Below are 72,089 nucleotides of genomic sequence, written 5' to 3'. Positions count from 1 at the left end.
TTGCAAAATATAGATTGCCATGATGGTCGCCAAACTCCGAAACGCATAGGCACTACAAGAAGAAGAGCCAGAGTATTGAAAGTGATGCACTATTGTATGCCTTTGTCAGATCTATAAAGAGTACATGTCGACTTCTTGTAATGTTACTTCATCGTCTTAATGGTATTCCACTTATACATATAAACGTGAATTGCACCTTGTGTCAGTCAGAAGTTGTAAGTAATGTTCGATACAAGATCATTCTTTTAATAAATCTATTTTGTTCACTTTTTTTCTGTTTGTTTATAGGTTTTATCGTTTTTCATGCTTCTATTGATCTTGTTAACCTCATATATTCGTTGAGCTCTTTACTATTTTTTGAGGACATATTGTTTACTGTAGTTACTAGAGTTGTTATTTATTGTTAGTATAAGAATTGGTGGAGAAATCATAAACACCATGAGATTTGCAGATGACACGGTAATTATGGCTAAGAGTATAGAAGAACTACAAACCAAATATATGATAGTATCAAGGAGTCCAATAAATAATGAACAACTAACTCTTGGTGGGCAGCAAATAGAGAGAGTGACAAAACATAAATATCTGGAAGCTTACATCAACACAGAATTAGATCCAGACCAAGAGATCAGGGTACGAATAGAAATGGCAAGGGCAGTGTTCTTAAAATTCAAGCAATTGTTCTGTGACAAAAATCTGAATACTACGCTGAGACTTAGGTTTCACCGCAACTATTGTAGGTAGAAACATGGACATTAAAAGCGCAAATAGTTAAGAAGCTTGAAGCCTTTGAACTTTGGATATACCGGAGAATGTTGAGAATTCCATGGACCGCCAGGGTCACCAATGAGGAAGTGCTGAGAAGGATGGGTCGAGACAAAAAATAGTTGAGAACAATAAAAGTACGCAAGACTGCATACCTTGGACACATACTAAGAAATAATAAATATAGTCTTCTGCAGGTCATCATGCAGGGTAGAGTCGATGGCAAAAAGGGAATAGGTAGAAAGAGGAAGTCATGGCTGCGAAATATTCGAGACTGGACAAACATGACTGTAGACGAATTATTTCACGTTGCAAAAGACAGAGAAGCTTTTAAAAATGTGGTCGCCAACAACCGTTAATGGGGACGGCATAAGAAGAAGAAGAAGTAGTTACTAGATTTTTTAATTCTCTGTTTGATCTTGCATATGTTCATCTATTATCTCGGTCATTTGTATACAGCCAGTTTTAGTACACTTGTTTCTTATTGAACACTGCATTAGCGATGACATTTGTCCCCCATAATCATCCAATCCTTTTTGTTCTTTGAGATCGTGCCGAGCACTTCCTAAGCGCTTCATTGATTTTATTTCTTATCTCTTGATAGGTATTCTGGTCTAAGGATTAGATTCGGTTTGCTAATTTTGGGCTAAGCTCTAATTTATATAAAAATGATGTTAAGTCATTTTGCAGTGCATCAATATTGTATCTAGATGGATTTGTTTTTAGTGATTTCGATTATACTGGTTGGTTGTCATTTACGTGTAGTGATCGTGGCCTATACTGTAGGCTTGCATTTTACCATATGGTGGTCAGTTTTGTATTCTGGTCCTCTTAACACTTTTACATCTTCTACTAGTATGTTTGTGTCTTGTATTGTTATAACATAATCTGTAATTGACTTGATTGGTTGGATTTAGCTATATTTATGTATGTTTTATATACGTATAATCCGTTTAGAGCAAAATAAGAACATGAAAGTTTTGAAGAGGAGCGTACAAAAGGGGAAAATAGAAATTAACAAACTGAGAAACAGAACTGGAGAAGAAACAACGAACAGAGATGAAATATTAAGAATAGTCGAAGAGTTCTACACAGAGTTATATAGATCAATCAACAATACGGAACCTCCAATTACACTAAAAACTGGGGTATTAAACCAAGGATCAGATTTAATGTCCGATATAACAAAATCAGAAATCAAAGAACCCTGAAGAAAATGAAAAATAATCGAACCCTGGGTGAAGATGGAACAGTATCAGAAGCAGTAAAAATTGGAGGGGATGTATTACTTGAAAAAATTAAACAACTTTCCAATATCTGCCTTCACAACGCCAATAGAATAAAAGAGACTCGTTGTCGCTACAGAAAATGTAGGTTTAAATATAAATATCTCGAAAACAAAAATCATGACCAATTTGGTACCCAACCAGAACATCAGTATTTGGTGGGAAAGAAATAGAACTCGTAGATAGATATAAATACCTGGAACATGAAATTATAATTGGCAGAGATAACCAGACTCATGAACTGAAGAGAAGAATCGGCCTTGGGTGGGCAGCATTTGGAAAACTGAGACAAACTTTTAAACGTGAGCTGCGCACATGCCTAAAGAGAAAGGTATTTGATCAGTGCGTCTTTCTAGTCTTGACGTACGGAGCAGAAACACTTACCTTAACAAAAGCAGCAGCTACCAAACTGAGAGTCACGCAGAGAAGAATGGAGGGGTCCATGTTAGGAATAACTCTGCGAGACAGAATATTCAACGAAGACATCAGGAGAAGAACCGGAGTGACTGACATCATCGAGAAGATAGCTAGACTAAAATGGAGATGGGCAGAACACATAGCCAGAATGACAGATGGGCGATGGACAAAGAGGTTATTGGAATGGAGGCCAAGGGAAGATAAGAGAAGCGTCGGGTCGACCACCTACAAGATAGACTGACGATTTAAGAAGACTCAATAAAAACTGGATAAGAGCGGCGCAAGATAGACGGGGTTGGAAACATGAGGAAGAGGCCTTTGTTCAGCAGTGGACTCTTAAGGGTGGATGATGATGATGATGATCCGTTTAGGATTTTTAAACGAATGCTGTTTGCAGAATTCGAAAACTTTTGCCCATTGTAATTTGTTTTAGGAGTAATATATTTTTATACGATTTTGTCATTCTACGACTTTGTCAGTTATCTTTTTCCCTGTTTAAGTATTAAAATCTTCCAACAGTACAATTTCTTTGCAGCAGTTTATATTTTTAATAAGTTTTGATAGGGTTTCATAAAATATTTGTTTATATGTTTTTAATGTACTTTCTCACAGCGCATAATATATTACATTGATCTCGAGATCGTACCCTTTCCACGTAATAGATACTTTCTATAATCGATAGTAATTCTTTCACTGAATTTGCTCCCAGATACTCAGCTTTTCTTTTAAGTTTTTTTGGTTTATCAATATTGATACCGCACTCTTATCTTTCTATACTCCACTATAAATATGTATAAAACCTCCTGTATCTTCGCTATTCTGTCCCTCTTTCTTTGTTTAGGTAAGAACTGCTGATTTTTTTACTTTTGCTATGACTTCGTCTGACAGTCCTTGTTCGTTTGCTACGTCGTCTTCGTTTTATCCCGTCCATGTTCCGAGGCTGGATTTAACAATTTTTGCAGTAAATCTCTTTACACGTTTAGAGCAGCAGGCCCTCCGCTTTAACCCCCTACCAGGAGAACCACTGCTCTCCCTTAAAAAATGAGCTAAAGATATATATGCTGGAAACTCACCTTCACCCATTCTTTCGTGGTAAGATTTACTAGCGTCATCTACAACTGTTGACTTAAGTTCTTGGCATTTATTGACACTATCCACTTGGCTTGTACACTATCACCAAGACCCATACGCTAACCTTTCACTCTCCTCCTTTCTCATTGTAGCTTTAGACCGGCAATGGTGGATTTAACGACCAACAATGACCACAAAATATTATTATCATTATAATTAATTAAATATATCTATCACCAATTCATTAACCCTGCAGCTTGAAGAGAAACAATTTATATAAAAATAAAAAATATAAAGAAGGCAAGAAAACCACGCAAATCACTCCTGCTTATATATAATTTTGACAAAATATAAAACAAAAGACTATAGCTACGTAGTAATATTATATTCTTACTTAATATTTCATAAAGGTTGATGTCCTGTTTAAAATATCATCAACACGTTTTAATACCTATACCCTTGGATCCAGCTTTGAATCGATATCTTTTATACTTTAATGAGATGTAGATTAAGGCAGAGTTTGAAATATTTATCAAGTTTTTAAAAATAGATTACATTCATTAGTTAAATTAAATTATAATTCCATATAACCCGTCAGTCGATTTTATTTAGCTTCAACTTGTTATGTCAGTTTATAGATATGTTTGTTATTTAATATTTTGATTGAAATGAAACGTCAGTCACTCCCAGACATTTAAAAAATAAAACCAAAACATAAGTTGATGATTGCATTTAATAATCAAAATTTAATACTAAATATTATAATACAAAGAGACCCAAAGCCCAAAATTTATCTGTATTAAAATTAGTTTGTACGATTATAATTTACCGTTTTATGTTGTATAATGCATATTTCTGCATTATTCTCTTTGCCTTTATCCATATATCGAATCGACCAAATTAAACTTCTATATCTTAGGTCATAACTTTTAACCGATATGTCCTGCCTAGGCGTCTCCGCTCAGTTCTTTTTTGGTATTGTATTATTTCAAGAAACAACAGATCAGCAATTTTTCGTGTCGAGTGGTTTATATCACGACGTTGAACATGACCAAACCATCTTAACCTATACTGTTTACTATCAATTTTAATTTTATCCTTACATCTTTTAATATATCCTTATACCGGGAATATAAATAGTTTTAGACAAGTCCTTGGTCATAAAAAAAAGATATAGTACGACAATATGTAAAAACGTTGCCAATTCTATAATCTCTAGGCTTCGCCATGTCATTTCGCTCGGGGTCCCAGGAAACATTTTTCTCTCGGTACCAAACATTCCTTGGACACGACGCGACGGCTGAGGATGTAACACAGCAAACCATGAAGATGCACTATATAGATGAAGATATAGACGCACTATACGTGAAACCAAATCTTAACTGTCCTTTGAAGAGAATCATAAAAAATAGCGAAAAACGTGCCACGTTTATTTATTTAATACCTGTATAAAACCTAAGTTTATTTGCGGCAAAATACAAAAATTTCACGTGAAAGCTGCACTCTTTTAAAATACAACTTGATATTTATCGATAGGACATTTGTATCAAAAGATATCGATGTTTTACACAAATAGAAAACTTCACCTAAAAAAACTTAAACTTCATAGTCTAAGTTTCACATTCAGAAAAAAATTATATGATATAAATATAATGTTTTTTAAACAGATTTGAAACAATTCTTTTAAAAAAATTTGAGTGTAAAATGCTTAATTAGAAAGGTTTAAATTATAATTATAACTAATTCTGTAAAATAACAGGCAAATACAAGTAGCAAAACACTGTCGAGACTATTCGACAGAATTGGGCAAGTTTTGCGTGTCACCGTATTAAATCATATAAAAATCCGTTAAAAATTCCTAACATAATTTCCCAATTCTGCGACCTTTTACGTTCAAATTATGTTGGCTAAGGTTAATGCTAAAAATATGGCAAGGAACTATCCATCAAGCCTCTGTCCGCGAATAAAAAAGAAAAATGTAAAAATCCATCACCCCTTAAACGGAAAACAACATTCAATAAAACCGTAAGTAATTCATCATGTAGCAGTCTATCTTTCCTTGCGTTTTTCCTTAGATTTCATTTTGACAAAACGTTGAAAAGGGATTCAGACTGGAACAAGTCAAATGCCTTGTTCCAAAAATATATTGCTTCGATCGATGGGTATTTGGGAGAACGGAGTCGTTACTTACATTATTGTGTACATATTACCATACTATTCCAATAATCATGTTGAATTTTGACAAAAAATGCAATACTACGAATGTAAAAAGAATAAGACAGTTAATTTTTTTAATTATGTGTTGTTTCAATTTTTCTACAAATGTGTTTAATAATATACAGTGTAGTCCACAATAAAAGTACACCAATATTAATAAGAGAGAGAGGGAGACCCGCTGTCCCCATTACTATTTAACCTAGCATTGGAATATGCAATGCGAAAAATCTATACCAGAGTCAAACCAGACATAACTGCCAGAGGAGCAAAGATTATTCTCGCATTTGCAGATGATGTAGATGCAGTAGCACAGACAACACTGAAAGTTAAGGATATAGTATCGAACTTTGAAGAAGCAACACTAAGCGTAGGCCTTAAAATAAACGAAGAAAAAACTAAATACATGGTCGTATTAAAAAAGGAACGACAGCGAATAAGACAAAACATTACCATAAACGATCATAATTTTGAGGTGGTCAAAGAATTCAAATACCTAGGAGCAACAATTACCAGTGAAAACACAGGAGAACGGGAGGTTGAAATACGAATACTGGCGGGGAATGAATCATTCTTTGCCATTCAACATCTAATGAGGTCAAAGCTTCTCTCAAGGCGTGCCAAAATCCAAATGTACAAAACCATAATACGACCAGCAGTGACATATGGAAGTGAAACATGGACATTGAGAAAGAAAGAAATCAATAAGCTATTAGTATGGGAACGCAAAATCCTGCGAATTATATATGGTCCTTGCAGGGATAGCGTGACAAATGAATGGAGAAGCAGATACAACAATGAAATAGAGACTCTCTTCGGGAAAGGAAACATCTTAAGATACATAAAAGCCAATAGATTAAGATGGGCAAGCCACGTGGTACGGAGTGATGACGACAGACTGATTAGCAATGTGTTTTGGGAAAGACCAGATGGTAGAAGATCGACAGGAAGGCCTAGAAAAAGGTGGAAAGACGCAGTCAGGGAAGACCTGGAGAAGATGGAAGTAAGGCCATGGGAAATAATAGCACAGGATCGGAATCAATGGAAGGCAAAAGTAAACGCGGCAGACACTCACGAAGAGTTGTAAAAGCCAATGATGATGATGATGATGATGAATATTAATGAGTTAACAAGTCAGGGACACATAATAAGAGATCCCACTGCAAGATCACTACGTTCATAATGTAGTTAAATAAACTCATATTTTTACATACATTTAGGAATAGGAGATTACGTTGATAACAAGTTGCCAGTCAAAAAGTTGCCGCACATAGTTTTAATTCAATTAATAGTAATTAACTTTTGAACAAAAATTTCGTTCATTTATTTTTTAAATAAAATAAGCTGCTCATAACATATGCATGTTTTTTATATAAAATTAAAGCTAATTAATTTTAACCTTCATCGAGCGGGCCTTAAAATATTACACAAAAGACGGATCGGGGTATATTCTTTAGCTAACTTATCGGTTATATCGACGGCTCCTTTCGTTTTGTTGTAATGTAGCATAATTTCAAGTTTATAGGAGTATTCTTTACCAGCCACTTTGTCGTCAACATGCTCATTTGAAAGTAAGAAAGTAAGATGACTGCAGTTCTTGGTTTTGGAACATAAGAGACTATCGAGACTTTGTTATCTAAAAGCAGACATGCTTGAATAATTTGTTTTATATGATACTGGTAAAAGCTCCCTTAGAATAAACGTTTTATATTATCGAAGAGTGCCGCATAGAGTTATATTCTTTTCCCATAACTTATCCACAAGTTGTAAACTCATAAAAAAATTGTCAGTTGTTATACCAAACCCTCCTTCCAAATGGTTTATCAAGTCTAAGACAACTCTTTGGCCTTGAACTTTTTCCGCCTTAGGACCTTGTTTTCCTAAAAATTATTATTTAAAAATTTGCTTGTTTTTTTTTTATTGGCAATTCAAAAATTTACCCAAATAAAATTACATGCTTACAATAAAAGAAGTTGTGCAGTCCACAAGGGCCCATATCTTTAATCCGTACTTGTCAGGTTTGCTCTTCATAGAAACTCGGAATGGTAGTTTACCGCTAAGAGGCATGAGCTGCTCATCTACACACAGATGGTTGCCTGGATTAAGTGATTTGTTCCTATTAGAAATAAAAATATCACATACATATCTTATTGGCGCCATTTTATCTACTGATTTTCTTTCTTGTCTGGTTTCAAAATTGTCAAAACGTATAAATGAAGTTATTTGTTTGAACCTACCTCTAGACATAGAGAGGTTCTACATGCAATTGAACGAAATCATAAGATCCACAAAAAAAGATGATATATTGTTGGTGATGGGAGATTTCAACGCCAAGGTTGGAAAAGGAAAAGTGGACGGATGCGTGGGGGAATTTGGCTTGGGAGAAAGAAATGAAAGAGGCGACAGACTTGTCGAATTCTGCCAAAGCGAGGAGATGGTAATAATGAATACAAATTTTAAATTACCTAAAAGAAGACTTTATACTTGGAAATCACCTGCGGATTCAGAAGACAACATTGTTCGAAACCAGATAGATTACATTTTAATAAAATCTAGATATAAAAACGCTATAAAGTCTCTGAGAACAAACCCCGGAGCTGACATAAATTCAGACCATAATCCATTAGTAGGCGTAATGCAGATAAAATTGAAGAAGATCCAAAAACAAACAAATATACCACGGTTTGATGTCTTAAAGATAAAAGAAGAACCTATACGTCAGAGCTTAAAACAAGAAATAAATGATAACTTAAAGAAAATCAAACAAGACGTGATAAAAACAACAGATGTTAATGACAAATGGAACATGGTACAGGAAACTTTTATAAAGGCAGGAGAAAAGCTACTGCAGACAAAAATAAGAAAAAAACAGAGATGGATGACTTCAGAAATCTTAGATCTAATGGAGGAAAGAAGGAAACATAAAGGCAGGAGTAAAGCAAAATACAAGGAACTACAGAGATTGATAGGAAAGAAAATAAAAGAGGCCAAATCCACCTGGCTTGCAAATCAATGCAGTGAAATAGAGGCATATGCTAAACAGTACGATAGCTTTAACATGCATAAGAAAATAAAGGAAATGACAAATACACTGAGAAAAAAGAAAGATGCCCTTCTGAAGGACGCAAATGGAAAAATCATTATAGAAATTAAAGAGAAATTAAAAAAATGGAAGACATACATAACAGATCTGTTTGAGGATAATCGGCAAGAACCGGAAGAAATCGACAGCGAAACGGGGCCAAAGATCATAATAGAGGAAATCGAACAAGCAATACGAAACGCACAAAACGGAAAAACTGTAGGTCCAGACGAAATACCTGCGGAACTACTGAAATGTCTAGACGATGAAACTCTACCTGTACTTCTGGACCTATTTAATGAAGTATATAAAACTGAAAAAATTCCACAGGAATGGTTGGTGTCCACCTTTGTAGCAATACCAAAAACAGTATATGCCAAAAATTGTTCAGACTATAGGACAATATCACTAATAAGCCATACCCTCAAAATATTTCTAAAGGTGATTCATGGAAGATTATATAGAAAACTAGATGATATGGATGATACTCAGTTTGGGTTCCGTAATGGACTGGGAACGAGAGAGGCATTGTTTGCTTTTAATGTCCTCTCTCAAAGATGCTTAGATATGAACCTAGATATTTATTCCTGTTTCATCGACTTCGAGAAGGCATTCGACAGGGTCCGACATGAAAAACTAATAGAAATACTGAGAAACAAAGATATAGACAGACGAGACTTACGAATCATTATCAATCTGTATTGGAATCAAAAGGCCAATATAAAGATAGAAGAACAAAAGTCCGAAAATATAGATATAAAGAGAGGAGTAAGACAGGGCTGTGTTCTGTCACCATTACTGTTTAACGTGTACAGTGAAGCCATATTCCAGGAAGCGATAGCGGATCTGGGTGATGGAATCTCTGTAAACGGAAGAATAGTAAATAACATAAGATTCGCTGATGACACCGTTATAATGGCAGACACCCTGGAATCGCTACAAGAATTGGTAAATAGAATTAACGATTATTGCATTAGATACGGACTAAAAATAAATAATAGAAAAACTAAATTCATGATTGTCTCAAAAACGCAACATGGAAATGAAATATTAATGATAGAGCAAACCCAAATAGAAAAAGTAGAGACATATAAATATCTGGGAACCTGGGTTGATGACAAAAATGACCAAAGCAGAGAAATCAAAGTCCGAATTGAAACTGCAAGGCAAGCATTTGTGAAAATGAAGACAAAGCTTACCAACAGAGACCTTCAGTTGCATCTCAGATTGAGGGCTCTAAGATGTTACATATTTTCTATCTTACTATACGGAATGGAAGCTTGGACATTGACGAAACAACACATAAGGAAAATAGAAGCGTTCGAAATGTGGTGTTACAGAAGAATATTAAAAATTCAGTGGGTTCAAAGGATTACCAATGCTGAGGTACTACGACGTCTAAATAAGGAGTTAGAAATTATGAACAGCATAAAAAGAAGAAAACTAGAATATTTGGGTCACATAACCAGAGGAGAAAAATATGAGCTGCTGAGAATTATTATGCAAGGAAGGATCCAAGAAAGAAGAAGCATAGGAAGAAGACGCATCTCCTGGCTGAAAAACCTTAGAGAATGGTTTAACTGTAGTTCACTACAACTTTTCAGAGCAGCAGCTAACAAAGTGACCATAGCCGTTATGATATCCAACCTCCGATAGGAGATGGAACTTTAAGAAGAAGACCTCTAGACATAGCAGATAGTATTATAGGACGACAGTAAGCAATATCGTCACATCAAAGCATATCGATCTATCGATCGAGCCTCTTTTGATCCATGGAAAGCTCCAAGTGTAAGTATTACTCCAATATAGGCTTGAATCTTTACAGAATCAACGCAAATATACACTTCAGTTTTATTTGTAATACGCTTGAGCTACTATTCCATTTTTTGTAATACGCTTGAGCCTTCCGATTAGTTTCCATGACAATTATGTTTAGAATTTCGTCTAAAAAAACAACAGAAGGAAATACTTGATATATCATCACTGTAATTTGTAAGTCCTAGAGCATGTCTACGAATATTGGCCTATGCGCGCTTCACTTTTGTGTTTTTTGGCAAACTTGACCGCTCAGTTACATCTTTAGATACGTATACCGGTAAGCCATCGGAGTCAGTAACTGTTGGTTTATTTTGCTCAAGACTTTGACCAATAATAAGGTCATTTTCTTCTTCTACCTCTGTTACATTGCCTTCATCTTCTTAATCACTTGCTGTGTCCTCATTGATATCAAGCTCTAGATCATCACTTTCAAGTAAACGTAAAAGTTCATCTTCACTCAGTTTCTTTCGGCTAGATACAAATAAAACATAGTTCATATTCAGAACCTTATAAACTATTCACAAATGCGACAAGAAACCAACTGACACTGGAACTCAATATATTTATATTATTTCGTTAAATTTTATCGCAGCTCAGCGAATTCCCCATTTAAACATGTAAAACCCTTAGATAAAACGATAGTACACTCATAGTAGGTACTAATCCTTGAAATCTGTAGGATTTCCACATTATTACAACGTTATTAGAAATCATTTTATATAGCATAAACGGCTGGCCGGGGTATTAGGAGACCCCAGCCCATAAAATTGACATTTAAATTTAATCTAACCGTTAGATGTGCTTGTAGGCATAATTTTTTATCATTAAAATATATAAACTACAGATAGATGGAAGACTGTCAAATAATAATTAAGATTTATAAAGAAACAGCCAAAAATTGATGCCGGTCAGTCCGATGAAGGTAGACTGTCAAATAATAATTAAGATTTATAAAGAAACAGCCAAAAATTGATGCCGGTCAGTCCGATGAAGGTTAATATGATAATATAAGATTGCCTGAGAGAAATATGCGCAAATTAGGGTTGCCAGCTGTTAAAAATGCGGGGTATCAAAGATAAAGTAAAAGAGAGCTAGCGCGCAACGCCTCTAGATTGAATATGGCTAGTGTATGAATTTTTAAAGCATGCGTCGATAGATAGTGTTAATAGTATACATATTATTGCTTATACAACCAGTGTCGTTAAGCGCTTTATTTTACTTTATCTTTGATACATACACTCATCATTTAAAGCAGGTTTAAATTAAAATCTGCACAAAAAAATAACTAACAAAATATAGGCATTACATGAGAAGTTAAAAATTTAAAAAATTATCTGTTACTGAAAGTAACGATTGTCAAAATTTAATAAAAGTCGTAGATGTCATCCTATTAATAACATTGAATCATCTGTTTAAATTTTTATTATAATTCTCGTTTTAAAATAATTTCATATAAATACAATTATTATTTTTAACATAATATTTAGTTTAATATATCAATTAAATTTACTATCAAATGATATTTATTTATATTTTCATAATTTTATATAAATTAAACAAAATGTTGGAATTTTGCAATTATCAGTACGACTATTGTATTAAATTACGATAAAGAGAATTATTAGTAAAACATTTTCATATTTTATACTCAATAATGGAAAACAACCTACAATGTATATTTATAGGAAAACCAACTTATTGGCCTACAGATCCAAATAAAACACCCGATCTCTTAGATTTCTGTGTGACTAAAGGTATATCTCTCAACTACTGCGCAATAGAATCATGTTGGGACTTTTCACTAGACCATTCTTCCATTCTAATTGACCTAGACTCCAAAGGCATACTTAGAAGTACGCCTCCAGTTCTAATCAATAACCAAACAAACTGGAACATATTTCGAAGTGCACTTACAGAACAAATATTAATGAACTTGCCACTCAAAACAGAAATACAAATTGAAAATGTTGTACAATGTACTACTTCCATACAAAAGGCGGGATACAATACTACTCCTGAACAGACAATATGAAAGGAAATCATAAATTGTTCTCTGATTTTAAAAAGTTTGATTAAAGAGAAAATAAATCTAAGGAGAAAGTAGCAAAACACGCACGTACCTATTGACAAAGCAAACTTAAACAAAATTACCAGAAGACTTATAAATCTGTTAAAAGAAAAAAACATTAAAGAAATCCTAACTTATCTAGGAAATGTGACGCCGTTCAAAGATACAAACTATTCTTTATGGAAAGCGACCAGAAAATTTGCAAGAACAGATACAGAGAAATCCGATACATTCGCAGAACATCTTTCGAAATTATTTAGTTCATTTACCAGAGAAGTGCATGTAGAACAAAAAGAACCTCTTCATTCTTTTCTTGACGCTCCATATCAAGTGGAACTACAAATCTCCCAATTTACCATTAAAGAAGTAAAATGATCTTCAATGCTATCTTAAGTCTCCACTACTTTCCTTTGCAATGGAAAGTGGCACAGATTATACTCATTTAAAAATCTGGTAAAGATCCAAAAGATGTCAACTCATACCAACAGATTAGTTTACTCCCATTTATTTCAAAGGTTTTTGAAAAACTTTTGTTGAGAAAACAAATCAATATTGGACAAAAAGGGTCTTATACCTGACCATCAATTCGGATTTCGTAACCAACACGCTACAATGGAACAAGTTCACAAATTATACACAACAATAAAAACTAGTCTCTAAAACAAGAAATATTGTACTGCAGCCTTTTTAGATGCCTCTTAAGCTTGTGACAAGGTGTGGCACACATGACTTATTTACAAGTTAAATAAAAACCTGCCTTACACTTACTTCAAACTGTTTAAATTATACCTTACAAAAAGAAAATATCTAGTAAGGTATAGTGAAGCTCACACAAAACTGTACCCCATCAAGTCTGGTGTACCTCAGGGTACTTGCATCATTTGAAGATGATACTGCTTTCTTAACATCTTATAGTAATCCAGTAATAGGATCGGAGATATTGTAACTACATCTAAACAAAAACTAATTAATGGTTTAAACTCTAGAGAATTAAAGTAAATCCCTCAAAGTCCACACACATTATATTTACTCTAAGAAGAGGTATATGTCCACAAGTTAACCTCTTTTGATATCCTTTACTCCAAAAGGATGACGTAAAAAATCTAGGCATTGATTTGGACAAAAGATTGACATGGGCCAAACATAAATGGACAAAAAGATTACAACTTGGAATTTTATACAGAAAACTTTACTAGGTGCTGGGAAAAAACTCACATGTATCGATCAACAACAAGCTGCTGATGTACAAAGTTTTAATAAATCCCATTTGATCAAATAATTTGCAGCTCTGGGGATCAGCTAGCAAATCTAATGTTATGAAAATACAAAGATTTCAATCTAAGACTTTAAGAATAATCGCTAATGCACCTTGGTATATCCAGAATGACGCCTTACATAGAGATCTCCAGGTTTTAACAGTCTCTGAAGAGTGCAATGCAAGAATTTCTGAACAATATCAGGACAGGTTGCGCGTGCATCCTAACACCCTGGCATACAATCTTCTACACAAACAACAAGCAAGGAGATTAAAACGATATAATTACTTGGACCTATAAAACCGTTCCTGACAGTGCCTACAGTAGTGGAAGCTACACCTTCAACAGCGCCCAGCTATTGTGATCTGTGCCGTTTTTAGTATTCGTGATCGCTTATCTGTGCGTGTGCTCATCCCACCGGTAAACAAGCTCATACTTCTGTTAAGATGCTTTGGTCACTGGACATCTCTCTGACATTGTAAAGAAAAAAAAATTTACTTATTGTTTTTATTCTGAAACATATTGTAAAAAATCTTAGATAAAAAAAAATATTTTATACAGTCACAGCGGAAGAGTTCATTTGAGTACCTAACCAAGGAGTTGCCTTTATGTATACAAAATGTCAAAACTGACCATTAAAAATTTTTCATAATTTTTTGTACAGGAAAAGTAAAAAAGGTTTTTCTAACGAATGCGATAACGCATAAAGAAGTTTAAAAAAGACACACCTACATAAACTGCTGCTGAATACAAATTTTATTGAAAATAATATGAAATTGTAAAGACAATAGTAAAAACGGCAATTTTGTTGATTAATATAAAGCTTTGCGCTACTTTACAGTCTTCTTCTTCTTCTTCTTCGTCTAGTCATTCACGTCCACATCTGAACATAAGCCTCTTCAAGTCTTCCTTTCCATTGTTTTTTATTGTACACTACTTGTAGCCAATTTTTCCCGGCAGTCCTTTTTAGATCATCTGTCCATCTCATAGGAGGTGTGCCTCTGGGTCTTTTGTGTTGGTATGGTCTCCAGGTTAAGATTGATCTGTGCCATTTGTTTTAATCGCTCCTAGCTACATGTCCAGCGTATTCCCATTTCAACTTTAATGATTTTTGCACCACATCGGTGACTTTGGTTTTCTGTCTTATCCATGTGTTTGTTTTCTTGTCCTTAAGTGATATACCTAGCATTGCTCTTTCCATCGCGTGTTGAGTGACTCTAAGTATATTCATATTCTTTTTTGTGATTGTCCATGTTTGTGCCGCATAAGTTAATATCGGAATAATGTATGCATTATTCCGATACTAACTTACGTACTCTACAGTACCGCCTACTAAAACCGTTTTTTTTTATAAAAAAAATTCAAGGGTTAATTAGGCTCCACTACTCTATAGCCAGTTTTTGATTTGTTATTTACACATTCCTAAAAATCGTAATTATAATTAATGATTCTCTATATTTATTCGAAAAAACTGATTTTATTGTAATCAAAACTTTATTAAACGATTTGTTTTAGTCATATAAAAAGCAAATGGACATGTTATCCCTTATAACAAAAGTTGGATCATTTTGTAAATCATTTTCATTCTTCGTTTTATCCTTTCAACAAACAAATATTTATTTCCGCCGAAATTGCGAAATAAAAGCACTGGTTACGATCCCAAACTTCTAGAGCCACCTACGTTTATGTATCACAGATGTCCTTTAAATCGTTATAAGAAACCATCCAACTGGATAAAAAATACCTATATATCGTATTGTTACCTAAACTACCGACCATTCGAGAGCAATCATAAGGAAAGACGGGGACGAAGGACAGCCGAGAACTAGCTATTGTCAAAGAAAGCGAAATATTTGAAACGATAACGGTCCTCAATAAAAGTAAGACCAGTAAAGAAACTTTTTTTTCTTTAAATATTAAAGTAAGTCAGAAATTTAACTTAAAAAAAAGGTTAAAAAATTATATTAACAAATTTAATTTAGAATACAGGCAAAAAATTAGCCCCCCGCTACAGTGCATCTCTTGCAGACCTGTGATCGCCGGTCCTAAATAATCGAAACGAACAGACACAAAAAGAGGGGGTTTCTTTATTAAGAGAAAATTAATTTCAGAATTTTATTAAACAACCTAAAAACTGTTAATGAATAACAGTAACTACGTAACAGTATACTTTATGCCCACGTGGGCATTTTCACAGTTTTAGTTTGACACGTTTGACAGCATTTCCGTAGCGCAGCAACATAACACGGACGATAGAATGTCTACTAAAGAGCGTTTCACGTTAAGAAAATAAATTAGGCTTATGGAGATCAGTGTTGCCAAAGTCTCAGAGAACGACATAAAATCGCTGACATACGCACACCGTATTATTTTAAGTTGCAATTTAGTCCGTTTATTTGCTTTTAAATCTTTAATAGCCGGCAAAGTGCATGATTTAACTAAGCAATATTTTCTACTGATTTCTGTGATTCATGGTATATGATATTCTTACCGAAAAACAAATAAACTCTCGTTACTATAATTAAAATAAGATAAAATAAAATTATCTCTTGTAAATACTATTTATTTAACTAAAATCATTTTCCCTACTTTTCATCTCTTGTTTCGAATGGGCACTTTTGGTCAATTACGTTAAAAAATTTTAATTTAATTCATGTCTGTGAAAACGAAAATACAAATTATACAACCCTGAATCGTGCTTACGTTCATCATGGCATCGCTGCGCTACTATCGTCCATAAGAAATACAGGGCACTATCTCCGCAATGTTATTTTCTTAAAGTGGAACGCTGTATAGTAAATATATTGTCAAAATCAAATCGAATTTTCGGATTTTTTAGAATACTTATATTTATTTGTAGATACAATAACGAACTAGTATAACATAAAATTTTGTATGGACCGCAGGTATTAATAGATGTATATGCCCTTGGGCGACAAACAAACCCTCGGGCCAGAGGCCCTCGGGTTTGTAACATCGTCGCAATCTGGGCATAAACATCTATTTAATACCCTTGGTCCATAAATAGCTATTATTACTTATTCAATTATTATACTGTGTAACATTTATATACCATAAAAGACAGATTTTAGCAGATACAAAGCTTCTCTGTTAAATTTTTATCCTTGAATTGACTATAGGAAATACAATTTTATAAGTAATTCATGGTTGAACTCTACCGCATCGATAGCTAACCTTTAGTGTATTAAAAATACATAGTCAGAGTCGTTGACACACATTGAAAGTAAACTGAAGTGTGAGGTACATATCCAAACAATGAAAAGTGTTTTTATGACACTTTTGTGTAAAGTTAAAACTTTTTACAGTTTTAAGTTGTATAAACTATTATGTTTTTCTATACGTATATATATATATATATATATATATATATATATATATATATATATATATATATATACAGTGGTGTTAAAAAGTCCTGCATCACCTTACCAAATACATGAAAATAGAAGTTTAAGGCATTTACCGTACATATTTTTTAACCATTTACTATCTACATCAAACAAGCACTTAAACAAAATAATTATAATAAAATGCAAATACAGCAAAAACTGATTAATAAAAAAAATGTAGTTCGGAAATTTTTTTTATTCAATATTACAAAAATTAGGCTATTTACTTTAAGACGATATTGTACATCACACTGAAGTAATTTATACTAATTTTAATATTTTTTAATTGGCCAGCCCTTGTTTTTAATAACTAGTTCACATCTTTTGGGTATGGAATTTATTAGTTCCTCCTTGGAACTACAGCGATGCCAAGCGTGGATTAGAGATTCGATTAATTTCGTTTTATTTGTGGGTTTGCATTTGGAAATGATGTTTGATATCCTTTGCCACAAATGAAACTTTTCATGTTTTCGCTTTTCAAATGGTGCAATCTTTGCTTTTCTGAAAGCAGTAGTTTCTTTAGTGCCTTACATCCTCTAAGTATAAAAATAAGCAGTCTTTTTCCTACAGTGGAAGTGCACACACTTAAAATAATGAACAGGATGAAGGATGATGAGGACTTACCAGCTTTTTCAAAAACCACATTTCGTAAGGTACTAAATGACATGGGTTTTGAATATGGTAAAAGAGGTCAGGATTCAATAATGATAGAAAGAAAAGATATCATATCCTGGAGACACAAGTAGCTCAGACAAATAAAAACATTGAGGAAGGAGGATAATATAAACCTTTTTTATACCGATGAGTCTTGGACTAACGTCGGTGCTTCAGGTAAAAAGGAATGAAAGAAAACAATGATCAAGGATCCACAAGATGCCTTCATAAAAGTGCTCTCTATTGGACTGAAAGCTCCAGCCCAAGGAGGTCATCTGTTTGTTCTTTTTTATACTGGAACCGAAACTGGTTTTGTGGCATGGGCCGAATTAACTTTCTTGACCAAGAAGGAAACTGCTGATTACCACGACAAAGTGGACGGGGATCTATTATGAAAAATGGTTTAAAAAGACGTTAATTCTAAACTTGCCGAAAGACAAAGAAAATGTTGTCGTTTTGGACAATGTGTCATACCACTCCCGCAAATTTGATTTTTCGAAAAAATTTCTGGAACAAAAGAAAATCAAGGATTGACTAATCGAAAAGAAGTTAATAACTGGATACTGTGGCCTCATTTGAAGATGAGTACGACAAGTACAAAATTGAAATAATTGCGGAAAAATGTGACGTTAAGATTTTGAGACTCTTGCCTTACCATTGCGAGTTGAACTCGACTAAGATGGTGTGGAGTCACGTGGAAGAGTATGTGGCTTCAAATAATGTCGACTTTAAAGAAAAAACGGTGTAACGTTGATAAAAGAAACTTACGAACGCGTATCTAAAGAGCAGTGGCATAATTATGCGAACCACGTCAAGAAAGTGGAAGAAAAAATATTTGAGGTGGACAATTTGCAGCAAGATGAAAAGGTGATAAATAATATAGGAGATGATTCATAGGATGAGGGCGATTTAGATATGGATTGAGATTAGTATAAATCAACGAGAAATATCTCAGATATAATACTCATTTGTTTTTCTACTGTACGTACAGTACATTTCAGTTATTATCTTCTTCTGTTTTTCTGATCTTCTATTTATTGTGTCGTATAGGGTAAACTACTTGCATTTTTTTGTATATATGTATATACATTTTTTAGGACGTATTAGATGTTTTATGTGTACAGGCATTTTTTATAGAATTAATTTGTTTTTTGTTTATTCTCTTATTTATCTCAGTTAAATTAATGAGTAAAGATTTTTGAAACAAAGCACGTACGGTCCTGATTTCTCAGTCTATCGCCAAACTACCACACACCTACCATTGTGCCGACATGAGCGACATCGCTGCGCGCCGTAAAATCGACACTGTATTCCTGTATTCTAATTGTGACCTCTACTATAGTAACCCTAATTTATTGAAGCAAAATAAATAAAAAAAAATTAATTAAAATTTGGATTTAATTTGTGTGATATACCCTCTATATATTTTAAACAATTAATGATGATATTGCTCTTCATTAATTTTAATATAGTAATTTTGGTTTAATATAATAATACAGACATTAATTTTAATCATAAGAACATCAAAAAAGCGTATTTTTTGATTTAAAATATTCTTATGTATCTTTCCTGGATCTATATATGTTTTATATTACTTTATTCGTCGTAACACTTATCTTTTAATATAATTTTTTACTTTTGACCCATTTATTTTGATTGTTCTGTAATACTGTGTAATTTCTAGAACGGTGAATTACTTTTGTAAATAGTGTTCTTGTGTCTATTGCCAACAGCGTTTGCCTAGCTATGCAATAAAATTTCGAACAGTGATGAATGAGAATAGATGGAGGTAGGTTATCGATAATACATAGAGGCAGGAGTTCCTTAGAGTACATAACAAAGAGTATATGATTAACTACAAAGTACATTGAGTTAGTAGCTATTCAATTACAGGTCTTATTGAATATAGCCTTTAAACTAAACATGCTATCAATTTCGCATTGAGAGGCTGATAAAGCACATTCACGTTTCAATAAGGCATACTATAATAGTGAGTACATAATATTTAGTCGTTTTTTTGATTATTTTTCATACGCATTTCATAATATTAGAATAAGGACTTGTACTTTAGATCCACTGTAATTAGCTTATTCGATGTTTTTTCTATAATAAAAGATAGGAGAACGATATGATAAGTCTCAGGTAACATAAGATTAATTATTTAACAATTTTTTTTTATTTACTATTGTTCTGAAGCTATTTTCTTGTGGTATGTTAGAGTAGTTACTATTTAAATGGGAAACAATTAAAGGTTAAATTAAGTTTATTGACGTTTCAATTTCCACTTCGGAAATCATTCTCAAAATCATTTTGTGAAGCCACCGTTCTTTCAATGTCGAGTTAATCCAGTGATGTAAATCTTTCTTATATATTGCTGTGTTTCATTTTATCAATCAAAGATATAATAAATATTTAATTTTGTTATAGAACGCGGGCACATAACGGCCTGCAACGGGTTGCAACGGCCTGTACATCGATTTGTAAATATTTGTTATAAGTTAGTTATAAGTAGTGGGTTTATCCATAATGAGTTTTATCCTGAAGGACTAAAGAACATTAGTAAATACTTAAATGTACATAGACAATTGTTTCCCGGTATTTGTAGATGTTATATTTTAAAAGCCTTTGGTTTTGTTTCGCTGGAAATCCAAAGCCACCAGGTAGTTATTGTATTTAGAAAGTATAAGATAAAACCGTTACCATTTTCAAGGAAAGTTGTTTAGAAGCGATGCTTGGGTTTTCTGATGTAAAATAAGAGGAGGGATGTAAGAATTTTCTGATTGGTTAGCGAGATTGGAATAGGGATGAAAGAGAGTGAATGTTTGAAAGGGTCTGCGATCCGTAATCCCTCGAATTGACTTAGATAGTCGAAAAGAGAAACAACCAGACAGGAACAGCACAGGTAGTAGTCAGTAGTATAGAGAAATGAAGAGACAAATGAACGTAAAGTTGAATGAAGACGTCTAACAGCAGAGACGAATTAAGGTAGAGATTAACGATGGTAGAGATAAACGATTGTAGAGATGAACGATAGGCAAACAGAGGCGACTTCGTTCCTTAGAATTGGAATACGTCTGTTTGACAAAAGGGAAAATAGTTAATATAGGACTCACTGTGTAAATATATTTTATATAGATAATGGTGAATTAAAAATACACTTACCGCCGTGTGATGGAGAACCAACCGCTTGTCACAGAAAACAACTTTGAATTCGAATTTTGATCTTAAGCAAGCTAAAGATAAAAAAGAAGTGGGAGTATTGGCTGAAGAGTGTCACGCAAAACTGATATTTAAAAGACAAGACTAGTGGAGTCATTTTTGTAACTTAAACACTATCTTCTGACAGGAATTATACGTTCACCGAAAACCAACTCTTCTGTTTTTCTGAGAAGGTAGACCGGGGATTTCACAATAGGCACTGACTCCTTTGGTACTAGGAAAGATTTCTATTAAGCAAAGGATAGATAAAAAGATCAGGGAACATTTGGCGAAATATTTTATTTTTAAAAAAAGCGTAGCGAATCGCTCGTTGCTGTTGGGTTTTTTTTTTTAACTTTTAACAAAATATATGGACATAGGCGGCCTGAAATTAATTTTTTAAGGGGAATAATTTAAAGGAATTTTAAACATGCTTTAATACTTAAAATGGAGAAGGCTTTGATTGGTAGCCTAACATAATCAACAAGAGGGAGCTGTTTTGGTCAAAAGGAGACATCGTCGTGTGTGAATTAAAAGGTCAGTCAATAATTTTTTGTGACAGAACTTTTTTGTATGTTTCAAATAAAAGACTCTATACCAGTGGTCGCCAACCTCTTCAATGTGTTGAGCTACTTTGTTAATTTTGGAATAAACAGCGAGCTACCCACACGGAAGCCACGTAACGCAACGTAAATGAAATAATCCACAGTTAATCTATCATTATATGTATTTATTTTACTATTTAACTGGTAATACATAATACATAGGTACTAATAATAAACTAATAACAAAATACGAGTAACTAATATTACTAGTACGTTATTGTTCATAGCTACATTCAAACGAAGGTATCTGAAAAATAAACACAAACTTTTATCCAGCCACAACGGCATGTCACGTATGATTTAAAAATAGTCAATAATAACAACAAAAAAGTAACGCACTATCATAAACATAAACATTGAAAAATAAAAAAGCACGTTCAATGAGAAGGCTGACACTCAGACTCATCGATAATTTTTTTAATGTTTGAAGTATAATTTGATGCAGCCATTCGAATACAATTGTTCATCTGTAAGTCGATTGCGATATTTGTTCTTAATAAACTTCATATTGGAAAAAGAAGATTCACACAAATAGGTTGAACTGAATAATGCTTTCACTTTCAAGGCAACACTGCATAGAACTGAATATTTGTCTTTACTTACAATAGGCCAGATACATTCAGTACTTGAGACTAACGATTTTAAGGCTAAATCATTTTGAAACTCAATGACTTCCATTTCTGTTGCAGCGATGTCTTCGCCAAAGTTCTGCATAATACAAGCTGCAAACTGCTGGATATCAATTTCCATAAAGGGTGAAACAACAAACTGCGCTACTAAAGCCATTTCATTGAAATCCTTAAAACGATTTTTGAAGTTACTCTTCAGGGTAGAAATTATTTCTACATGATATTTATTGTCATAGGGTTCTAATGGATTTTGAGATATTTTTTCTGAAAGAATAGCAAAACTCCAGCTTATTGATAAATGCTTTTGTATCAGAAATCATTTCCGCTAGTTTTTTGTCTCTCCCCTGAAGCTGCAAATTAAGTTCGTTTAATTTCTCTGTAATGTCCACGAGAAAACCAAAATCTCTAAGCCAGATTGAATTTTCTAGTTCCGGAGTCGGTTCATCGCGTTGTTTGAAAAATTGAACTATGCCAGATAGGACACCATTAAAACGTTTCGGCACCCGTCCTCTACTTAACCGTCGGACTTCAGAGTAAAGGAGTAGGTCCCCGTATTGACAGTCAACTTCATCGGCCAAGGTTCTGAATAATCTTCTTTGTAACGCTTGAGCTCTAATCTTGTTCACAATTTTTACCACCAGTTTCATAACATTGTTTAGTTTCAGGAAATTTCCACATAATGCTTGCTGATGGATAATGCAGCGGTAACAGAGAAATTGCAGAAAAGTTTCATCTTTACGACATAACGCCACCAGACCCTTATCAGAACCCACCATAGCTGGAGCGCCATCGGTTGTCAAGCCTACCATTTTCGATATTGGAATTTTCTCGGAAGAAATAATATTTTTTAAATGAGAAAACAACTCCTGTCCAGTAGTGTGTCCTTTCAGTGGAATGAATTTCAAAAAATCTTCTTTAATCGTAAAATCACTAAAAACCATCCTGACGAACACGGCCATCTGGGCAGTGTCAACGACATCTGTTGATTCATCCAGTTGAAGTGAAAAATAAACACAGTTATCTAAGTCAGTTCTTAACTGTAAAAAAATATCATTGCTCATTACTTCTACACGTCTCATCACTGTATTAGCAGAAAGTTGCATAGATTTTATAGCTGAAACTATCTCGTCTTTATTTCTAAAGTTGGCAAATAACGAATCAGCAGTTTCTAAAAGCGCCTGTTTTATCATTTCCCCGTCTTCATAAGGTTTCTTTTTTTGTGCAATTATCTGGGACACACGGTAGGATGCTTCAGTTGCAGCCTTATTTTTGTCGACTGTTCTTAAAAATATTGATTGTTGTCCAATTAACTGTTTTTTTAACTGTTTCAGTTTCTCCTTTCTGGCGGCAGAATGTAGTGGGAATGATTTTTCAAAATTAGAATGTACAGTTTTATGATGTCTCTGAATGTACAGTTTATGTTTAATATTATGACAATTAGATTTTTCTGTGGAATTTTCGGAAGCTTCTCTGATTTTTGCAGTTTGTATTTTTTAAATTAAAATCTTTGTGAGAGCTACCAGAACTGCCTCCGCGAGCTACTGGTAGCTCGCGATCGACAGGTTGGCGACCACTGCTCTATACCATCAGAAGATCAAAAATTATCGCTATTTTAAATTACCATAAATTTTATAAAAGTTAAATTAAAAATTAAAATTAAAGTTTTCTGATTTACATTACAAATATCATAAATTTTCTTTAACGTCAAAGGATAATTATTAATATTGCTTAATAAATTTAAAAAGTTTCTGTTATTTCTATTTATTTCTTTTTCCTATTTTATCCCGATAAGGAACAACTAACAGATACTGGAAGCCACGAGAAAAGATAAGTATAACCTAAGCTGATTTTTTTTTGTAATATAAAAGGGTACCCTGAGATTTTTTATGTATGATTTGCGACACTTAGATAGTTAATTAAATAATTAATTAGAGTAATTAAATATATAAAAAGTCAATATAAAAGTATAAAAAAGCAGATTACAGTAATATAGTTTTTGGTAATTTTTTGGTGTTAACTAAAAATTTGGCGTCAGCATCTATTCTTTCATTACAATGTACATGTACATGTGACGAAATCCACATAAATTTTACAATGGCATTCTTTTGCTAAGGTTGGTATAAATAGTTCTTTCTTAATCCAAACAATGGATGAGTTGGTTAAATGGTTAATCATCTACTTATGGAACTTAAGGAATCTCTCATTATTAGGTATCTGTGTAAGTTAGCGTTCAGAGTACATTCTAATGCTCTTAAGATTGCGAATAGTTCTCCTGTATATCCTGTATTAAACTGTTCTAAAATTTGAGATTTTGTATCAAGCAATACAGTAATTGTATATAACGACACATCCCACTTCTTTTTTTGATTTGGAGGTATTTGTATAAAGTATAAATATGCTGGTTACTCTGGTTCTTATTATTCTTGTACTATAAAATTATTTAACCGTAGAGGAAGCACTAAGTTGATTAATAGTCTGTGTTAAACTCATGTCTAGGAAGGGTTCTTCGATGGTCATTCTGACCATCGAAGGGAGAGTGGTTAAGAGGTTGGTTTGGTAAATTTTAGAGAAGACAATATTATTACTGGTCATGTATCTATTAAGTCTTTCGTAGAAAGGGGGTTAAGATCTATCCTTTTGAAGATATATTATGTGAAAACGAGAAGCAAAGACATTGTTTCTGACGAGATTATCGGCATATAAATATATATGCTAGGCTAAGATATTGTCTTCTTAATTCCAGAGGCATATCACCTACTAAACATACTAAGCTATCTGTGGGTACAGTACAAAAAGCTTCTAAGGCTATTCTTACAGCAGAATGTTGGATTGTTTGCAACTCTTTCAAAAATGGTTGAGTGGTAGACCCATACACTATTCAGCCGCAATCGACTTTAGATCTAATGAGGCTTTTACATACTGTCGATAGGATATATTGATCACATCCCCAATTTTTAGCAGAGAGGACTTTCATTATGTTTAAATATTGTTGATAAGATTTTTTAAGATAATGAATATGTTGCTTTAAATTTAAATATTTGTCAAAATTAATTCCAAGGAATTTGATACAATCAATATATTATGTTTTTATAATAAAGATTAAAAGTTGTGGACTACTCACATTACATTTTCTTGTGAAATGGATACATTTACTGTTGTTGAAAGAAAATTTCAATACCGATTTGATTGACCATTTATCTAATCCAGAAATAGTATCTTGTAAATATTGTTTAAGAAGTTCTGTGTTTCTGCATTAACTATAAATTATAAGATCATCTGCGTATAACCTACTCTTTACTGGTAGTGTATCATTTTCTATACTATTCATTTTCCTGTATTTTAATTTTAGCAATGAAATCGCCTACTTTTACTTGGAAACTGTGGTTTTTTAAAAAGCTACTGATGAAGTTTAGAATATTTCCATGTATAACTAATTTCTATAAAGTTTTAATTATTCCATGGCGCCAAACTGTATCAAATGCTCTGGTTATATAAAAATACCACTATGCAACTTTAAATATTTGCTAGCGCTTCATGTATTTCGGACTCGGGGTCGACTAAGTTGTCTAGAGTTGATATATCTTTACGAGGTTCACTTTGTTTGTTAGATAGAACAGATCTTTGCTCGAATATTCAAATAAGGCGTCGAGCGTTGGTTAATCAATTTTTCGAGCACTTTGCCCATTGCACATCCTTATGATACTTGATGGTAGCAGTTTGGATATTAGTGCATTTATCGGTAGGTTATCGCTTTGATCATAATTTAATTTTACTAATTCTTCTTTGGTTTTAAATTGTAAAAACTCTTAACAAAAGTTTTATGACTTGAATATGACTTTAAGCAGGATAAAACTAATATATTAGCTATCTCAGATCTAGATGTATGAATTATATTCTAAATATCTTATTGAAGAGTTTATGTCGCGTTTCAAAATTTTGTTAATTTGTTTCCACAACTATTGCTGCCGTGTAGAACTTTTTATTGCTGCGTCTCTGCTTCTCTAATTTAGTAGTGATGATCCGTATCCGTGTATCGCATAAGTAAGCTAATGAAGATCGTGGTTGCCAAATGTAATTTTTTTCTGAAATATTTTTAATAATTTGTGATACGTTCGGGCTTGTTGACCGCGTAGCGACTAGTTAAGGAGTTAACAAGCTCATGATTTGACAATCAAAAGAGCGTTGAGCTAGATTCTTCTTCTTCATGTGCCGAGCTCGATTATCGAGCTTTGGCTATAGTAATTTTGTTGACGGCAGCTCGGTAAAGAGATGCAGAGGATCTGTTAAACTAATCTCTCAGGTTTCTAAGCCATGACGTTCTTCTTTGAGCTAGAGCTAGATAGAACATGAAAAATGGATCGGAGGAGAATGAAATACAAAAACAAATATTCAGGCAGATGATATAGTCTACAAGCCAATGGGAGATTTTTATTGGGTCATTTGACCCAGAATAAATTACATTTAAAACAATGCTACAAATTGTAGGTATCGGTACATGTGAGTCACAGGTGAGATAAGCTTTATTTGCAAAAATAATGACATGCGATCTAATGTCATACAAAAATGTTCGGTATTCATGCCAGTACGGCATTTATACACAAAGTTTTAAATCAGAAAATAAATTATTTTTTTTGCAATGCCGTACATTTTGGCTGGGACAGAGGTGAAAAATCTGAGGCGCAACCTTTAATTTGAACCACCGTGCTTTGTGTATCAATAAGAATTGGCAGCATAGCTTCTAAAGTTTTTATTTTAACTTGTAGTATTAGTTTATGTTTGATTTAAGCTAGATCAAATGACTTATTAAATATAGTCTAATCGTAGCGAGATGAAAATTTTTAAGATTATAAACTAAAAAAAAAAAATAACATTCTAAGAGCCTTTTGTAGAACTAACTGGGGCGCTGATCCAAATGTAGCACTTTTATTTTACCGTACTATGATTCGTCCCATTTTCGATTACAGTTGTCATTTATATGGAACTGCCGCAAACACACATTTAAATAAATTAGAAATACAAAAAAATAAATGCCTTCGGCTTTGTCTTGGATATTTGAATTCTACACCTGTTAATATAATGGAAGTTGAGGCGATAGAACCACCTTTGAAATTTCGACGGGAGTCTTTAAGTGATAAATTCATTACTAGAGCCATAGGGAAAAATACTAACTATCTACAGGATATTCATATTTTATCAATTTTAGATCTAACTCATAAATACTGGACAAAGAAAAAATGTTCTCTTCTGGTAAATAGTTACCTGAGGATATCTCAATACCGACATACTTTCTATACGTATGAAAATCAAGTTTCACCTATGTATTCCCATATATTAGAAGAGCTTTTTTCAAAACATATTAATACCTTTTTTATGGACAGTAATTTAGATCCAGTCGCTTTTCAATCATTTACACGGCATAAATGGCCAAATTATCAGTTTTACTTTACAGACGGATCTAAAGTACAAAACAAAGTAGGATGTGCATTAATTAATGTTCAAAGTGGATTTAAAAAATTATTGAAATTGCCAGCTGAATCATCGATATACACTGCTGAAATGACAGCGATTCTTCTTGCATTAAGGCATATACATAGTAACGAACCCTACAGCTGCATAATATTTACAGACAGTAAGAGTGTCGTCGACAGACTAACAAACGTACATAGGTCCAAGCAACTAAATCATATAGAACTAGAAATTATGACTATTTACAATAAAATTACAAATTTAGGGAAAAGCATTATTATATCATGGATAAAGGGACACGCGGGCATTAAGGGCAATGAAATAGCAGATAGCCTAGCCAAATCTGCCCTAGACATAGGCGAAGAAGCTCCCTTGAACTTACTCCCCTTTTCAGACATTGATATAATTAGTAAACAGCATCAAAAAGAAAAATGGCAAACATATTATCGAAACACGAGAACTGGAAATAATTACAAACAAATGCAGCCTGAAATACCCATAAAAAGATGGTTTCATACTCTATCAAATCGCCATTTCATAAGGGTTATAAACAGATTAAGATCTAATCATGCTCCTACCCCCCTTCATATGTACAAGTTGGGTCTCGCGGAGTCACCTAATTGCAAGTGTGGAAAAGAAGGTAACTTATTACATATTTTTCTTGAATGTTCCCATGAATCAGTAAACATAAACAAATTTTATGATAATCTTATTATATTAAAAATTCCACTTCCCGTCTACCTGAACAATTTGATTTTCTCTAGAGATATCAATATATTAAAAACGATTTACGAACATATCAAAACTGTTAATATAAATTGTAGCTTAAAACTAACTTATATTTAAGTAAATATTGTATTATATTAATAAAGTTATATTGTAAAGTTAATATTGTATTATATTAAATAAGTTGTAATTTATTACTAATTGCACGTTAGATTGTACGGTTGATTATATGTTTATTCCTCCAATTGTACAAAATTCCTCTGATTGTAAAAACTGTTTGTCTTTAAATTTGTCTGGCTAATTGGCTCGGCCAAGGCCATCAAACTAAATAAATAAAAAAAAAAAAAAAAAAAAAAAAAAAAAAAAAAAAAAAAAGCAAGGAACATATTGGAATGGACGAAAATCAGAGAACAAGCTGAGACCCTGAATGCATAGTAGAGCTAATGATAATGACGTTTATTACATCAAAATAATGTACACGTCATATTTTTGTTTCAAAATTACTAAAAAGTATCTAAAATCACAAAGTTAGAAATCATTTTGTAGATATTGTAATTTCTGTAATTTTATTTGTCTTTTCTTAACTCCTTCCGTTGACATCAAATTAAAAAGAAAGTCGAACTCACCCCCATTTAATGAACTTGGGTGTGTTTTCAACCCATACGACTTTTGAAACCACTAATAAATTTAATTAGGTAGCTATCTCGATCTATTTTTATCGTTAAAAGCTAAATGCAATTACTGAAACGCGTGTTTTCTAGAAAAATAAAACCGAGTTGGCTTTTTGTTTACAAACAGCCAATACCAGAAATGTGGTTTCCATTAACTGAAATGTATTGTCTAATAAAGTTAAAGCAACTGGCAATATACTAAAAAAAGACTATCACTTTCACTCGCTGTAAAGTACGAAATAGAATAAAATAAAAACAAAATAGTTTTATTACACAAATATTCACATGACAATATTATAAAAAATAACCGTGTTTATTATTTTAAACCTCTACTACAGGAATTATTGCAAACATCAAATAAAAAATATTTTTATGTATTGTGATTTTTATTAAGGCTTATAAAAGGCATTTAAAATAACTGTTTAAACCTACATATACAAGTTTTGTTGTAAACCCATATATGGTTTCATATGCAATAGCTACAAACTGAGAGATTTTTTGAAAATGCATTATTTGTTTTCGCATGAATGATACAAACATATTTTAATAAAATGTTGACATACAAAAATGCATTAGTTATAAAATTGTGATAGACAATACCTTTTTTCATTATAACATTCAACATAAATATCGCTGTTCTCGATATTTTTGCCATTCTGGCATGTGTCCAATGTTGTATATGTATCTCTTGATGTCTTGCAGCAGTTTTTTCTATTCTTTTTGTTGGTGTTGGGGTTGTCTCATTAGTTAACACAGGTGGAGTTCCTTGACGACTAGATGTTAAAGTTCCTTGATGACTAGACGTTGGAGTTCCATTTTGTCCTGCTGGACGACCTCCCTTTCTTGATAGTGACTTCTCAGATTTACATAAATGTTCAGAAATGGCTTGTTTAATGTCAAACAATCGCATATAGCAATTTTGTTAATTGATCGATAATTATAATGTTGTATTCAATATGGGCTCCGAATATTTTTAACATTAACAAAGTTTAATGTAAGTTATAAATTGTGAATCTTACTGATATATTGAAATAAACTGTAAGTGTACAAACTCCTTACATAATATCCAGTTAGTATTAAAGTCAGCAAATTGCAATTATTTGTTATTGTTGTCAATAAACAAATCCAGTTTTACCAGCAAAAAACCGCTTTTAGTAAAGACCGATATATCTATTTTAGCAGTTGTAAAGAGTCGGACTTACTTTTCACAAACGTTTATCGAAATGAATTCAAACATGGAATCACACAACAGTTCTACAATACAAGACTATCAAAATCAAATAAACACATCACAGTCATACTCTTCGGCAGCGTCGAGAGTGCAATTTCCATTAAAGTCCCAAGCAATTATCTTTAGTGCCTTAGAAAACACCAAACTTCAAGACTACCTTCTCCCACTTGGAAATATAATTTAACCGAAAAATATAATCTTCTCTTCTAGATTATCTAATAATCGCATATGTATTTATCCAATAAACAAATAGTGGACGATTTTATGAATAATTATGGTCAAATAGAAATACAAGGTGAAATTGTCAGAGCAAGAAGGTTAGTTACACCAGCGGAACGACTTGTGCTCTCCGGCGTATGTCCTTCAATACCGCACGACTTGCTAATCAGTGAGTTACAAAAAATCGGCATAGTTCCTGTCTCCCCCATGACCTTCCTTAAAATAAGTGCTTCTATGCCTGAGTACAATCACATCCTCAGTTTTCAAAGACAAATCTATATCAGTCCTCACAATCTAACACTACCAGAGTCATTTACTCTTGTTTTTGACAACACGACATATAGAATATTCATTTCTCAAGACAGTTTAGTTTGCTTTATATGCAAGAAGCCAGGACACATCGCTTCACAGTGCTCCAAACCACTAGCTCAACTAAACCCCAACCAAAACAACGAAGCATCTGTATCTAGTGCATCAAATATATCCTTCCAAGCATCCAATGACACAAACCCTTCTCAGTGTGAACAAATGTCTATTTCTAATATCCCGGAGATACCGTACAAAGTAGACTCATCAAATAAGGACAGTCACATAATTAATCAACCAAAAAGAAACTTTGATGAAATTATTTCACCTGAAGCAGATCCATCTTCAAAAGTATGTAACATTTTTCCACCACCTAAAGTCCAAGCAAAATCTAAAAAAGCTAAAATTAGTTCAGCAAGCACTTCTGAATGCTCATTTTCTCTCTTACTTGACCTTGATAAAAACTTCATAGAAAATCACCCTCTACCTTTCCCTCTAAACGTTGATCAACTTAACCTGCTCCTAATGAATATCACGGGGTCAGCAGATCCTATAACCACAATTAAAGAATATACCACAGACCTATCAGCTTCGTCCCATATGCTCAGTCAAGTTTATCCTCATTTAAAGGAAAGGTCCATAAAACGTGAATTTACGTCCATAATGAAAAAAATCCATAATTATATTAGCAGTGAGGCATCGGAAGCTGAAAGTGACACATCTCAGTTAATCCAACATTAATTAAAAACATCCCTTGTTGTCTAGTCCTTTCTGACTCTCTCAGCGCAGTCAAAGCTATGCAAAATGTATACCCTAAACACCCCATTGAGAAAATTATCAGGGCCGAATTAATGAAAGCTCAAGAAAATTTCAGAAGAGTCCACTTCCTATGGATACCATCTCATATAGGCATAGAATGGAATGAAGAAGCAGATACTAGTGCGCGTAACGCTATCACTAGTGACACATCAGAAACACAATATCGGAGTATCGCAGGCGATCTAAAAGTTTATTTCAAAAATAAGGTGTTAAGTGCATGGAATCGGGAGTGGAATGACTCTAGTTCGAAACTCAGAACCATCAAAAGTGATATTTTTTCATGGAAGTCCACAGCCAGAAGTAGAAGATGCCAAACTATTATTACACATCTACGACTTGGACACTGTAGGTATACTTATGCCTATCTCTTCTATCTCAAATAATGAACCACCAAAATGCGAAACATGCAATACAGTAGACAGTATAAAGCATTTCTTGATAGACTGTCCTAAATACGTAAATCAAAGACATTCTTAAAATTTGCCAATTAACCTGAAAGCACTTCTCGACAAAAGTTTAGTTCCGAACAATTTATTAGGTTACTTAAAATGTATAAATATTTACACAAAATTTAACTTAATTAATTGTTACAAATGTTTTATTGTTCACAAATTGTAATTAATTGTTACAATGATTGATTATTACAAATGTTAAATTTAATACTATTACAAATGTTACAGGAATGTCGCTAATAACCTTTGGGTGGATGCTACTTTATTTCTTTAAATAAAAAAAAAAAAAATTTTGTTAATTTTTTCTACACCAGAGTATCCATGCGTTCACAACACATAGATACAACATATGAAAAAATTCGTTTTTACCATTTTCTTGATCTTAGGTGATTCTGTAAAGCAGCCCCAGCATCGAGTCTAATAAGCCCACTCCTCGCCTCAGCTGATTATAAACTTCAACAGCCTGGGGACACGGAATCTCTTTGTACGTTTGTCTTTTCGTAAGTACCTACGTTTTGTGGTTCTAAGTTCACTACCACTTAAGGTAATAACATATTTACTTTCTTATTATTGAACCAAGCTATTAGACTTGTTTACGTCTTCAACAAGGGCTACTTTTTCTACAATGAAACCAAGTTCTTTTTTCTTTAGTTCTTTTTCTGATGAAATTCCTAAATTTGGAACACAGTTTATTCGAACCGTACTTAAAGGCAATAATTCATTTTTGTAAGATAAATCTGTAATTTTGGACTATTAAACCAGTTATCGAAAAATATTTTATGATTAACGTTATTTGGCACCTTCTTAATCAGGCGCTCCATTTGGAAAAGTATTGCTTTTTTCACCAGCAAAAATATTAAAATTATAACCAGAACCTGATACACTACTAAGTACTTGATTTTTGTGTCCCCACTTTTGAGATTTTGCCGGATTATATTCTTTGAGGTATTTCGTAAGAATAATTTGTTCGCTAACAGCTAGATGTTCCTCCTTGGGAACCAATAAAAGACGTTGTTTAATCTTGTCTAATAAAGGTCGAATTTTGAACAGTTTACTATGGCCTGGATTTCCAACAGGAACGAAGTTACTATTATCACTAAAATAAAGGTGTTTCTTTATAATATCCCATCTATTGCAGGTCATAGATTTAAATACTTGTGTTTGACTCACAGTTGCTTTCCAGTAAAGTTTCGATGATGGTATTTTTACCAATGACATAAATATTACAATTCCTATAAATTGCTTCATTTCGTTTTCGGTAATATTGGCAGGTTTGTTTATGTTATCCTGCAGATATTTGTCTGATTGTTCAACAATCATGGATATTAATTCTTTTGGAAATAAAAGCAAGAAAAAAACTGAAGAAGTTTTTAACTCAAAGATACATTCTGATAGCACTACAACGCCTTTAAATGCATAGTCACTTTTATTAAAAGGCGTCAAATAGACCGATTCCCATAAAAATTTTTTAGGTTTATTTATTTTTTTTTTGACAATTTTATTTATACCAGAGCAAATAGCTATGTTTTAATCCAAATTCCTTTGTTCATTGCTATCACTATCATTAGACTGGGACTGATGACATCGAGGAACATATATTCATTATCTGGATCTGAACCTAAATCGTCTTTACTTAGTTCTCCATCACCAAGAATTCAGTTAAAATGATATTTTTTTTAAACGGTATAACTGAAATAAGATTGAATGCATTTGAAACCATTTATGGATTTTACGGATTTATACCAATTTAGACGGAATGCATACGAAACCATATATGTTTTAATAATAACTGACATCATAAAGCTGGATAATAATGTGAAATTTGACGTGGAAAAATATTTATACAATAAAAAGTAATACTTACTTTCTCCAAAAAATTTCCAAAAAATAAATTCACTATTTCGATAAAAAATATTGCTTCAAATTGGAGTCTACATAAGGTATCGTTCAGTCACTACACGTGTACAAACGAATTAAGAAATAACGATCTATCTCTTGACTGGTAGGCAAACAAACATACAGATGCGTAATATAATGAGTACTAGCTATGATGTCAGAATTTGGGTGGTCAGATGGGTGGTGGTTATTATGCATACCACAACACTTCTGTGGCTAGAAGGCAAAAGGGGATAACTCCCATTTGGAAGTTTTTCAGTACAGACATTTTTAGTTCATATGGTCTTTTTGTTACCTTATAGATGTAATATTAGTAACGTTTGTATATTTCTAGATCCGACTTACCTTCTGTTAGATATATTTAAGTGTTTTTTCTTAAATTAATATCTATGTGTCCAATATTTTAATAAATTAAAAAAAATATTTTGGGATATTTATTATTTTTAATTATTTCAAGAAAGCATAAGTCAAGTTATAGTTGAAATGCACATAAAATCATCTTGGTAAAGGGGATTATGTAGATTTATACCCTTATGCTCGATAGTAACTTGGCTAACATTATATGTGCACTGTAGTGTTAACTGCAGTTATTTCTACTTACAACGGGCAACCACAATAAAGCAAAGAAAATATTTTGTTCTGGATATAGCATTGACAGAACAAGAAATAAAACGTAAATTTTTTCAAAAAGTTTATTAAACATGGAGGTTTCTACAGCAATCTGATTTACAAAATAACAATTGATCAAGATGATACTTAGAAAGAGAATTAAAGGCGCATTCTAAACACAAAATTAAAACATATATTCTATATAATACGAACAGAATAGCTTTCGCAGGAAGAAAAAAAATTTTGATGAACCCAAATATTTTTCGGAAGCTATTTCTTTAAAATAATAAATTACACAAAAATTTGTTTTAGAATATTTTATTAAAAATCATCATCACTAAAATAATTATCTATGTCTGGATCTGTGTCAGCAGTATTATCCAGATCTTGTGAATTTCGTGGGATTTGGACAAGTCCACGATAACATTCTTTTGCACTCTCATCAACTAACTCAATAAGGTCTGAAATATCGCTTACTTTTTTTTCACTTATTTGTCTTGGCTTATCATACAAATTATCTAAAGTAATGGACTTGATATCGATGAGTGTATCTTTTTTTTTTTGTTTTCTAAAATTTATTTCTTGAAATGGCTGATATTCCTGAAGCAATGTTTTAAAATGAATAATGCCAAATTCCTTGGTGTATCTTAGCAATTTCATATTTCTCCAGCAAATTTCAGTCTTATTGTCTCTCTTCTTTCTCTTTATTAACATTCCTTTTAGCAGAAAGCATTTCAGAAGGTAAATTAGCAAAACTCTTAAATAAACAAGAAGCAATTTCGTTGGCACATAAAACACGGTATTAGTTTGTAAGTAAGGAGTAGGAAAAACCTGTTGTAAGTCAAATACAAATATTTTTTGACTTTTGCTGTTTATACATCTTAATTTGTCTAATCTCTTTGACTCGTAAGCAGTTTCAGCTTTTATATGATGATCTGCTAATAAATTCTCATGCTTTTTCCTTGCATCAGCTGTCTTATTAATATTAATATGATTCTGAAAAATATCACAATTGTTACAGCTATCATTGCTTGGTTTTTAAACTTTAAGCCTAATTTATCGATTGTTTGAGAGTAAACTTTATAAGAAACCGGTTCAGATGTTATGTCCTGGGTATACATTAGTACATCTTAGCTTTTGTTAATTCTGCTACTAGATACTTTTTACTAGTATGTTTTCGTGAGTAGTGAGACTTATAGGCAGGAAATTTTGATATGTGGCTATAGACGAGTTCCATTCTAGATTCGGAAATTTTGTATTTTGGTTCATGTCTGCCTCTGCCATCAGCCATAGGAATACCACAGTTGAATGACATTTTCTTTTTTGTAACAGTTTCTATAAATTTATTACTTTCGTCAAAAATAGTACAAAAACATACCTTGCAGCATTGGATTCTTCCTCCTTGGATTACTATAAAATATGTAAAACACTTTTCCCTATATTTTTTGAAGGTTTATCAGTATCACTTCTGTTAGTAGTAATCTTCTTGTCAGAAATTTGAATTAATGAGGCAATACAACTTACCCTTCTATCGTAGTTGCCCATTCCCCAGTAATTTTGAACCAGAGATAATCTATGTTCATCAAATATTTTTTGTTTACACTTTCTTCTACAATCTCGCAGTGACCGTGACTGCCTAGCTTTATTGCGTTTCCTTTGTTTGTTTCATATCCTTTACCCGTATTTCGTAAAACCTGTCCAATTTTTCTTTTTCCTACTTTTTGTTTCAATATTTTGTGCATTGGTTGGCCATGTTCTTTATTGTTTTCAAAATTTGGTTCATCTGAGCCATTTTTCTCCTGTTCGGTATCAGAATCACTATGGTGGTCTTTTTGAATGTGATCATAGGCCGGGTCTTTTACGCTGTCGTCTGAGTCAAAATCTTGCTGTACATTTTCTTTTACTAAAAAAAAATATGGAATGTAGTGATCAATAATCAACAATTATACCACACGTGGATGAATAATAATTGTTATTTCGAGTTGCCATCGTAGTGAACGTTCATTGATAAAATTTGCGTGTGCTCTCTTCACAATCTAGACAAGTACTGACAAGAAACTGATAAGAATATGATTTGCGTGGACACCGCATTCTTACAAAAAGGGATAACTTTGTATATCCTAGCAATACTTTCATATATATTTCTTCTATCACATTCCGCAAAAGGAAATATCTTGATTTAATGCCTTTTACTAGCACACATTTTAAATCATTCTTAAGTTAACATTACTTAAATCGTTTTGCTTTTCAGTTAATTTCATAATGTTAGAAAATATGTGCACATATACCATTTTACTAGTAATTACTATTTTGCTCTCCAGAAGATATCTTGAGTTATATCCTTAAAACAGTCGTAACGATTAAATTGTAGCCAAGTTACCCCTTTTTGATCAATAATAATTAGTTTTATTTATTTTAATATATTAATTAGTAAACTTAACTCTCTTTACCAAGATTGTGCAGAATTAAAAATGCTGTCGAATGGTATACATAACACTATTTTGCAAAAAATATCGACTTATCCCCTTTTGCCTTCCAGCCACAGACTTATTAAAGGTTTCGTATGCGGTAGAGGATTAAGAAAGTAAAATATTACTCATCTCTTAACTAGCTGCAAAAATAATAAATAAATATATACTTACTTAATTAAAAAAAATGAATTAAAATAATATTGATAAAACTTAAAGACATATACGTAAGGAGGTCGTTTGTATTGAATTTGAAGATTTAAGATAAGTATTACAGGCGGTCATGTAGAGCATGGATCCATAATCTAATCTATAGTGAATAAGAGCTCTATAGATTCTCAATAACATATTTTCAACAGCTCCCCATTGATGATGTGCAAGTGTTTTCAATATGTTTAGTTTACCAGCACAGTTATCCTTTAGATTTTTTAAGTATGATGATGGTTTACTCTAGGTAAAGGAACATCGTTTAGATATATTTCTGGGTTTTGAAACACTTTGCTTTTTGGTTAATCTTAGTACCTTAGATTTTGACCTGGAAAGTTTGATGCCATTTTGTGTGGAACAAGAATATACGTTGTTTACAGTATTTTGAATAAGATTTGATGTACTGGATATGCTTGCTCCACTACAATAAATAAGTAGATCATCAGCGTACAGTAGAGCTTTTACCGGTTAAAAAACTTCTTTTGAGATGTCCATAATTGCTAAGTTAAACAGAGTTGGACTTAAAACAGAGCCTTGAGGTACACCATTGAGTTGTTCGAGAACATTTGACTTATTACCGTTTATTGCAACTTTAAATTTACAGTGATTTAAAAAGTTATCTATGAACGTGTAAATATTGCCTATAATATTATTATCGATAAGTTTCTGTAATATTACATTCTTTGGAATAGTATCGAAGGCGCCTTTAACCCGGCACTACATATGTGGGGTTTCACAAACCCCAGCTCCCAAATATCGCTCTTAAAATAAATCAAACGCAGACTTATGCTCACGTCTTGATTGATGACGATGCCATCGAACAGGGAAGCGATGACGATATTGACCATATCTCTGAAAGCGACCACAACACCGACTCGGAGCAGGATATCGCAATAGAAGATGTAGTTTCTGACGGAGATTCAGACATCTTCTTCATGTGCCTTGTCCGTTCCGAACGTTGGCAATCAACATGGCTATTCTGACTTTGTTTACGGCAGATCTGAATAGTTCAGCAGATGACAATCCGAACCATTGCCGCAAGTTTTGGAGCCACGAGTGTCTTCTCCTCCCTGGACCCCTTCTGCTGTCTATTTTCCCTTGAATGATCAGTTGTAGTACTCTATATTTATTATGTCTCATAACGTGACCCAAGTATTCCAACTTTCTTTTCTTTATACTTATTCCTACCTCTCTCTCTTTACCTATCCGGCGTAGTACCTCTTCGTTGGTCACGTGCTCAGTCCAGGATATACGTAATATACGTCGGTAAGCCCACATTTCGAAGGCCTCTACTTTTTTCATCATTGTTGCGGTCATTGTCCACGCCTCCATTCCATATAACAAAACCGGGAATACATAACATTTTAGAAGTCGAATTTTGAGAGGTAGGGTGAGGCTTTTAGAGGTGAAAATTTGCTTCATGCTAGTGAACGATGCTCTTGCCTTTTCTACTCTTATACGTATTTCCTTTGCTTGATCCCAATTTGAGTTAACTGTTGTTCCCAAGTAGATGTACGAATCCACGTGTTCAATTCTTTCATTGTCTAATATCAGTTGCTGTGGTGGTTGTTGGGTTTTGCTTACTAACATCCATTTGGTTTTTGTGATATTTAGTCTGAGTCCGTATTGTGCACTTGTTTTTTGTATCTTACTCATTAGGCAACTCAGTTCCTCCATGCTACTTGCTAGAATCACAGTGTCATCAGCATACCTTATGTTATTAATTATTTCTCCATTTATCTTTATGCCTTCTGTGCTTTCCTCCAGCGCTGTCTTAAATACTTCTTCTGAGTATATATTAAAGATAATGGGAGACAAGATACAGCCCTGTCGTAGACATTCAGACATGGAGACATCAAAAACAGAACTTCAGAATGAGACGGAAAATAAAAGCACTGACGGACCTCCAAGACACGAAGAAATGTATCTCGGAAAAGATGGAACACAATGGAACAAACTTGCTTCAAATAATAAACGGGTTCGAACAAGATCAGAGAATATTATTACTCATTTGCCGGGTGTAAAGCATTATGCAAAAAATGCTAAACGTGCTTTAGATTGTTGGCAATTGCTTTTTGACCGACAAATGATCGAAGACATAGTGCGCTGGACCAATCTCAAAATTCAACAGAAATCAATTGCATATCAAAATAAATGCATGGTAAAACCAACCAATGAATGTGAAATTAAAGCATTTATCGGACTTCTTTATTTAGCAGGTTTATTTCATTCTAATCGTCAGAATTTGAGAGACTTATGGCAAACAGATGGGACTGGTGTCGATATATTCCGCAATACGATGTCTATAAATCGTTTTCAATTCCTGATGGTCTCTCTTCGGTTCGATAACATCGAGAATCGTAAAGACAGATTGGCGATTGACAAATGAGCTCCAGTTCGTGGAATTCTGGACAAATGTATTAAAAATTGTAAGCAGGCCTACACTCCTTCTCAATATGTGATGATAGATTAGAAGTTGGAGTCTTTTCGTGGAAGATGTGCTTTCAAACAGTACATGCCCAACATGCCTGCAAAGTATGGGATCGAAGTGCAAGCCCTAGTTGATGCCCGTTCGTACTACGTTTTAAATTTGGAAGTGTATGCAGGAAAATAGCCAGAAGGTCCCTACAGTGTTAGTAAATCCCCAATAGATATGGTAGAGAGGCTAATACAACCTAATTCTGGTTCCAACCGAAATGTGACCTTTGACAACTGGTACACTAGTTATGAATTAATGATAAAATTGCTGAACGAGCATAAACTTACGTCAGTAGGCATGCTGAGAAAGAACAAACGATGCATCCCAGCACAATTTTTGATACTCCAGAACAGAGAACAAATGACATCTTTATTTGGCTTTCAGAAAGATATTACACTTTTATCGTATGTGCCGAAAAAAAATAAAAACGTCCTACTGTTGTCCACCATGCACCATGATAAAGCTATTGATGAAGCAACTAGCGATAAAAATTTACTAGAAATAATAAGCTTCTATAACTTTACTAAAAGTGGAGTAGATGTAGTGGATGAACTGTCTGCATCATATAACGTATCTAGAAACTCACGGAGATGGCCTCTTACGATCGTGTTTTCTCTCTTGAATACAGCCGCCATAAATGCTTTGGTGATATATAAAGAAAACAATCAAGATTTCAAACTTGCCAGAAGATTGTTTATCAAAATGTTGGGCTTTGAATTGATCCAGGACCACATATCTGAAAGAAAAAATAATCCATAAATACCAAGGAGTATTCGCCAAAACATTGCACATTTTGCCCAAGATGCCCCTGCAGTGCTACCTGCCAAGATTCCAAAACTCATGGGAAGATCGGAAAACTAAATATTTTTGTTTAAACTGTGAATCATTACTGTGCTTGGAGCATGATGTCATAAGTTGTCAAAATTGCATGAATTCAAATAGCGATTAATTTTTTTTCTTTCACTGTACAACCGGGCAGTTGTTTTCCTTGTATTATCTTACTATTAGATTTTCATTTACTATTGTATTTTTGATCATATGGTGTTTATATTTTTTGGTAAGACTGTTCAGTTAAGTTGTGGTTTTTGCTTATGGAGAATTGCCTATTATTAGTTTATTTTTAATTTCTTTTGAATAAAGGTGTTCTGATTATTTCTTTTTTGCTTAAATAGTCCTTAGATGATCACTTCAGACCATAAAATTCTGATTTTCTTAGAAATTGGGGTTTGTCACACCCCACATATGTACTAATGACAGAAAAATCCACGTATGTGACGCAGGGTTAATATCTAAGGCTGCCACAACTGTATCATGTTGCTTATTAAAATTCTCGGTTATATGGTTTTGTAGTAATACTAAATTGTCCATTGCGCTTCGATATGGTCTAAATCCCGATTAAACGGAGCGAATTATATTGTGCTTTTTAGAGAACCAGTTAAGTCTATTATTAATTAGTTTTTCCATTAATTTGCACATGAAACATATTAATGAGATCGGTCTACAAAAAGAATGGCTCTATTAAAGGTTTATCTGCAATATATTAATAAAGGTTTATTGCATATAAGCAATTAATGGCTAAATTTTTGAGGAATATAGGGGGTATATTGTCAATTCCTGCTGCAGAATTTTTTAAGGTAGATACAGCAAAGAAAAGTTCTTGAAAAGTAAAATGTGCGTTTAAAGCGAGAAGGTCGTCTGAGAGATCTGTAGTAGAAGAAATGTGAACGATTTGAAGACGGTAATTCAGGTGGGACTCGTCCAAGTTAAGAGAACGATGTCGCAGAGAGTCTAAGCGAACTTTCAACGATCACCACATGACCGATGTTATTTTCCACACTTAATTGTGACACATAAATCACTTAAATGTGATAATCATTGTGAATCCGAAACAGTTTTCCGATTCGTTTTGAATTTATTTTGTGCTTTTTTGAATTTTGAAACCAATTTTGTAATTTTTGAGAAACCTTCCCTCTTTTGTGACTGACCATATATTGTTTTTAGTGACCGTGGTTTGTGATTTAAATCTTTAATTGTTTCTGAACTCAGTCTACTCATAATATTTTTCTTTATTTTTTAGATTCCAGTTATTTAAAAAAATAATTTATCCTAACTACTATTTCTATTTTTTAAGAGTCGGGCATTATTCTACAAATTCATTCAATTGTGATACACGAAACAACTCGTTTTTTTTTTATTTAATTGCTCTTTCATACAGCAAAGCTACTAATTTTTATTATTATCGTACCAAAACAATTTTGCCCCGTGGGATGCATGATTACACTGCGTATTCTTCATGACTTACCTACCTAACTGAAAACTACGAGACAGTATTTTCACGCGAGAAAATAGGCCAGTGAGATAGTTATAAAGTATTTAGTAGAATTCACTCGTTTTTGGTAGGTTAGATATTAGATTTTTCAGAGAAAAACTTCGCCAATGTACAAACAATTTTACGATTTGAATTGAATATGTCCAAAATCACCCAGTTTTTGTTCGTTTGTAAAACACGGACGGTGCAATAAAAATTAAATACTGGAACTCATTTTATTTCGATTTGACGTAACTCACCTTATCCAAAAATGCTTCCTAAGAGAGCTAGATGTCTTTAACGATGGCACCCTAACATCGATTTAATTTAAATATCTTCAAAACCGTTTTTTATAGAATTCTGTATATTTATTTAGTGAAATGTATTCAATGGTTTGGCGTAAATATTTTTTTAATTGTAGTCATAAGCGGCTCGTTTAGAAGGGGTTATTAGACTTTTTTATTGATTATTCATAACATTTTTTATTGATGACATTTTTTCCTTTCAAAATTTTATTTTTAATCAATTTTGATTGTTTTATAAAAAAATGATGCTATCATCTGAAATACCTATAATGCATCATTTTCAACAAAATCAGTTTTATACCTTTCATGTTTTAATATCTATTGCTGGTCAAGATTAGAAATGATATTTAAAATTGACAGAAAGAGATGGACGAATGCCGGGCCTTGACTATCTGATGTTTTAACATGTGTACTGTCACGATGGTCCCATAGGACCAACACTGATGCTGTCTCAGCAGGCCACATTGGTCCAATGGGGCCAACATAAAATTTGCTGTACCAGGTCATGTTAGTCCCATGAAATCAACACCTTTTGTAATAGCTGATGAGCCGTTAGAGCATATTTAACTATGTACGATTGTAGAAATGGACCAACATGGTCAAGTAGCTATATTCACCACAAACAATTTATTAGAGTTTTTATAATGAGAAACGTGGTTCCTATTGGAAAATAATTCTTATAAAAAGTTAATACTCGTTTTAAAATAAAGTTTATTTAACAAATAAACATGTTTGCATAAATAAAATATTAAATAAACATTAATCTCTATACAAAAAAAAAATAAAAATTCACAAAAATTGCTCGTCCTAACAATCTCTTCAAAAGGTTTTTAGTTTTTAGTTTTCTATCTTTTTAGATTTGTTTATTGCATATTGGCGTCCATACTCTTCACTGTTCTTCACAATTTTTTCATATCTTTCTTCGCTGATGTTTACTTTCATCTATTTTCTCTTCAATAACGCGATAAAAAAATTTATTGTAGGTATTTGTTTATCTGAATTTATATCTTCATTATATGTCACTAGATGCTTCACTTTCTGCATTTTAAAATATGTAAACAAGAATACAAACCCATTTATGGTAATAATCTTTAAATTGATTATTTGCTTTATTATTTATGGTTTCTTAAATATCTTAGTTTACTTTATATTTTTGTATTTGAAATTTTGGCGTTGTCTCATGTAAAAACTTATTTTGAATTATCGAAGAAAAGTTATTTATTGTAGCTGTACATCGTACCTATTAATATTATTATAATATTAATATTATTATGTAGAGTACCTTACATAAGAATATCTTTTTATAAGGTAGGTTAAAACTTTAAAATTTCATTACGTATTAACGTAATAATAATGTTGATGAAATTTTAGAATGTCAGGCACAGGTTGTAGTGTGGCCACTTGTAAAAATAATTTTTATAAAAACAAGAAGTCTGCTGATTCTGATCAACAAATAGCATGTTTCACATTTCTCAAAAATACAAAATTAGAAAAAATCTGCAATATTTTCGGCTAAGATCACAGTGTCGTCCGCATATCTAATGTTGTTAATGGGAACTCCATTTACCTTTATTCCAGCTGTTTCACCCTCAAGAGCGTTTTTCAGGATCTCCTCGGAGTAGGCATTAAAAAGAATTGGCGACAATACGCATCCCTGTCTCACTCCACATCTTATTTCAATTTCTTCTGACAGCTGTTCGTTAACACGTACTTTTGCTCGCTGTTTATATTATAAATTTGATATGATCCCGAGGTCATTGTAGTCAATCTTCTTTGATTTCAGGACATTCATTAATTATTTATATCGTACTTTATCGAATGCTTTATTATAGTCAATAAAACATATGTATATATCTTGATTGACATCCAGGCATCTTTGTATCAGTATATTAAGTGAAAAAAGAGCTTCACGCGTTCCTATGCCTTTGCGAAAACCAAATTATGTATCATTAACATCTATGTCCAGTTTGTGATATATTCGGTTATGGATGACTTTTAGTAGTAACTTTAGCACATGAGACATCAAGCTAATGGTGCGGTAATCGCTGCATTCTCTTGCGTTTTTCTTTTTGGGGAGACAAATAAAAATCGACGTTAACCACTCTTTGGGTAATACGCCTGAACTATAAATTTAGTTCAAGAGTGTCACTAAAACATCGACTGGATATAAACACCAACAAAACTAAGCTAATGATCATCAGCAAGAAAAACATAACTGGAGCAAATCTATATGTGAACCAAATGAGAGTTGAACGTGTCTCACAATACAACTACTTGGGAACTATAATCAATGAGTCGTGGGACAATACCCAAGAGAATAAAATGTCGCATCGGAAAGGCAAAAAGTGCATTTTTGACTATGAGCTCTGTGTTCAAGAGCCATGACCTCACCCTAGAAACAAAAATAAGGCTCCTTAACTGTTACGTGTACTTAGTGCTTCTGTACGGAGCAGTAAAAAGTACTGCGGAGAATGAATACAACCGCGGATTTGGTCAACATCGTGAAGGGCCGTAAGCTGCAGTACTTGGGACATATAATGAGAAATCAAGGCAGATACGAGCTACTTCAATGCATTTTGCAAGATAAAATTTAAGGAAAAAGGGATTCAGGACGAAGAAGTATATCCTGGCTTGCTAACCTGAGAGCATGGTATAGAGAGACCTCAACACAGCTATTTCGTATAGCAACCAACAAAGTCATCATAGCCAGAATGATCGCCAACGTTCGGAACGGACAGGCATCCTAAAAAGAAAAATTGTTGAGATTTTTCACTTGTACAATATAATGATTTCCTGTCTGCACCAATTTTTTAGTTGAATAGCCTTCTGTATGATACTTTAGTGGATGCGCCTATCGTAAGGTTAATAAATACTATTCTATCAAAATTTAAAAAAAATTAAATATATATCCTTAGCAATTTAAGAGCACTCTTAAAAAATATATAAGAAATCTCTAAATACAAAACTACACATTATTCCAGGCCGAATAAAAGACAAAAGAAAATGCGCCTATCGTAAGGTTAATAAATACTATTCTATCAAAATTTTAAAAAAATTAAATATATATCCTTAGCAATTTAAGAGCACTCTTAAAAAATATATAAGAAATCTCTAAATACAAAACTACACATTATTCCAGGCCGAATAAAAGACAAAAGAAAATGCGCCTATCGTAAGGTTAATAAATACTATTCTATCAAAATTTTAAAAAAATTAAATATATATCCTTAGCAATTTAAGAGGACTCTTAGAAATCTCTAAATACAAAACTACACATTATTCCAGGCCGAATAAAAGACAAAAGAAAAACAAGGACATTTTAATCAATGAAAATTTATTAGACCAAGTCATGCATAATAAACAGGATACTTACTTCGCAGTGTGGTTCCCGTCAGCAGACACGGACATATAAACAAACAAATAAAAATACGATTTACTAAAGACTTATCAGTTAGGGGAGTAACAAAATCCTTGACATATTTTCCACGGTAGTTCGTGTACGTATCTAAAATTTAAGATAGAACTGAGGCAAAATTCTGTTTATTTTCCTAAGTGCTTATGCACATTCAAAGAAAATTGTATTCGACTTTCAGTATAAATATATCTCAGGTGAATATATATTCACCAAGGAATTTTTGCTCCATTCGATGTTCAGTAAAAAAGTATCCAACTAAAATTCTTTATTCTTTCTGACATCTTTATAGATAATTCAGAGGAAAAAAATCAGATGTAAATTGAGTCAAAGGGGACAGGTATATATTTTGCTCAACGTTTTTTTTCTGAAAATTATGTGTGTGGTACAGAATACTGAGGATTAAATTCTGAAATAATATTATGTACATATGTATATAAACAAAAAGGGTAGGTACAGATAAAAATAAAAAACAGTACTTTGTAAGGTGATATTCTTAAAGTGTATAAACATGTATTTTTAAGCAATATTTTTTTTACAAAATAAAGATACACGTGCGACCAAATATAGAGCTATTACAAAATTATATTTAGGGTAGACCGTGACTTCCCCTGTTATTACACCTATAGGTCACGTAGTAGCCACGCTCGATAACTTGACATTTATAGTTCCACATTATGCATATAAAGTTTGCTTAAAGCTATAATATCAACAATTTTGTTTACTACTTACTTATCCAGTGAGCTTTACACAATATATTCTCTTTGCTAATGGATCATCTTCATCAATCTGCGTCCACTACTGGACATAGGTCTCCCTCAGCTCTTGCCATCTGTCTCTGTCTTGTGTGGCTTGGTTCCAGTTATTGCTAACACGCTTCAGTTTGTCAGTCCATCTAGTTCATGGGCTTCCTCTGCTCCGTATTTCTTGTTGTCTTGGTCTCCACTCGACAATACGTTTTGTCCATTGGTTGTCTGATAATCTGGCGACGTGTCCTGCTCAGTTCCATTTTAGCGACGCGATTTTTTCGATAGCGTCTGTTGTTTTTGTTCTACGACATATTTCTTCGTTTGGTTAATATTGTTCTGAAGCTATTTTCTTGTGGCATTTTAAATTAATTACTATTTAAAAGGGAATAAGCCACAATTAAAGGTTAAAATACGTTTATTGACGTTTCAATTTCCACTTCGGAAATCGTTCTCAATAAAGAAAAAAAAAGGGAACGATTTCCGAAGTGGAAATTGAAACATCAATAAACGTATTTTAACCTTTAATTGTGGCTTATTCCCATTTAAATAGTAATTTTCTTCGTTTGGGATTCGGTCTCTCAGAAAGACACCCAACATCTGGTGCTCCATAGCTCTCTGAGTCACGCGAATCTTATTCACTAATTTTTTTGTGAGTGTTAATGTTTCCGCTCCATAAATGAGTTGTAGTTAACTATGTAGCATTTGTAAATTTATTGGAATCCCCTCGTATATGGGATAAATTGAAATCCCCTCAAATATGCATTATAATAACGAAGAATTTTTTTAATGTTTCTTAGTTTGTATCTTTCAATTTAAGACCCAAATAATATTTCATTCTTTTCACGTCGCCGTCGATAATAAATCATTTTATTGTTTGTTTATGTCACAGGCGCAAATTCTTTGATATTTCTTTGTTCAAAACGCCCGATATTGCGTTTTTAAAATAATAATTTACGTCTTAAATTTCCGTTGTGTTTTTTTTTATACCCAAAGTGCTTTGTTTATTCTAACTTATGCGATAAATTTTTAAAGATAATTTCAGCACTTTTGTTGGAGCCGCGGTGAAGAGCGGTGATCTCCAGCGTCATGTCCAAATTCATCCGTCGAATTTGTGGTTTTCTGTTTTTGCCCCCTTTTTATGGAAATATGTGGCAGTGAAAAGTAGTTTTGTAGCAGTTAATGGTCCAGTTAATGTTTTGAGTGAGGATTGGAAGAATCGTCGTTTCCATCCTCGTTTTGTTTCTCCCTGGTTGTCATCCAAGGCTTTTTGGTAGTATGGAGATAGATTTGTTCGTGTGTTCGCTGCATAGAGAGTGAAGCCCAGGTCTACCCCCAGTTTTATGGTTTCGGAGGTTCCAGTGGCATCTGGTTCCAGAAATTTTAGTGCAGTTTGCTAGTGAAAAATCCAGGTAACTTTTTGATCAAATTTTAAAGTAAAGACAGACATTTTTTTTAACAATAATTGCTTTCATTAAAATTTAAACAATAGTAATATTTAATATTGTAAATTTTGGGTTTTGACTTTAGCTGTTATTTTATTTGTTTTCAGTTTTTAAAATTTAATGTTTATGACAGCTAGCTTTAATATTTTCGATTTATTTGTTTTGTTTGTTAAAAAAAAAGGTTAATCTCTATGCGGTAACATTTGTAAGTTTATGTAGTATCTCCAACTCCTGGAGTTTGTAAACGGATGACATGTAAGTTTTTTTTTGTATTTTTGTATTTTACGACTATTTGTTGTAATAAATTTGTATTGTCCTATTTTGTAACTGTTTTTGGTGACACAAAAATAAATGTTAAATTTTGTTTCTTAACATTTGTTTATTTTTTTTAACTAACCCTTCTTTGAGTTTTATTTGAAAAAGATATGTTTTGCATTTCTGATAATTATTTCCCTAGTTACAACTAGTTGTTGTAATAGTTATAATTAGGCACCTTGAAGTGGCGCTCTTTATAAATTATTAGAGGTGTTTCCTGTTTATCTTTATTTTGTCCCAAGAGTTTTATGACTTTTTGTTTTATTTTTTTGTAGTTGCCCCAATCCAAACCCGTTGATATTTTTTACTTATCCACGACCCCAGCTCTCCTAACAAACCCTGAGTGCCATTCGCACAAGTAACGTTTATTTTGCTTGTCCTATCTTTGCCCCCAGTAATTTCTATCCCCAATTTTGAACCCCATAATCTTACCCTATGGTAGGCAAAATATTTCGTTACAACTACAGGTAACATACATTGGTCAAAGATTTTTCTTTTGAGGTATATGGGTAGATCTAATTTAAATATATAGTTTAATTTACCAGAAGCTGCCCAGTCTGGTAAACTCACATGTCTGGTTATCTCTGCTTAACCAAATTTCACGTCGTAAGTACTTATACGATATAGTCTACACAATATTTCTTCCATTAACAGCAATATTTTGATTGAGCACGAGATTAGTCATTATTTGCGTTTTTTTCATATTAATCTTTAGTATTTGCGTCTTGTTCGTATTAATCTTTTTTCTTCAAGAAAGCGTGATATAATTTTTCAAACATTATTATTGCATCATCCATAGGATCGTCTACAAGGATGACGTCATCTGTAAATCTCAAATGACTGAGCTTCTCTTCATTTATGTTGATACGAACTCCATGCTCGTTCAGATGTGCCTTCTTACAAGTATGTTCTAAAGGCGTCGTAAAAAGCTTTGGAGAGACGGTGTCTACTTGCCGTACTCTTCGCTGTATACAAAATTTATTTGTTTCTTGTTTAGACAGTCATACGCTAGCTGTGGCATTTTGGTAGATATATTTTAATTTGTTAGTGTGGCGATGGGCTAATTCGGCATTCTGTCAATGCTTTTAAGATTTTCTGATGGCTTATGGTATCGAATGCTTTCTCGTAGTCGACAAATATCAGTGCCAATGGTTTGAAAATTTGTTGAGTACTTCGATATCTTTGATTCTAATCGCCATTTCTTCTTGTCGTATATCTTCCTCAGTGAGTTTTTTTTTTTCATTGCTGTTTTTATTTTTTTGTTTTACTGTCATGTACGACGTCCTCTTTTCCTCCTTCTATTGCCGTAATTTTTCACTTTCTTCTTTAGTGTTCACCTGCAGGTTTTTCTTCAAAACATCATTTCTATTGTATTTATCTATTTTCCATTCTTTTGTTTATCACCCACGTCTTTGAGCCATTTAGTCAGCAGCTTTACACTATTGTCTTAAATATGTGATATTTAGTTTTTAATGTCGTCGCTCTATATAATCAAGTGTAATTGTCATGTTTTGTCTTTCCTTTCTTTCTTTTATTTATTATATCCACTTTATCTGATCCTGTATTTGTTAAAGTTACCCCCAAGTTTTTATATTCATCTGTTTTTTTTATTAAGTTGTTATTTATCTTTAGGTCTTCTGTGATGTTTTCAATAACCATGCATTGCGTTTGATCAGAGTCAGTTTCCAAACCTCAGCTTCCAATTGTTTTTTAGCTTTCTTATCATGTATAAAATGTCGTCTTTGTCTTCTGCTAAAACTATTTGCTCATCGGCAAACGAAAGATTATGGATGTAGTTGTCGTCATCCGTCTACATTTCTTGTTCCTGTTTTTTAGGGTTTAATCTATGTAAAGTTTAAATAAGTTTGGCTACAGACAGCATCCTTGTTGAAGTCCTTTATCGATTTTAAATGACTTGGAGTACTTTTGTCGTACTTTTATTCTAAATTCATTGTCTTTGTAAAGTTATTTTATGGCATTTATGTAGGTGCTATCTACTCCATGATTTTCTACTGGCTTCCACATGACATGGTAGGGGTCAGTGTGGAGAACGTGAAAGGAGAAATTTGGCCAAAAGTTCTCTGGAGCCGATTAATTTGGACAACACTGGCGATAGTTCGGGCTGGTTCTAAGTAAATAGTAAGAGAAAGAGGAGAGCGGAGTCGACAAAATCGCTGAAACATCAACCTTAATAAGGTTGGGAGGGAGATGTCCCGGTTGAAGGCAAAGTGAAAGGAGGTCATCAAGTCTGGTGTAAAAAAGATTATTTACCGCTTATGAAGTAGAAGGAAATCCTTTTGAAAACGCGAAAACTGCAAGAATTATGTCACAGTTTCCGGGAAAAAGGACAACAACTTGGAGTAAAATTAAAGCATCGAGTTTTAGGTACTGAACTGAAGCAAAAAACAAGCTCTTACACCACAAAGGATCACCAGCAATCAAGACTTATTTTGCTTTAAACCATCAGCTACAAAATCAAGATTTTTGGCACAGGGTAATATTTACAGATGAGAAAATTTTTTAATATTCTAAACAGAGCAAAATTATGGTGTATGGACCAGATATTAATAGATTTAATCCTCTATATATTGATAACATGTTAATTTCCCCAGCAAAGACAAAATGCATGGTTATAACAGCAAATTTACTAAGATGTAAATTGGAGCTGGAAGGTCAGATCTTAGAACAAGTGATGGAGTTTAAATATCTAGGCATCACATTATCTAGCTACGGAAAGCTCGAAACCGAAGTGGAAGATCAAGTGAATAGAGCAAACAAAGCCGCAGGCTGCCTAAACGAAACAATAAAATAGGAGAAATAAAAATATCGGGAAAGAAACGAAAGGCAGAATTTACAAAACAGTCATCAGACCAATAATGACATACGCGGCAGAAACAAGACCTGACACAGAGAGAACAAAAAGGATGTTAGAAACAGCATAGATGAAAACACTAAAAGACTGAAAAATTTATGGTAAGACACTATGGGACAGAGCTAGAAGTACAGATATACGACAAAGAAACAAGGTGGAAAACATCAAAAACTGGGTAAGAAATAGAAGAGTAGAATGGAACGATCATATAAGCCGAATGACAATAAATAGAGTAGTAAAGATGGCAAGAGACGGTTCCCCAATAGGAAGAAGATCAGTAGGAAGACCACGCAAACGATGAAATGACAACTTACTGGAGGCACATTGAAAAACAGACAGAGTCATGTCTATATAAAAAGAAGAAGAAAGAAGAAGAAGATATATTGATAGATATCGAACAGCGGGTCGTTTTAGCGTCAATGTATGGGTATGGATTTCATCTAGAGAAATGGGAATGGTATGGCGTATTGATGGCAGGTTTTTTGTGCAGACTTATCTAAATATTCTAGAAAACATCATGTTTCTCAGTGTAGTACAGATGTATCCAAAAAATAATTTTATCTTTTAACAAGATAATTATTCTATTTACACTGCAAATATAATAAACCAGTGGTTCCAGAATAACAACATCGAAATGTTACCATGGCCCAGCTACAGTCCAGATTTAGACCCAATCAAAAATGTGTGGAAGGGTATTATAAAACGGTCGTATCGGCGTAATTTTATACCTCAAAATGCTGAAGAGCTGTGGCACGGTATACAACAGGTTTGGGAAGAGCTCTCTGAAGAAGACAATTTCATAGTTCCTTTCACGCAGATGAACCGAAAACTACAAGCTGTTATCAATGTTGATGGAGATATTACAAAATATTTATTTTACATACCAAGTCGTTTGTTTTATTAATAATAATAATAAAAATATTGACTTAACAATATTGAAAATAACAACAACATCCCTATTTTATGTAAAAACTATCATTTATACACTTTTACAAAATGCAGATATTCAAAATAATATCAAAATTTAGAATAAAATAATTATTGCAATTTTTGAATTAACATATGTTATCAATTGTTTGTTGTTTGTTTGTTTGAATATAATATCAGACCAATCAAATACACTGCTTAAAATGATCAAATCTAACTAAGAGTCGTATCAGTTTTTTTAGAAACCAGCTGTACAAACAAAAATAATATATAAACACTTTGGTTAAAAACAAATAGTAAAGTAGATCTAGATAAATGTATAATAAAAACAACACGACGCAAAAGTACAAAAGTCCTGATGTAGCCACTTAAATTCACCAGATTATTATCATCGGGAATTATGTGAACGATTCCTTATTTATCGACAAATGTGTGAACGGAGGTTAAACCACTTTTCGCTGTTTAATCTGCCGCCAAATTCGCAGAGTTGCCGTTTTTCTTAAAAGGGCCTTTCGATTTATTACCACCAATTTATCCTGTTGATCCTGAATCTTAGAAGAAGTTCCCGAACATCGATTTATTTAATTCTCTCGAAAACTCACCACCCGTTTCTCTATTCGAACACAAAAGGAAAAGTGAACTTAGAAACAACTATCAGCTTCGTCGTGGACGATTTTTTGTAAGCATTCACTTAGAAGTGATTACTAACCGCTTGACCAAGTATGTAGCTTTGTAGATTTACGTTTACGCAGTTAAAAGATTAACTCAATCGTTATCCAGTTGTTTAAATCCAACGTTTTAAGGAAGGCTTTTAGTAATTGCTTATATATAATTAAAATTTAATATTATACTGTATTTTTAACTATCTCAACATATGAAAAATTTTATATATCACACCTATAGAAGAATAGTGTCTAGTGTCGTATTCTTTTGGGTTTCTAAGCATTGAGTAATAAACTTATTATTGAACCTAAATACATAAAACACCTTCAAATTAAATCTCTTCTTGTCAGCGGCGTAGCTATTCACACATGGTCCCCGTTGCAAAATTTTTCGTGGGCCCCTTTTTCACGAGTGATATGCCTTTTTGCATAATCCTTTTTGATACATTTTTTTCCTAAAGATCTTAACTTGTAACTTAACAGCGTATTGGTAACACAACTAGTATTTTATATAGAATATATTATAGTCAACGAATATTTTCTTTTTTCAGCCTTAAACAGGAGAATAAACATTCACAAAATCGTTATAGACCAGGGAACTGTCGATTTTCTTATGGCACTTGTTGATACAGGTATCTTCTCCTGCTTTCCTTGAGACGTTGTCAGGGCATGGTCACACTCTAAATATTATAAGCTTGTTGCCCTATTAACTTTGATCCTATGCCATATACACCAGATACTTCATTTGGTCTGCCCATCGTGTTGAAGATTTTCCTCTTGGTCTTCAGTCTTCTACCTTTATTTCTACTACAAATAGTTCCATGGTCTCCATTCGGCTAGTTAAGCGGCCGAGGTAAATTAGGTATGCTTGGTTTAATTTTTTTAATAGCCTATTTTTCATATAGCTGTTCCAGAAGTAATAAGTTAGTTCAATGTAGGACACGCGTAGAATTCTTGTATGGACTCGAATTTTCAAGGCTTTGATCTTACTCCTGTCATTTTTATTTGAAAGTTCATGTTTTAGCTGCATATAGAAATGGAAAAAAGTAAGGGCATTGGCCAACCTGAGATAAGTATTCCTTGTTATTGTTCAGTCTTTCCATATTTTAACCAATTTACTTGTTGTTGTTCAGACCGTTGCTAGTCAGTGCTTGATTTCTGAGCAGCTCTTTCCGTTGTTGGTTACCAGGGAGCCCAAGTATACAAATCTGTCTACCAATTCCAAATTTACCACTTGGTGTATATGCGGTAAAATATTATTTGCTCTGCCTACGATCATTATTGTTGTTTTTACGGTGTTGATCTAAAGACCGAATTCTTCGCTTATCCGACTAAGCTGTTCAGTGGTGGTAATTACTTCGACTTCGTTCGCTGCTAGTATAAGTATGTCATCTCTGTATCGCAGATTGCTATAGTGATTACTAATGTTTGTATTTTGAGAACGATTTCCGAAGTGGAAAATGAAACGCCAATAAACGTATTTTAACTTTTAATTGTGGCTTATTCCCATTTAAATAGTATTTTATTTAAAATGCCACAAGAAAATAGCTTCAGAACAAGACTTTAAAATGATATTACCAATATTGTTGAGTTGCGTTCCTGGGACGACTTTACTTATAAGATAGTTCATTCGATTACATGAAATCAACTTTAACTTTAAAGAACAGGACATTATAATAAAATAAGAATAGTATAGTAAGAATTAAAAGTTTGATTTAATATATTGTCTAGTAAAAGGTCTAGGACAACAGATGACCAAGTGAAGAGATGGAAAGAGCATTTTCAGGAGATGCTAGGTATTCCCAGAGATAACGCAGACAAAATTGTCGAAAACCCGCAGAATATAGACTTGCATATTTCTTGCGAGGCCCCTTCCAAAACGGAGATAATAGCAGCTATCAAATCTCTGAGAAACAACAAGTCACCGGGAATCGATAACATTGCTGCTGAAATACTTAAAGCTGATCAGCATCTAACTGCTGAACTTTTGCTCCCCATAATCCGAGAGGTGTGGGAAACAAACCACATTCCAGCGGGCTGAAAAAAAGGTAACATTATCAAGCTTTCAAAAAAAGGCAACCTCACACTGTGAAAAAATTGGAGAGGAATAACCTTGCTTACTGTCATAAATAAAATTTTCGCGACCATCATACTGAAAAGAATAACAAACAAGGTTGAGTTTCGAGCTAATCAAGCAGGTTTTAGACCAGAATCCTCCTGCATAGACCACATTAATACTGTGAGGGTAATAATGGAACAATCAGTTAAATGGAACACACCCCTATACATGGTTTTTGTTGATTTGGAACGTGCCTTTGATAGCTTGTCTCACGCTGCTGTATGGAAAATTTTAGAGCTAAGAAACATCCCGCAAAAAATAATTTCCATTATAAAGTCACTATATACTGATGCGAAATGCAGCGTGACACACAATGGGATCAACAGTGACGAATTCAACGTACTTACTGGAGTTAGACAGGGATGCGTGCTTTCTCCGTTTCTTTTTAGCATAGCTATAGACTATGTTCTCTCCAAACTAGACTCCGACACAAGAGGGATACAATGGACGTTAACCACACGCCTAAGCGATCTAGAATACGCGGACGATATCTGTCTATTACGTCAAAGGTTCCAAGATCTGGCTTACCAATTGGAAACACTCTCCACTAAAGCCAATAAAATAGGTTTTAAAATCAATATTAGTAAAACCAAGTCCATGAGAATAAATGCAAGGAACAACATGCTATTTACTATCGACAATATGCAGATTGAAAATGTGGAAAACTTTACGTATCTTGGAAGTGTCATAACAGAAAACGGAGGTACAGAAGACGATATTCGTATGAGGATACGAAAAGCCCAACAAGCTTTCAGCACGCTCAACCCTGTTTAGAGATCTGGCGAGTATTCTACAAGGACAAAGATCCGAATATTCCGATCAAATGTCATGTCTGTTCTACTCTACGGATGTGAAACCTGGAAAGTGACAAACACCCTCACAGACAAACTGCAGGTCTTTGTTAACAAATGTCTACGAAGAATTGTTCGTATATTCTGGTCTACCACCATCAGAAACGACGATCTGCTACACTTGACCGAACAAAAGAGGGTACAAAATGAAATTAAGTTCAGAAAGTGGGGTTGGATCGGTCACACACTCCGAAAAAATAGTTGCAGTATCGCAAAGACTGCCCTAGAGTGGAATCCCCAAGGGAAAAGAAAAAGAGGTCGCCCAGTACAAACTTGGAGAAGATCCATCATGGACGAGATAAGGGGCCAAGGAAAGTCTTGGAATGAGGTGAAGGCCTTAGCGCAAAATAGAACCCGATGGCGCGTTTTCACTGAAGCTCTATGCTCCACTTAGGAATTCAAGAACCTTATATATATATATATATATATATATATATATATATATATATATATATATATATATATATATATATATATATATATATATATATATAAAAGGTCTAGGTCTAACAAAATGAACGTTTTTCCCATTTTAATATTATAACTTACTGTCCACAAACTACCTCTAAATAACTTAATGAAATATATTTGTAAAAGTAAAATTAACCCATAAATTTAAATCGCAATTGAATTTTTTTATTCTGTTTCAACCCAACTCATTCTAACTCCTAACCATGACCTATTCATTAGAGTTTATCTAAATGTAACATCTTAATGGGTTACTAGACAAGAAGCAAATAATCACATCTGTATCCTACCTGCAGTACTACTAATTTTTTTTAATTTAATTTTTTGTTGAAATCATAATTTTTTTCTTTCCTTTAATAAATTTTGAGACTAAAACAGTAAAGGCAGTTAATCTCATCAAACAGCAGAAGGAATATTGGCAAGTAAAACTTTGCATTTTAGAGTAAAAGATACAGTACCAACTTACATATTCGTGTAAGTTTCTTACATAACAAGAAGTTGATGTTTGTTTTTTGCAGAATAAATACATTTAATAATTAATACACGATTTCTCTATCCCTCCCTGACACATTATAATAATAACATTAAATATTCAAAACTCGTTTTCGATTAATATTAAACCTAACCGTTTTCCTCAACAATTTAACCACTGTCATGGAAATTCTTGTTACGCACATACCTCAGCGACAAGTATGTCATTAAGAACAACTGATATCCAATTTTCGTCTACGAAACAAATTAAATTTTCTACTTGAATATTCTATAGTCTTTAGGCAAGAGAAGCGAAACGGTTTCTATGCTAAGAATCAACGTAGCTTTTGATTTTGCCTCTACTACCCATATATGAACATTCAATAAAGATACTTAAAGTTCCCATTAAAGTTCCATTTCAAATTTTAGTATCTGTTCATACGCGATAGCATTTTGTACCCGAGGGGTTATTAGAAATTTCAAGCAATTATAATTTGATTAGCTGAAAAATAAAAATAGACTAGCTTTTATATAACTTATTTTATTACCTTTTAATTGACACGGATGTAAATATGCTTTTAATAGTATTTTTTGAAGCTACGTTTTGGGGAATCTTAATGCAGTTTACTATTTTTATTTGGATTAAGCCACAATTTTACTTTAAAATAAGTTTATTTAATGTTTCGATTTTTACTTTAGCAATCGTTCTTAAAATATAATCCATGCAAAACGAAAGCTATCTAATATACTGATAGCTCAAAAACATCAGAGGGTGTAGAAGCCGGTATAGCAGGGACAAAGCAAGGCATATATTTTCGGTAAGTCTATGTACTATATACTATTATACGGAAATAACGACGATCTATCACTGGAATCACGTGGAAGGAACAAGAATACAGAAAAGAACGTATTCTTCAATTGCCATCTTCACAGATAGCCAGCATAGAGGCCAATTCTAAGTTAATATGGGATAATGCAGGTAAATAAACCAGGAGACTGTAGCAGGCTTACGGTAGCCTGGGTGCCGGGCCAGATGAAATCGCCAAACAAGGCTCAATAATGCTATTCGTTTGAACCGAACCCTTTTGAAAAGTTGCAAAGGCAGTAAAAAGAACGGCTACAAGTAACTGGGCACCTTACATATCTCTGGAATGGTGGAGGATTTCGCAAGGAAATCTGCGAGTCATAGTAGGTCTGCTAACAGGGCACTGTAAGCTGAATTGGAAATTACAGCTGATGAAATTGACAGATGGTGATCTATTCAGATTTTGTCGTTACCTAGAAAAAGAAACAGCAGAGCACCTTTTATGTCAGTGTGACAACCTGGCAAATATGTGCTTCTTTGCATTAAGTGAGGAAAAGCCAGCGGCAAAGCTGCATAGAAAGTTTAGTCTCGAAGTTATTAGACCTTTTGAAAATGGTCACTGACCACAATACATCTGAAAAGTTTGCAGTGAAATAGGACAAAAGCCACCTCATATCTATTTATTCACTAAAAAACTTACTATGAAAAAAATATTTTAAAGTTTTGGTCCTATTAATATCTTATGGTGGCAATCGCGTACATATTGTTTCAGAGCTCATTTGTTTTAAATTTTATACTGTACACATTCAGTTTTACGTATTAAACCTTCCACAATTCGCGCGCCGACAAAATCTTCCCACTGATTTAACTTCTCAATTTTTTAACCTGCTCTTACTCGCGCCAAGTAATACTTTTTGATTTTTTTTAATTGTGTAAAATTATCTTATTTACTGAATATACGATCATATAATTTCGTAGATGTGAATTTGTTTCTCAACATTATATTACTTTAATAAAAAGTTAGCTGGTTTTTATAGTGATCCATTAATATAATATATTCTTTTGATATATTAGTTATTATCTATTATGTCTCCTCTCATTTACATATATTGCGTTTCTGTTTGGTTTATTATTAATTCGTATCTTTTCTCTTCTTCTACAAACTTCTGGAAAACTTTTTTAAAATATTTTTTGTTCTCGCTAGTATCACCACATCATCCGCGTACGCTATGCACTGTTCCCTGCTATTGAAAATAGTCCTGTTTGTGCTTATATTTGATCTTGTTACGATTTGTTTTAATAATAGGTCAAAAAAATTGATATCCGCTATCCGTTGATAGCGGATCCTTGCTTTACTGCTTCCAACCACTTCTTCTTTGGATAACTCTTCTTTTTTCCCCATTTCTCCCTCCTTCAGTATTGTTTTAACATCTCGATTCTCTGGCATTCGTATAATGTGACCAAGTCATCTAGTACTTTGGGCTCGAATTTATTTTTGTCGTAATTGCTGGTTTTCCATACATCCTCATTATTTCTTTATTCGTTCCTCTTCTCCAAATATTCTCTGCCCTTTTTATTCCTCCGAGGATTTTTCTGGGCAACTTTCTTGCTCAGATCTCTACTTTCTTTTCTTCTTGCTGGTTCATAATTTACGTTTCACTGGCATACATCACTGTGGGTCTGACTACTGTCTCGTAGACTCGCAGTTTAGCTGTTCTTGGTACATTTTTTGCTTTCATTAATGAATTTAGTAACCCTATCGCTCTGCTTTCCTTCATTAATCTTTTGTCTATCTCTTTTTTTTCTTTTCCCGCATTCATTAAGATTACTCCTAAGTATTCAAATTCTGACACTTTTTCAAAACTATAGACAGTCTCTGCTCCTTTCATTTAGATATATTTGTTATTATTTGTTATGTCTCCTCTCATTTCCAAATATTGCGTTTTTGTTTGGTTTATTATTGATCCGTATCTTTTCACTTCTTCAAATTTCTGGAAAACTTTTTTCAAATGTTTTTTGTTCTCGCTAGAATCACCATATCATCCACGTACGCTATGCAGTGTTCCCTGCTATTGAAAATAGTCCTGTTTGTGCTTATATTTGAGCTTCTCACGAGTTATTCTAATACTAGGTTGAATAAATTCGTTGATAGCGGATCCCCTCGTTTTAAACCTCTATTTCCTGAGAACTGTCTTGAAAAGCTTCCTTCCAATATTATCCTATTTATCGTGTTCATAAGCATCATTCACACTAGCCTCTTTTCTGCTATTTCTAATGTTTTCATGGCCTCATATAGCCTCGTTCAATTTAGGGAGTCATATGCTTGTTTAAAATTGATAAATAGCATATCGTAGCTATCCTAGCTAAATTTTGTTCATAGTTACTATTTTGTAATAATTTTTACATACTTTGATCAGTAGTTATTCTTCCTGATCTAAAATCTCCCTGGTATTCTCCAATCATTTTGTTATCAAATTTTATTAATCTTTTTCTAATAATTTTTGCAAGTATTTTATAGACTACTTCTAATAGTACTATACCTCTATAGTTTTCGCACTCCGTGTTGTCTTCTTTTTTATAGATAGGACAAATAAGAGCACTATTTTATTGTTTCGGCATTTCTTCCTTCTGCCAAATTATTAGTGTCAAGTGAAATATCCTTTCCTTCAATCTTTCGTTATTTTTGAGTCTCTTATTATTTCTTCGACTTCATTTAGAGTTGGTTTCTCGCACGTCCTTTCTTCATTTTCTTGCCAATTCTTATTTCTTTCAAGTTCCTCTTGTTAGTCTGTATTAAATAGATCTTCGAAATATTCCGCCCATCTGTTTAATTTTTCTGTTTTTTCGCCTAGACGTAAGACTTCTTTCTTACTGCATTACTTGGATTATTCTTTCTAGTTTCTCTGGATTTCTTAATTTCTTGGTAGAAATTCTTTGCCTGTTTGTTTATGTGGGCTTCTTCTATATTTTTTAATTGCTTTTCTAGCTGTTCTCTTTTCTTTTTTCTAATTCTTTTCAGTTCCCTTCTTCTTGCCACATAGTTTTAGATCGCATTTTGGGTATTTTCTTAATATCTTTGTAGTTATGTCCTGTTTCTTCTTGCCAAAACATTCCTGCATTCTTGATCGAACCAGTCCTCTTCTTATACATTTTTTCGCTGCTTCTAAAATGGCTGTCTGTATGGTCTGCCACTCTTCATCTATATTCTGTTTTACTGGATTCTCTAGTATTTTATTTATTTCTTTCTTCAGTCTGTTTACAACCTGCTTCTCCGCTCTAATTGGTAATTTAATCTATCTCTGACAGGTTTTGATATTACTGGTATTTCTTGGTTTAGTCTTGCCGTTATTAGTGTATGGTCAGTGTTTGTATCTGCCCCTCTGAAACTCCTGCAATCGATTATTGCCTTATCATGTTTTCTTTTAATTAGGACATGATCTATCTGATTTTTTATTTTTCCATCGGGAGAAGTCCATGTTACCTTATATAAATGTTTTTATGATCGAACCTTGTGCTAGCTATTTTCATTTTGTTCTCTGTAGCAAATTCTATTAACTTTTTTCCGTTTTCATTTTGGTTCCTTATGTAAACTTTGCCCCCCTGTTATTCTTCTATATATTTTCTCTTTTCCGACTTTCGCATTTATGTCACCAATGATTAACTGTATATGGTATTTCTGTATATTCTTTGTTAGGGAGTTTAACTTTTCGTAGAACTCGTAGTTTTGGTTTTTGGTTTCTAAGTCTTTACCTTCAGTTGGCGCTTACTCTCAAGTAACATATTCTGTCTGATGTTGGTTGAAAATTTACAACTGCTTTGTTTACTTTCTACGACACCATGAATCCCACTCCAAAATCTCTTGGTCCCCCACTCTTGAACAGTGTGCTCTTTCCTATTTTTATTATTTCACTTCCCAGTTGTTTCGTGTCTTGCAGGGCAAGGATATCCATTGTATATTTTTCCATAATTTGGTCTATTTTTCTTAAAGTTCCCTGCTCATAAGTACCTCTCACATTCCAAGTCCCAATTTTTATTATATCCTTGAATTGTTTATTTTTTGGTTTTCTATGGTCGTATTCCTTTGCCTTGCCGTTTCGTTATCATATCCCCCTAGTTGTTTTTCTTCTACTAGTTTTTTGGCAATTTTTCATTGGTATTTTCTTTCAGTTTTTGTTTTTCTTCATCCCATATCCATTCTTTCCCATTCATGAACATTTTCTTATAGCCAATTTTTGTCTGTTTTTCTTTAATTTTTTTTTCCTTAGCCATTTTAACTATTTTTTTCTGTATTTCTTTTCCTTTTGCTGTCAGATCATTAATAATGTAGATGCGATCTTTATGATACTTCAACTTACTTTTCCTATTTAGTATCTTAATTTTATCCCTGAAAGTGTTTCTGTTTCTATGGAATACTCTTTCTCCTATTTTTGTTGCGTTCCTCAGTTTTATTTGCGCCTGCAGTTCTTGTCATATGAATGTTTCCATGCTTTATTTTAGTTTTGTATCATCATTTGTATCTATTTCTTAACCCATATAATCAAACTTTTCTTTTTACTTGTTTTCTTCAGTTCTTCCATTCTCTCTTGTAATTGTTTTACGTCGTTTTTGAATTTTGTGTTTTCCTTCTTTATCTCTTGTAGTTGTCATTTCTTCATTTTTTTTATTAGTTATTGCATCATTTTAATCATGACCTCCTCTTTCTCTTCCTTTCTCTCGTGTCACTTTTAGAAGGTGTACGCTTTGTCATTTTACTTCTTTTAAAATAGTCATCCTGGTCTCTTCTCTTGCGTTTCGTTTCTTCATCTGTATCTTTTTCGCTTCCTATTCCTTTGTGATTTCTATTCATTTCCTAGATAAATTAAACTTTTTTATTACAATGACAATTATTATTTATTATTTTAATTTAATTTTTATTTTAATCTTAACTTTCATCTAATTTTTCTAACGCCGGATCTGTATTTTTGTAATAAAATTATGTGGCTTTTATTTTGATATTTAATTTCTTATCGGCACTAATTACTTTCTTATCTCAAAAAAAAATTTTTAAATACATCTTATACCAAAAGAAACTTTTACTTCATAGTAAGTTTTTTACTTAGATAATGCTTTTCGAAAAATCGAAACGTCAAATATAAAGTTATTTTATAAAGTACAGTAGATAATATAAAAATACGACAAGAAAATAGGTTTAAAATCAATTTCACGTATTAAGTCTATATAAGATAAAGTTTGTATATTAGTTTAAAAACTTTGAATATCCAGGGAATAACTAAGTTGAAACTAAAGGTTGAAAACCCTATCTACATTGTGTAAAGAAAATTATCTAGTCGACTTTTTTATTATGATGCGGTTTTAACAAGATTAAACTTTTAACGCCTACATTGTTTTTATTTTATATTCAAGCAACAACAAATTAAGTACTTTCCACTATTTCATATGGTAACAGAATTCCTGCGCTAAAACTTTCAGAAACTTTTCTATTTCTGAAAGTTTTCCAAGTTTTCTAACCTGAAAACAAAACACCATCAAGTTCATTCAGTGTATCACACGACCTACTCAACTCTTACAAAATAAAGAACACTAAGTAACAAATTGCGGTGCATGGCGTACTTGTTGAAAGTCTCAAAACTCCTTTAAATATAACTTAACTTCTTGTAAACAGACGTGGGGGAATCAAACGTGTTTGCTATTATAATACATAACTTTCATTGGATACTTAAACAGAAAAATTTTGAGGGATATATGATTTTGTTTAAATGGTCTCAGAAGATAATAAAACTGCTTATCCTATATCCAGTAAGTAAGAAATAATTTGTTGTCATCAAATATCAAAATCAACATCACTATTTTATCAAAAATAAAATAAAAATGGATTAAAAAATGGTGATTTCGAATGCTAGAGATTTTTTTAATGGAAATCCGAACACCTATACATGGTGTAACAAAAAGGTAGGTCATAAATTAAATCGCGTAGTCTGGGACCAAAAATAGTTCGATTAAACCTAACTTACCTTTGTACATGGCTTCCCAAATTGTGCATCGCGACGCCCTGGGGTATCTCTGCGTTTTCCCAGGGGCGTCGCGTATCAGCGCAGACTTTTAATGCAGAAAATATATTTATTTGACTTTAAATGAGTATAAAATATATGTATTAGTAAATAAATCAAGTAAAATATATAACATCAAGTCGATAGACCCTTGAATTATTCGAAATTATTCAAAAAATTGTTCAATCCGAAAATTATCCGTTGATCCACGAAATTATCCGAAAATCGAATAATTATCCAGATATTGGCAATACTGCAGTCGAGTGAGCGCCTTGCGCATTCTGTTTCGCCGGTCGGCTCCCCTCCCCCGTGTTCCCTACTGTCGCACGTGTTGTCATTTTGTTAAGCTTTTGTTTTGTTTTATTACGCACGCGAAGTTTTTTGCTATCAACAATGGATACTTATATTTAAAAGAAGAGAAAACGAAGTGCAGAATCAGCGGGAGCAGTAATGTTAATTTAAGTAAAAGGAAGAAATATGACGACCAATATTTGGATTTTAAATTTACCTGAGTTACTAAAGGGAGTGTAGACTTCCACAATGTGTTGTTTGGCACAAAGTTTTGGCAGCTGAAAGTATGCTTCCTAATAAACAAAAACGGCATTTGGAATCAACTTACAGTCAAGGTAAGCCAAGAGACTTTTTTTTAAGAAAATTGAGAGAGCCAAAATATCAAACCACGATTTTGGTTTCAACAGCATCAATTCCTATTAAAGCATGGCTTGCCTCTTACATGGTATCTTACCGTATTGCCAAATGTAAAAAACCACATACGATCGCTGAGGAACTGATCTTACCTGCAGCGGTTGATATTATACCAGTAATGATTGGAAAATCGGCAGCTAAAGAAAAAGATAATGTACCTCTTTCAAACAATACGGTTAGTCGCCGTATTTACGACATGATAGAAGATATTAATGAGCAAATTGTGAGGAAACTTTCAGGTTTATTTGCCATTTAACTGGACGAGGCAACTGATAATAATGATGATGCTCAATTGATATGTTATGAACGGTTCATATAAGAAACAAATATATGTGAGGATTTGTTATTTTGCAGAAAAATATGTAGCCTGATTTATTCGAGATTTTACTCATATATGACTGAAAATAATATTAATTGAAATAATTATGTAGGCGTGTATACGGATGGTACTCGAACGATGTCTGGACAGTATGAGGGACTACAAGCTCTCATCAAAACCAAGGCTCCGTGTAAAATGGACACATTTTGTCATACATAGAGAGGCCTTAGCAGCAACAAACGTTAGACGTGAATTAAGTGTTACGATGGATAGCATTATTAAAGTGATGAACTACATTAAAACACGACCCGCGAAATCAAGACTTTTCTATGAAAGGGGGGCCGAGCACACCTCTTTAATTTATTATTGCAACTTTCGTTGGCTGTCCAAAGACAACGTACTCACAAGTGTAAACGAATAAAGAAATAAATTTTACACGTATCTACATACATGGTATGTGTGTATGGCTACGCCGATGACACTGTGTTACTAGCAACCAGCCTGAACGATCTGCAGGCCTTACTAGACCGAGTGCGAACTGTGAGCGTATCATACGGACTGAACCTTAATATTAAGAAAACTAAATTCATGGTTGTCAGCCGTACAAATTTAGATCCCGGGGCACTAATGGCAGATAGCGAAGAGATCCAGAGAGTCGACGTACAATGGGACTACGCTCAAGAGATTAGATCCAGAATTGAAATGGCACGGTCTACATTTATTAAGTTGAGATCCTTGCTGTGCTGCAGTGATCTCAGTTTGGGAACCAAGATGCGGATAGTGAGGTGCTACGTTCTTCCAGTGTTACTATATGGAGTTGAAGCCTGGACACTGACACAAGCCACTGAAAAACGAATCGAAGCCTTCGAGATGTGAATATACAGAAGGATACTAAAAATATCTTATGTGGACCATGTCACCAACGTTGAGGTCCTATAGCGCATGACAAAAGAAAAAGAAGTGCTTAATTTAATTAATCAACGTAAGCTTGAGTACCTCGGCCACGTGATGCGGAACGAAGAAAAATATCGAATTCTTCAACTTGTTATGCAAGGTAAAGTATTTGGCAGAAGAGGACCGGGACGCCGTCGTATCTTGTGGTTGAAAAATCTCCGACAATGGTTTGGGATGACCTCAGCGGAGCTGTTTCGCAGAGCAGTCAACAAAACCATGATAGCCTTGATGATCGCCAACATCCGGACCGGATAAGGCACTGAAGAAGAAGATCTACATACAGAATCACATGATGATGCCCAAAACTTTGTTAATTCAGAGTTTATAATAAAATTAGCATACCTCTGTGACATATTTAACAAATTAAATGATCTTAATAAGTCTTTTCTTAGTTAACTGCAAATAAAATTACTGGGTTTAAGAAGAAGTGGCTCTTATGGAAGAGAAAATTTGAAGATCAAGAAATTGATTGTTTTTTGCTTTACAAGGTATTCTACAAGAAAAATCGATAGAAATCCTTGATCCCTCTCTAAAAAATATGTTGACTTGCTGTTTTAAACATTCTCTGAGCCTAACTCAGAGCTCAGACTTGAGGCTCAAATAAGCAATTTTATTTCGCGGATAAGCCATAGTAAGATAACAGGATTATAGCGACAATGCGCTGTTCTGAGTTTTAAATTCGGTTAGGAAACCATGTTGGAGTTCTATTACCAAGGACTCCCACATAGACAGCATTTGTTTGATAGTTGTGCCCCTATCGCTCATCAGAGGGCTATAGGGGGGAAAGAGATGGTCTGGAGCATTGAAACGCGGTGGAGTGACTCCTGTTTTTACTCGAGTTAATAAACATCATTTCAATGAATTGTTACACCCGAACATAATTCTTAGGGGCGAACATGTTTCAGAGGCTGGGTTTAATTAAATTGCTTGTTTGCTTACTTTAACTTGAAAATGTCCGTCAGAAAAAAATTATAGCATGTAATTTGTCTTTACAAAAACAAGACTAGTGATTGCATAGTAAATCATGAGAAAAAAACCAGAAAAGACTGCAGATAGATTATCAAACTCTTGCTGATTATAAAAGATTATTGATTTTTAAAGTATAATCAGAAAGTGACGAACGTTACAGTTGCTCTACAAATGCGTTACAGTTGCTTATCTTGCAATGGCATGATAAAGTTTTGTTTGGCAAGAGTTTCGTAATGTTAGCCTCTTAGGCATGTTGGCCAGTAAGACTGTAATGCACTATGAAACAGCAATTTAACGAGAACATAATAAATCACAAATTTATCGCAAACACCTGACTGAATTTTAAACTTGTAATACTTTTAAAATGGATGGAAGTGGAAAGGATGAAAGCAACAATGTTGGGGTTCGTTTTCATCCACGAACCCCAACACTAGTACATTTGGCACAATACATAAGCTGAAGAAACAAAGATAGAACTAAAAAATAGAGACAAATAACAAATAATAATATTTAATAACCAATAGGAAAACCAACCAAGTTATTCTCAACATACGATCTTTTATATCTTCTAATATAGGGCCCCATCACAAATTATTACTGGGGAAATTTTTATTAAGAATACGACTAATGAAGAAAAAAGCACCCAAATACTCTGAAAATCAAACATAGAGTCCCTAAATTGTCTTATTCTTCTTCGGCTGTCTAGCGGCAGTCTACTTCTAGTAGCTTCTTACGAGCAAACGGACGAAAAGAATACCGCTAGAGTGTTGGTCCCTACCAGTCGTAAGAGGCGACCAATGGGACGTCCGAGTATCTAGCGGCGGCTGTTGCCAAGTAGTTCCTTGTGAGAGGAGACGGCTCCAATCAAGTCGCACTGGTTTGCATTCCTAGTATTCGAGAAGATCTAATGAGGGGTCACTCGACTTTCGTTCCACATAATCTCTGCAGTAGGTTTTAAATGTTTAGTATGCGCAGTCCCAAGCTGAATGTGCACTTGTAAAGACGAGTGGTAGATGAGTAGGTTGCTCGGCGGCAACCTGTCAAACGTGCTTGGTGGTCCGGTATTCCACCTGCGTGCACTTGTTTACCCTTACAGATCATGGGTAGGTGTACGTATGGCAACACAGTTATTACGAGGAGGATGGAGTTCCAAAATATGGCTCTCACTCCACCCTCACTGGAGACAAACTCGCAGGAGTCTTGGTTCTGCCTTGAATAAAATAGACCCGTCTTCTTCGGATGCTGGACATACCCATTATGCGCTCATTCTACCCAAATGGGGCTTACTGGATTGTCGGTGTTCAAGGGTCCTCGGCCTTCACCAACCGGGAGAGAATTCTCATTATCCATTTGTGTTGACACGAATTCCTTAATGAGAATGGGGTCAAGGTTTTATTGGGTTCCCTGGGATTCGAATCCCGCCCGCTACTCATATGCGTCCTGTCAACGCGGAATATGTTATGAGAAATAAGCGCTGGTATGGATTGTTGTAACTAATTCTTCAGGGCATGGAGTTTGGAAAAAGAGAACAAAGAAAAAAAGAATATTTTGGCTTTAAAATTCAAGAAAGTCGTTTAAAACGCCCATTACTCATAGCTTCCAGCAAAGAAGAAGAGAATATACTGAACATAAGTAGTATAAAATTAAAATTATTGAATTGCATATATAATTTTAAATATTTGAAATATTTACAGTGTAATAAACAAATAGTATTTTAATAACTTCATTTCATTTTATCCATAGGTCTAGCACAGTTTTCAACTGGAGTTTCCTATTTTCAGGTTATTATAGATCAAGGTTGAACTTTGCCAACAAACGTATTCAAATGAGGCAGTAGACCGAAGAGACTACATCAAAGTTTCTTAGATATTCTGGAGACAAGAAAAATAATTTCAAATCAAAGAACATGCGAAATTCGATTGTCGAACCTCATATACAGAAAATAGAAATGTTTCTTTACTATTTTCTTGGTTGATTTCGATCTAAATTACTAAAATCTAAAAATGGTTTCTGCTGTCCACGGCAAAGACAAATCACGATTGGCTTAAACAATTAGGGATTTCTTATTATATATATATATATATATATATATATATATATATATATATATATATATATATATTATTATGATTGTTTATTTTCACTTTAATCTTAGTTTATTGAGCCAACAAAAAAAAAATATAACTTATTTGTTATCAAAAGTAAAATAAACTCCTTATATTACCTGTGTTCGATGGATTCAAAGATTTTCTAGTTGTCTTTTATCAGGTTAGAGAAGAAGGATAAGAATAAAAAATATATTATATTACAAAAATTTACGTTTCTTTATTTTATATGAACGAATAAAACAATTATCAAATTCTGTTGTTATCTTATCAATCAGCATACAAGAAAATAAATCAAATTTTTATAATAATAAGATTTTAAATCTACATACATTTATATTAATTGAAAACCAATTTTACTTAAATTTTTCTTTACTTGAAACAAGAAACAACAAAACTTTAAACTTTTGATTAGCCTAACAAAACCTCAGTTCTTAAATTTGAATGCTAATGACCATGATGTCAAAACGATCCTTCACAGATATAAAATTCAATTGTACAAAACACTTACAGCTTATTTTCTTATTGAGTTGTATGTTGGAACATACCCAGAAAAATCCAGTCTCCTCAACGATGTGATCTCTTCTTTTTGGTACCTAGGCTCCTTCCTAACGTCTGTGCAAACCTGCTGCACTAACCAAAAACACCTGATGCACTTCTCCAAAAACTCAACTACTTATTAATGTCACAAGGACCTCCTTTTGTCAACTTGATGCCGTAAAACTACTTTCACAAATCTTCACAAAATGCCAACGGTAGATACAAGGACCTCTTTTAATCTGCTTGCTATCTCCTTCTGCAAAACTGTTAAATTCTGTCCACAATGCCGGTATTCAACTCACGAACCACACCCTATCTTGAGACAAACGACTGTTTCCTTTGATGACCAAATTATAACTGACTTGTCCGGTTCTCATGATCGGCTCACAAATTCCCATTTAAAAACGACAGTCCAATCAAAAGCTCAAATTGTGTTTACCATGATTTTGGAAAAGCCTAATTTCGGTTTAAGAGAAAAACTAAATAGCTTACTTTAAAATTGGTTTTGTCAATACACAATTTATACATATTTCAAAAGATTAGAATATGGTCATTTAATACTCGATTATACAAACAATGAAAAGATTAACTTACAGGTAAAATGTCTACTAATTCTAAACAAAGGTTTTTTGATAATTTTGTTTAAAACGGAAAAAGGTCGTTTGCCAAACAAATTTCTATTCTTATCTACACTAAATCTTATCTTAAATTACTATATACAATTTGTTTATATTGATATCTTAAAATTTTATTTCGATGGATTTTTTTATTTATTTTTCTTTGGTTGGGAAAGAAGAAACATAACAATATATTATATAAACCATTTATTTGAACCTTTTCTGCGGGGGTATAAACAGACAACTGTTCGGAAATGTATAAAAAAGGTGGTGATCAATTTTTTGCAGCAATCCATAAACTAATAGTACTTATATGACAGAATGAATGGGTGCCAGAGGAGTGGCTAAAGGGAATAATATGTCCGTTGCATAAAAAGATCGATCAACTGGAATGTAAGAACTATAGAGGCATTACTCTATTAGCATCTGTGTATAAAATCTTCGGCAATGTATTATTTGAAAGACTTAAACATTTTACAAAGGATATTTTTGGTCAATATCAATGCGGATTTACTGCTGGAAAGTCAACTACACATCACATTCAAGCACATAGGCAGATTCTAGAAAAGTCACTAGAATATAATATAGATACACACCATCTCTTCGTTGATTTTAAAGCAGCCTATGACGGTGTGAAAAGAACTGAATTATATAGTGCAATAATAGACTTTGGGACCCCACCTAGGTTAGTTAAGTTGACCGAACTAACAATGCAAAACATAAGTTCATACGTTAGAATTGAAGGAGAAAACTCAACGTTCTTTAACATTAATAATGGTCTGAGACAGGGCGATGCGCTGGCGTGTCTCCTCTTTAATATTGGCTTGGAAAAGGCAATTAGACAATTAAATATTAAAATGTATGGAACTAGTTTTAATAGATCGACCCAAGTTCTGGCATTCGCCAGATATAGTTATAGTAGGCAGAAGAACCAAATATATGTTGGTTTCTAAAAACCCTCGAAATATCCAACAAAGAATTCAAATTAACAACCATACCTTTAAGCAAGTCAAAGAATTTACATATCTTGGATAGCTAGTAAACGAAACAGTTACGACAAGCTACGAAATAAAAAGACGCATAGCGATAGCAAACAGAACTGTTCACGGTCTCTAGAAATGATTAAAAAATAAAAATATAAAACGTGCAGTAAAGTTTAATATATACAAGACCTTAATAAGACCGGTTTTGATATATGGGGCTGAAACGTGGAGCTTATCTCAAAATGATGAGACTTCTTGGTATTTTTGAGAGAAAAATTCTTAGAAATATTTTTGAGGCCGTAAATGAGAATTTGGTATGGCGTCGAAGATACAACTTTGAACTATATCAGTTATACACCGATCCAGATATTGGGAAATTCATTAAACTGCAGAGACTTAGATGGGCTGGACACATTGCTGGGATGTCAGTTTACGAATACACGAAGAGATTAACATTTTCAAAACCAGAGGTGACAAGAAGCAGAGGACGACCACGAATGAGATGGATTCCTTCTTCTCGTTCTTCTCTCAGTTCATCGCTTTCCACCTTTGGAGGATTATTTTTAGTACCTATTCTATATTTCTTGCCGTTTCTCATTGTGAGTCCTTGAAAACATGTAGAAAATAATATTCTTCACGATTGGATAATATGCCAAACTTTACAGGATGATTAATATGTATGTGATAAAGTAAACACTCAATTATTTATTTTTTTTAGATTTATATCGGGACTCCAAACCGAGCGGACAATTATTAATATGCGAGGGTGCGAATATTATCGTAATTTAAAAAGACATAAAAATAATGCACAAACTACGTAAAGTCATTACCAAAATATATCGCGAATACAGAACGAAAAAGAAACATTATGCATTTATACATCATAAATTTTAAATCAAATCTTGCCATAAAACAGCATAGTATTAAACCTGCTAACCAAATCGTATGTAAATAAAATTCTTTCTACGAATAGCTGAAACGAGCTACTTATATTTCTACAACAAAATCTAATAGATATAAGAGTATTAATAAATGAGACACATTTTACAGATAAATCAAGATAAAATCAGACTTGTGAAAACAGCTGAAAGAATATAGGCTATGTGTACTTTTTATCCTTTA

The 72,089-nt window shown here is 33.3% G+C and overlaps 2 protein-coding genes across 2 annotated transcripts; both read left to right on the top strand.

The window, feature by feature from the left end:
* Positions 1-39,389: 39,389 nt before the first annotated feature.
* Positions 39,390-39,932, top strand: LOC140444622 (uncharacterized). Its single transcript, XM_072536384.1, has one exon. The coding sequence runs from the start codon at positions 39,390-39,392 to the stop codon at positions 39,930-39,932; it is 543 nt and encodes a 180-aa protein (XP_072392485.1).
* Positions 39,933-40,196: 264 nt separating this feature from the next.
* On the top strand, positions 40,197-40,781 carry LOC140444621 (uncharacterized). Its single transcript, XM_072536383.1, has one exon. The coding sequence runs from the start codon at positions 40,197-40,199 to the stop codon at positions 40,779-40,781; it is 585 nt and encodes a 194-aa protein (XP_072392484.1).
* The last annotated feature ends 31,308 nt before the right edge of the window (positions 40,782-72,089 follow it).

Source organism: Diabrotica undecimpunctata, chromosome 6 (genome assembly GCF_040954645.1).
Source record: "Diabrotica undecimpunctata isolate CICGRU chromosome 6, icDiaUnde3, whole genome shotgun sequence".
In the NCBI taxonomy this organism is placed as follows: domain Eukaryota; kingdom Metazoa; phylum Arthropoda; class Insecta; order Coleoptera; family Chrysomelidae; genus Diabrotica; species Diabrotica undecimpunctata.
Note: the sequence above shows the minus strand (reverse complement) of the source record. Positions and strands in the feature narration are given on the sequence as shown.

Coding starts and splice junctions, on each gene's coding strand:
- LOC140444621 (XM_072536383.1), top strand. CDS start 40,197: ATGGTAGAGAGGCTAATACAACCTAATTCTGGTTCCAACCGAAATGTG.
- LOC140444622 (XM_072536384.1), top strand. CDS start 39,390: ATGGAGACATCAAAAACAGAACTTCAGAATGAGACGGAAAATAAAAGC.